General features: G+C 38.3%; 5 protein-coding genes and 3 pseudogenes across 6 annotated transcripts in view; 1 reads left to right on the top strand and 7 right to left on the bottom strand.

Annotated features, from left to right (window-relative positions):
• Positions 1–290, bottom strand: part of LOC148917821 (F-box/kelch-repeat protein At3g06240-like) — a 1,528-nt gene extending 1,238 nt beyond the window's left edge. Inside the window, 1 exon segment of the mRNA XM_089050409.1 lies at positions 1–290. This exon segment is cut by the window's left edge and continues 1,238 nt beyond it. Within this exon segment, the coding sequence (XP_088906535.1) occupies positions 1–106 (106 nt within the window). The 5' untranslated portion in view covers positions 107–290.
• Positions 291–13,381: 13,091 nt separating this feature from the next.
• Positions 13,382–14,290, bottom strand: LOC148917820 (uncharacterized). Its single transcript, XM_089050408.1, has one exon. It carries the CDS (start codon positions 14,288–14,290, stop codon positions 13,382–13,384), a length of 909 nt encoding a protein of 302 aa, XP_088906534.1.
• A 2,949-nt stretch (positions 14,291–17,239) lies between these two features.
• LOC148917819 (floral homeotic protein AGAMOUS-like) lies at positions 17,240–25,568 on the bottom strand (annotated as a pseudogene). Its single transcript, XR_016126070.1, has 4 exons — positions 24,851–25,568; positions 18,089–18,170; positions 17,422–17,483; positions 17,240–17,331 (listed from the first exon to the last, which is right to left on the bottom strand). The product of XR_016126070.1 is annotated as a floral homeotic protein AGAMOUS-like (transcript).
• Positions 25,569–33,892: 8,324 nt separating this feature from the next.
• On the top strand, positions 33,893–41,457 carry LOC148917818 (floral homeotic protein AGAMOUS-like). Its single transcript, XM_089050407.1, has 3 exons — positions 33,893–34,475; positions 39,622–39,683; positions 39,772–41,457. Exons 1-3 carry the CDS (start codon positions 34,284–34,286, stop codon positions 39,854–39,856), a joined length of 339 nt encoding a protein of 112 aa, XP_088906533.1. The 5' UTR covers positions 33,893–34,283; the 3' UTR covers positions 39,857–41,457.
• Positions 41,458–46,514: 5,057 nt separating this feature from the next.
• LOC103328375 (NAC domain-containing protein 71-like) lies at positions 46,515–47,364 on the bottom strand (annotated as a pseudogene).
• A 2,179-nt stretch (positions 47,365–49,543) lies between these two features.
• Positions 49,544–51,165, bottom strand: LOC103328345 (mitogen-activated protein kinase kinase kinase 20-like). The gene has a single exon (XM_008230739.2). The coding sequence runs from the start codon at positions 50,868–50,870 to the stop codon at positions 49,716–49,718; it is 1,155 nt and encodes a 384-aa protein (XP_008228961.2). The 5' UTR covers positions 50,871–51,165; the 3' UTR covers positions 49,544–49,715.
• Positions 51,166–56,758: 5,593 nt separating this feature from the next.
• LOC103328344 (NADH dehydrogenase ubiquinone 1 beta subcomplex subunit) lies at positions 56,759–57,389 on the bottom strand. Its single transcript, XM_008230738.3, has one exon. The coding sequence runs from the start codon at positions 57,314–57,316 to the stop codon at positions 56,939–56,941; it is 378 nt and encodes a 125-aa protein (XP_008228960.1). The 5' UTR covers positions 57,317–57,389; the 3' UTR covers positions 56,759–56,938.
• Positions 57,390–58,200: 811 nt separating this feature from the next.
• LOC148917817 (uncharacterized protein At2g29880-like) lies at positions 58,201–60,700 on the bottom strand (annotated as a pseudogene).
• Between the last annotated feature and the right edge of the window lie 3,041 nt (positions 60,701–63,741).

Below are 63,741 nucleotides of genomic sequence, written 5' to 3'. Positions count from 1 at the left end.
TGTTGCCTATTTCTATCGCATTATCTGCGGGCTTTCTTTTCCTGTTCATTGCAATTCTCTGGGTCTGAGAAATGGACAAAAAAAGAATGGATGAAAAGGAAACCATCGGTATTTATAGAACCCTGAAATCATATTGTTTCAGAATCCCACTTACTATTTAAATCGGAATGACAGAAGCCTATGACTTTAATTTCTTCTTAAGCATAATTACTGCTAAAGAATCAATGATATGCAGAGCGATATAATATATGACCCAACGAAAAATGAGAATTTCAGTGTACCAAATGATCAAAACGAAGAACTAAATTACAACTGCGAAGATTGATACAGAGATAAAGTTTAACATCATAAAACAGCGAAAGAGGACTTGAAGTGAGTGAGAGAATTACCTGCAGAATCAGAGCCCTACTTCAACTTTCAGAGTGACAGGGGCATACACAGAGGGACAAATGGGGTCGACGACCTTATGGCAGCCGGGAAAAGTAGTGGTGAAGCTCGGTGGGACCCCATGGTGCGCTGGTCACACACTAACCGCCTGTTAATTTTTGGGAAATTGGCGGATTTGCCCCCAGCGCAACTAATTTATTCAATAATATTCCTATTTCGAAATCTAATCATAAATACCCCTTATGAAAACTCCCTATTGACAGTCGATTGCCCATCTATCACTTTTTTTTCTTTCTTCTCAATCGTTGCTCTTCCTCTTCCCATTCTCCCTAGTCTCTTTCTCTTCCTCTTCTTCAAACCTCACAAAAAATCCACCTCCACGAATCTCACCAAACTCCGTATCCTCTTAGTTATATCTTCCATCTCCTATCTTTTCTTTTCTTCTCTCTCTCTCGCTCCCACCCATGATGACGACAACTGTCACCTCCTGAGAAACCCTAACCCATCCCTCTCTCTTCCAAACCATTCATCAATGGCCCTGTTGTTGTACACAATCCAATAACCGGTGAGTTTATACACCTTCCTAAAGTTTTTAAGATTATCTCTAGTGAAGAGTATTTTCATAAATATGCATCAATTTTTATATGGTTAATCATGTATGCTTGGATGCTGTCTAGAACATATATGAATTTATATAGGATACGTGAGCTTTTGAATGTTAATGATATTTATGCAGTAGTGAAGCAATTGATGGTGCTTTGGTACTGTGGTTAAGGTTGGATGGTCATTGTTGATATTTTCCATTTCAAGTGGTGATTAGGGAAAGGGTAATTCTTTGAGAGGCATTACTTACTCTGCACTGTTGTTCGTATCAAAGAAATATGGCATATCATTGTTTCTTTAGCAGTAAATATGTATTTAAAAAAATTATAAAAAAAATCATATGCTTCTTTCAGATGTATTTTGTTGATTTCTGTGTTTGATTTGGTGGTTCTAAATAATGCCTGCACCTGAAACTGAGATATTTGGTCTGTTTTATGATTTCTGTGTTAACTTCTTTTTATTAGTGTATAAGCTGTGAGCTAAGTAAAGTTAAAGTAAATAAGCCTTGTTTTAAATTGTGTATTCACTTAGTCTTAGATTATGACAAGTGTAAGGCTGAGATTGTATTGTTGGTTGTGTGCATCCAGCTAAGGCTATGACGGTTATGTACTCATGCCTTCGGTCGTGTTTTTGGATATCTGAATATACACTCACTCTCGGACTTTGAGAGTGAGCAGAGCTTTTTCTGCAGTTTTGAATCTTTCTCTATTCTCTCAGTTTCTTCCTCTAATCTAATCTTCAATATAAACCCAGCTAAACACTCAAACTCTAACATCGCCTCAGAGCCGGTTCGATCCGAAATGGGCGTGACTGCGACGTTGCTGCAATCGAGCTGCACTCAAGCTCGTTCTGGTTCAGGTGAAATCGCTGAACCCCATCGATTCCGATTCCGATTTCGATTTGAGATTCGTATCATCTAAGCTAAGAGATGGCTGGATCTGGAAGTTCTGAGGTGAGAACTCCGATCTTCTCCGGTGAGAACTACGAGTTCTGGAGAATCAAGATGGTGACAATCTTTAAATCTCATGGGTTATGGAAATTAGTTGAAAATGGGGTTACGATCTCTGATTCAAAGAAGAAGACGGCTGAATGAAGCGCAGAAGAGGAAGACGATGAGAAAACTGTGGCAGAATATATGCGAGATGCGAAAGCTCTGGGTATTATCCGACGCAGTCTCGGATCAAATATTCCTCGAATTGCCAATGCTGATACAGCGAAGATGGCATGGGATCTGCTATATGGTGAATATCATGGTGGTGATCAGGTACGATCAGTTAAACTCCAAAATCTTCGACGTGAATTCGAGTATACTAGAATGCGTGATGATGAAACGTTATCTGGGTATCTTACACGGTTGAATGAACTGATTAACCAAATGAAGACGTTTGGTGAGGTATTATCTAATGAAAGGCTTGTGCAAAAGGTTTTAATAAGTCTTAGCAAACCTTATGATCCCATCTGTCTTGTGATTGAGAATACGAAGTGTATAGACAAGGTTGATTTGCAGGAGGTTTTGGCAATTCTTAAGAGCCAGGAACAACGCTTTGATATGCACACTGTTGATGCTACTGATAAGGCTTCTGGCTCTTTTTCTATGAATCCAAAAGGTCAGCAACAGCGGGTAATTTCAGTCAAGTGAATCTAAGAAAAACTGGAATGAAAAAGGCAAGAAGTGGGATTCAAAGCCTCAGTCCCAACAAAGGTCATTTGCTAATCCTGCACAGAATTCAACTTCTGCAGGATCCATGAAACAAGATGCAGTCAAGCCACAGTGCAAGGTGTGCTCTAAGTTTCACTTTGGAGAATGTCGATACAAGGGGCAATCCAAATGTCATAACTGTGATAGGTTTGGGCATTGGGCTAGAGAATGCACAGCAGTGCAAGGTTGTTCAGAAGGCAAACTGTGCTAATCAAGCAGTATGACAGCAATCTGCTCTATGCTAACAGTGCAATTACTGAGGTCAAGGTGAATGGGAACTGGTACATTGATAGTGGTTGTAGCAACCACATGACTGGAAATGCTGAGCTTCTTATTGATGTAAGGACAAATGTCACTGGAAAAGTACAAATGCCCACTGGAAATCTGGTAGATGTTGCTGGAATAGGTTCACTTATGATTGATACAAATTTTGGCAGAAAGAAAATCTGTTGAGTGTGGGACAGATGGATGAACATGGATATTATTTGCTATTTGGTGGAAGAGAGTGTTGTATCTTTGATGGTCCTTCACTTGATTGTCTGATTATCAAGGTTAAAATGAAAAATAATAGGTGCTACCCTCTGTCTTTAATGCAAACTGATCAAATTGCATTGAAGGCTAGTGTGACTGAATGTACCTGGATTTGGCACAAGAGACTAGGACACCTAAATCTTAGAAGCCTCAAGCAGCTTAGAGAAAACGAAATGGTGCATGGTCTTCCACACCTTGAAGATGTTAATGGTGTGTGTGCAGGTTGTCAAATGGGAAAACAACACAGAGATTGGTTTCCAAAAGGACAAGCTTGGAGAGCTAAGAATCCTCTAGAATTGGTACACACAGATTTGTGTGGTCCCATGCAAAATGAATCAATTGCTGGGAATAAATACTTCATGTTGCTTATTGATGATCACACAAGAATGTCATGGGTTTATTTCCTAAGACATAAATCTGAGGCACTAATCTGTTTCAGAAAGTTCAAAGCAATGGTGGAGTTACAATGTGAATTCAAAGTGAAATGCCTAAGGAGTGACAGAGGGGGAGAATTTCTCTCAACTGAATTCAGCAAGTTATTGGAATCTGAAGGCATACAAAGACAGTTATCCATTGCTTATACTCCACAGCAAAATGGAGTAGTGGAGAGAAAGAATAGAACAGTTGTAGAGATGGCTAAGGCAATGCTTCATGATAAAAGCATGCCATACTTTCTGTGGGCAGAAGCTGTACATACAGCTGTTTATATTCTAAACAGATCACCTACAAAAGTTCTTCATAACATAACTCCTTTTGAAGCCTATAGTGGGAGAAAACCAGGAATTGGTCACTTAAAGGTGTTTGGATCACTCTGTTATGTGCATGTACCAACTAAAAGAAGACAAAAGCTTGATGCAAAGTCTGTCAAAGGTGTGTTTGTGGGGTATGCAACCTGTGAGAAAGGGTACAGAGTATTTGATCCAAGCACTAAGAAGCTGATTTTGTCAAGGGATGTGATTTTTGATGAAACCAAGTCCTGGAACTGGAAGGAAACTTCAGAAAATTCTGTTGCTGTGACTTATATTCCAAATCAACCTGTAAATGGAATTGAAGTGACTTCACATGAGTTGATTGAAGTTGAGAGAAGTCCTTCTAGTCCTTGCATTTTCTCTCATGCTGAAGAACAAGAGAATGTCATTCATGAGCATGCAGATATCTCTCAGCCCTATGATCATACTCCATTGAAGTGGAGAAACATAAATGACATTCTAGCACAATGCAATCTCTGCATTGTGGAACCTGAAAAATATGAAGAGGCTGCACAGGATAAAGCTTGGATAAAAGCAATGGAAGAAGAGCTGTCCATGATTGAGAAAAATGAAACTTGGGAGCTTGTAGACAGACCAAGTGATAAGCAGGTTATTGGTGTGAAATGGGTGTTCAAAACCAAGTTGAATTTAGACGGCTCTGTACAAAAGAACAAGGCAAGGCTGGTTGCTAAAGGGTATGTGCAGAAACCAGGTGTTGACTATAATGAAACATTTGCTCCAGTTGCTAGACTGGATACAATCAGAACTCTGATTGCTCTTGCTGCACAAAGAAGCTGGAAGCTATTTCAATTAGATGTTAAGTCTGCTTTCTTAAATGGAACATTGCAGGAAGAAGTGTATGTTGATCAACCTGAAGGGTTTGTGATTAATGGCAAGGAAGATAAGGTCTACAAATTGTACAAGGCTCTTTATGGCTTGAAACAGGCACCTAGGGCCTGGTATGGAGAGATTGACAGCTATTTTGCTAAGTGTGGGTTTGAGAAAAGCTTAAGTGAAGCAACCCTCTACACTAAGACAAGAGGAGAAAATGATATACTAATAGTCTCCATCTATGTGGATGACATAGTGTATACTGGAAACAACCAAGACATGCTGGATGAGTTCAAAGAAGATATGAAGGAGAAGTATGAGATGTCAGACTTGGGTCTTCTTCATCATTTTCTGGGAATGGGGGTGATTCAAACAGAATCTAGCATTTTCATTCATCAAAAGAAGTATGCTTTTTCCCTGTTGGATAAGTTTGGATTGAAAGAATGAAAATCTGTTTCTATTCCTCTTGTGGCTACTGAAAAGTTAAGTAAAGAAGATGGAAGTGGTGCTGCGGATGAAGAGAAATACAGAAAGCTTATAGGCAGTTTATTGTATCTCACTGCTACAAGGCCAGATGTGATGTATGCAGCTAGCTTATTAGCTAGATATATGCATGGTCCTTCTAACAAGCACTATGGGATAGCTAAAAGAGTGCTCAGATATATCAAAGGAACATTGGACTACGGTTTGCATTATATGAAAGGCAAGAAGGCTATTTTAGTTGGTTTTTGTGATAGTGACTGGGGAGGATCACTAGATGACAGCAAGAGTACCTCAGGCTATGCTTTTTCCTTTGGCAGTAGTGTGTTCTCATGGGCCTCTGTGAAACAAAATTGTGTTGCACTTTCCACTGCAGAGGCTGAGTATATAAGTGCTGCTGAAGCAACAACTCAAGCTATATGGCTCAGGTTTGTTCTTGAAGATTTTGGAGAGTTACAAGCTGAAGCAACTCCTTTGCAGTGTGACAATACATCTGCAATCTCAATAACTAAAAATCCTGTGTTTCACCAAAGGACTAAGCACATTGATAGAAGATATCACTTCATAAAGGATGCCTTGCAGCAGGGAATTGTTGATTTGGTATACTGTCCAACCAAAGAACAAGTTGCAGACATTTTTACCAAGGCCTTACCAAAAGAGAGATTCAACTATCTCAGAGATAAGCTTGGAGTTGTATCAGCTCAAAGCTTAAAGGGGAGTATTAGTGTATAAGCTGTGAGCTAAGTAAAGTTAAAGTAAATAAGCCTTGTTTTAAATTGTGTATTCACTTAGTCTTAGATTATGACAAGTGTAAGGCTGAGATTGTATTGTTGGTTGTGTGCATCCAGCTAAGGTTAACGGTTATGTACTCATGCCTTCAGTGCGTGTTTTTGGATATACTGAATATACACTCACTCTCAGACTTTGAGAGTGACCAGAGCTTTTTTTCTGCAGTTTTGAATCTTTCTCTATTCTCTCAGTTTCTTCCTCTAATCTAATCTTCAATATAAACCCAGCTAAACACTCAAACTCTAACACTTTTGATTTTCATGTTAAGATGCAATTTTGTTCAATTGGATTTCTATCTCATACGTAATATGTACTCCTTTCACTTGTTTCATCCATACAACATTCCTACACTCTTTTTTCCCTTCTCATCCTGTCTAAAACATCATTCCTTATCTTCTCCCCAACTCTCACTCATCATCAAAGTTAGCTTGTATGTTCGAAAGTAGATAAATAATATTTGTTTTACCTTTTCCCATGTTTTTAGTCTTTACATATGTCATTGAGGCCCTTCCTCCCACCCCAGCAACATCGATGTGCCCCTCTTCCTCAACTCCTTTTCTCTACCCCTCTCTGCATAATGCATGCATAACTTCTTGTTTCTTTGCTGGTTTGTTCAACTCTATCGAATCTCAATAAAAGAACTTATCATTGTGGCACTTAGAACAATTCTCTGAAGAAGTAAATAGGAAACACATATTTAGAAGAAAGGACAAACACGAAGAACCGAACATACCAATATAGTGAGAGCCTCCTTAACACCTGCTATTGTTACAGTGACAGCACTTGTTACTGAGACAAGAATGAATTCTGTTAATACCTGCAGCAAGCATCTTAGTCAGTTTAAATCAAGATTGTTGCATATAAATGGATATATATATATACAGTCCCCTTCTATTGAGGGATCCCTCAAATAATTTTATTTGAGGGACGCCCTTTAGGGTACCTTACAATTTTTTTTTCCAGTGATCCAAACCATCTATTTTTTAGGTCTTCATTCATAGATCATCCTTACAAAAAATTAGACAAATCGGAAATCGTTTCGACATCCAATTGTGTCTTACAAAATCAATGAACACGGTGCTTCAAGAAAGTACTAAAATTTCAATAACTCAATTGAGTGGTCAAATGATATCGGATTCAAGTGATTTTTTGTAGAAATGATCTTTGAATGAGTATCTACAAAATAGACGGTTTGGATTAGTGAAATACAATCCATAGTGGCCCTACAAGGGGTATCCCTCAAATAAGCTTATTTGAGAGATCCCTCAATGGAAGCTCTCTGTATATATATATATGTGTGTGTGTGTGTGTATGTATGCACGTCCATAACTATTATCTCATAAGATCCTTAAATGAGGACCTGTTTTATAACCATTCGATCATATATGAATAGTTGAGATAAATTGAACGCATTACCCCCTTTGCACTCCGCCATCCATATCCAATGTAACCGCTAAGAGGAAAGGAAATTTTTATTTAAGGACCTTATTAGAGAATAAATATACACACACGCACACGCACACACATTGGGGTCACATAGATCATCAAAGTAACAGATTATATTAAACCTAGAACAATTGAACAGAATTATTGTAAGAGTAAGTTACGCAAACTTACAGCATCTAGTTAATATTTGAAAATATAAGATTGTCAGAAACTGTCTTGTTCATATATACATCTATATACCACAACTTCTACGGCATCAAATTTCATATTTTAGTCATCATGAAATTGACATAAAGAAATTAGCCAGGTAGAAACTGGACCGGATGCATAGCTATATAACTTCACCAGTAACATTCTTCAGACAACCCAAATGATGGAAACAAGTTGATTACCACTTAATCTTTTAGCGTCTGGAAAACGAAAGGACAAGAGAATGCACTTGCCAAAAACGACAAATTACTTGAATGAGAAGCTGTAACTCTAGCAGGGACTGACCACATTGACATGTTTTACATAACATCTAACGATGTTATCATAGTGGCAACTGATATACAAAGTGCAAGAACTCTTTCGAAGACATATATGTGAAATGTACTAATCAAACATTCCAAAAGTGAGATTGCAATTACAGCATATAGCACTTACCATAAGCTTCTTTCTTTATTTCGATTTTGGGAAACCATTCACGAACGTAATGCATAACAAAGTAACCAATACATACGTAAGACTATGTACCTATAAAAACCAAAAATTGAAAGAAAAAAAAAAAAAAGTACACAGAAAGCACACCTGCAAAAGAATTTGAGTCATGCACCTGCGGAAGCCGGACATAACAGCAGCAAGCATGACAAAAATGAATCCCCAAAAGTCAAATTCAGTCTCCTTTGCAACTGCAGAAAATCCAATCTGGGAAGATATGGAAGCATTAACATCGGAAATATCATAAACGCTTAAAAGTTCCACAGCAGAAATTGTGATTCAGATTCCACCTGCAGTGATATAAATTGGAATTTCATTTCCCAAGCTCTAGCCTTTTGCCTACCGTTAATTCTTTTTCCTAGGCAAGTACATATGCCCAAAAGTTCACTGCATGTGAACATAAGAGCGGTCTTAAGATATGGAACTTGTCAAGGCCCTTTGCTATTTCCATCAATAATGGCAGACATTTTAATGAAGAAGGGAAAAACCAGATTTTAGGATAGACGTACTTCAAATAGAGTTACTAGAAGACTGGATTACAGATATAGCAAAGATTGGATAGCATTCAGGTAAAGATAGATATGCACCATGATTAGGGAAACAGGTCACAGAACTCTACTGGCAAGAAATTCACCTGAAAGCGAAAGCAAATAGAAGTAGAAAGGCGGATTTACACGGCAAAAGTAAAACGAAGTCAGTAAGTAGTCAGTAACCAACCATTGTGGCAACTGTGACAGATATAAAAAACAAGGGATGCGTTGTTGCTTACTTGCGCAGAAGTAGAAACCCCTATAAAGTTTCGTGGCTCATCATTTAAGTATGAAAATGTTATTCTGGAATTTGATCTTTACGGTCAAATAGAGCCGTGGGATATATGGAACCAATTTGGCGGAAACAAATTAGAAGATGATGAAGACCTTTATTTCTTCACCAAATTGAAGAGCTCGAGTGCCAAGAATACCCGCATGGCTCACACCATAGGATCTGGGTCATGCAGATGTTACTTCCTCCGCTGGTGTGGAGGTGATCAATTGTGTTTAAATGGTTTATAACATCTGGTTCCTAAACCTACAAAGTTTAATGATGATGTCAATAATATTGGTTTGGAATGTCAGAGAGGCTGGTAGAAAGGGGTTTACAAAATCTATCAATGAGGTGGTTATTAACAATAAAGTTGATATTCTAGCTATCCTTAAACCTAGAATCAGTTGAAGAAAGGTTACGAAGTAAAGAGGCAAAGGTCACCTGGCTACCACCTATCATACGGCTTTCTAACTTCACTTCTTTTTCTAGTCTTTCCGCTCTGTCGATCGATGGTAGTATGAGAGATCTGTAACTCCCTGAAATTATTTACATAATGGTTCCTCCTTCCTACCCATAGTTAGCATGTATCTCCCCGGGTCATACTTGAGTATCACATCGTAGACCCCCACCCCAACTCTATCTTCCTTATCAGTGAACCGGAAATAGTGCATAGGTACTCTTCAATGCAAACCCTAAATCGGAAAAGGATAAGAAGAACGATTTAGGTATGTGGAAAAGGTTACATTATGAAAACCCTAAATCGGATCAAAACGGTTGCTGGATCAAGCACAAGTACAGCCTTCGCCCTTCATTGGTGAAGCCCAAACCAAACTCAACTCATCAGTTTGTGGTCTGCTGGATTCGAAAGAACCACATGAGGAAGAGAAAGTTTACGTCGACAGCTGCGAAAGAAACTCATGGCATTCCATCTCTACAATCTCAAAATAAGAAGCAAAGGCAACAAGACACTAGCTGTTAGAATTCTTAGTTTCTATATGTATTTTCAGATTAGGAAGAGATGTATTTTCTGGAGATTTCAGCTAGAGAGAATGAAGAGAAATGAGGAAGGCACTGTTCTATTGAATTCTTACAATCTGCAGCTTACATAGTGTGTCTGACAGAGAGAGAAATGTGATTCTCTTCTAACAGAATTACAACTGTCACCCTATTAGGTGCTTACACGTGTCATACCAAATCTAAGCTAGAGAATCCACCTAGACTATGATCTAATGGTTCTCATTATATCATTTAAAATAGACAGAACAGAAAATAGAAAATGACTTCTGCCTAAGAAATCAGGCAGAACATGACTTCTGCTCTAAGAAATCAGGCAGAACAGATTATATTTCAACACTCCCTTCTAATCCTTTAGCTGATTTCACTCCAAGCAAGCTTCTCAACCTCACAAACCGATCCTTAGGCAGAGCCTTAGTCAAAATGTCTGCTATCTGATCTTCTGTCTTGCAGTACACCAGTTCGATTTCTTTTGCTTGAATGGCTTCCCTTATAAAATGAAATTTCCTGCTGATGTGTCTTGTCTTTTGGTGATGAACTGGATTCCTTGCCATTGCAATTGCAGAGGTGTTGTCACATAGAATTGGAGTCCCTTCTACCTGTTCTTTAAGCACAAATCTGAGCCACTTAGCTTGTGAAGTTGCTTCTGCAGCGCTCACATACTCAGCTTCGGCTGTAGATAAAGCAACTGTGTTTTGCTTGATGGAAGCCCAAGAGAACATGCCTGAGCCTAGTGTGAAGGCACATCCTGAGGTGCTCCTCATATCATCCTCACTCCCAGCCCAGTCACTGTCACAATACCCAATTAGAGTAGCTGTTTTCCCCTTTGCAAACTCAATTCCAAAATCTAATGTGCCTTGTATGTATCTCAGCACCCTTTTAGCAGTTCCCATGTGTTTCTTTGAGGGATTGTGCATAAACCTAGTAAGCAAGCTAGATGCAAACATGACATCTGGTCTTGTGGCAGTCAGATAAAGCAGACTCCCTACAATCTGTCTGAATTCATTTTCATCTGCTGCTTCACTTCCATCTTCTCTACACAATTTCTCATTCACCACTAATGGAATTGCCACTGACTTGCAGTCTCTCATTCCAAACTTCTCAAGAATTTTCATGGCATATTTCTTTTGATGAATGAAAATATGCTTATCAGTTTGTTCCACTCCCATGCCAAGAAAATGGTGCAACATACCCAAGTCTGTCATCTCATAGTGTTGCATCATATCTTGTTTAAACTCTTCAAGCATTTTAGGACAGCTTCCAGTATATATAATGTCATCTACATAGAGTGAGACAATGATAATACCTGAGGTGTCACTTGTTTTGATATAGAGAGTAGCTTCACTTAAGCTCTTCTTAAAACCTGCAGTGTTGAAATAGGCATCTATTTCATCATACCAGGCCCTTGGGGCTTGTTTCAGTCCATATAGAGCCTTGTTCAACCTGTACACCTTGGTTTCCTTGCTCTCTTGAACATATCCTTGAGGTTGTTCAACATAAACTTCCTCCTTTAGAATGCCATTGAGAAAGGCAGACTTCACATCCAGTTGAAATAGGTTCCATTCCTTTTGTGCTGCAAGGGCTATCAAGGTTCTGATGGTGTCAAGTCTTGCCACAGGGGCAAATGTCTCATTATAGTCGATTCCAGGCTTCTGTGAATAGCCTTTAGCCACAAGCCTAGCTTTATTCTTCTGCACAGTACCATCTAGGTTCAGTTTGACCTTGTAGACCCACTTAACACCAATTACTGGTTTGTCAAATGGCCTGTCAACTAATTTCCATGTATTGTTCTTCTTAATCATCTCGAATTCAGCCTCCATTGCACTTCTCCATGATTCATCCAAATCTGCTTCTTCAAAGCTGTCAGGTTCTACAATGCACATGTTGCATTGTGTCATGATGTCATTAATACTCCTCCACTTGTGAGGTGTGTGATCAACCCTTTGAGTCTCATCAAGCATTTCTTCCCCTTGAGGTGCAATTTCTTCTTCCATCTGCATTTGAGTATCCAAAAACTGAGATTGTTCATCTAATACCTTCTGTTCAGTTTCTGCAGTACCTTGATTTCCATCTGGCATAGGCATTCTCACATCTGCATTGCTAGGATTCTCCCATGTCCATGAGGCTTCTTCATCAAAATAGACATCCCTAGACAAGATAATCTTTCTAGCCTTAGGATCATACAGTCTATAGCCTTTTTCACACAATCCATAGCCCACAAAAATGCATTTGTGACTGTTTTCTTCCAACTTGTGTCTCAAAACAGAAGGAATAAGCACATGACATAGGCATCCAAACACTTTCAAGTGTGCAATACCTGGCTTTCTTCCTGTGAAGGCCTCAAATGGTGTCATTTTCTTAAGAGACTTAGAAGGACACCTGTTGAGAAGATAGACTGCTGTATGAACAGCTTCTGCCCAAAACTCATATGGAAGTCTCTTTTCATGTAGCATAGACTTTGCCATCTCAATTACAGTCCTGTTCTTCCTCTCAACAACTCCATTTTGTTGAGGGGAATATGCTACAGTCAGCTGCCTTTGTATTCCAGCCTCACTGCAGTATGCAAGAAATTCATTTGACATGAATTCTCCACCTCTGTCACTTCTAAGTGATTTCACCTTGTGTCCACTCTGCAATTCTGTCATTGCTTTGAACTTCTTGAAACATTCAAAAGCATTGGATTTATTTCTGAGAAGATAAACCCAAGCCATTCTTGTATAGTCATCAATGAATAACATGAAATATCTGTTTTCTGACATTGATGCAATCTGCATAGGACCACAGATGTCAGTGTGGACTAATTCAAGTGGAAATCGAGCTCTCCAAGTAGATTCTGCAGAAATGAGTCTCTGTCGCTTTCCCACCACCTTCACAAACTGCAAAATCCTTCTCCACTAGGCAGTCCATGAACCATGTCTTGATTTGCCAGCATCCTGATGCTTTGATCATTAAGATGGCCCAGCCTTTTATGCCAAGTCTGCAAACTGTGAGTCACACTTGCTCTCGGCACCAACGAGTAGCAGGTACCATTGTGATAGAGAAACACCTATTGATAGTCATTGGAACTTTAGCTATAGGATTTTGCAGTGACCAATCATCAAAAATTGTCACCATTCCCTTTCCAAATACTAAACAATACCCATGTTCCATCATCTGACCAACACTGAGCAAGTTCTCTTCTAAACCAGGCACCAACATCACTTCTTGAATGTGTTTTCTGCCTGTCTTGGTTTCTATCACAAGTGTGCCTTTTCCTACAACTTGAACTGTCTCTCCAGTCCCCATTTTCACCTTGGAAGTTACATCCCTTCGAATATCTATCAATAGCCTTTCATCTCCAGTCATGTGGTTACTGCAACCACTGTCCACATACCAAGAATTGTTCAATTTCACATCTCACGGCATTGCATGCATAAAACAATGTTCCAGTTACTTCAGCCTGATTGGCACAATTCACCTTCTGCACAGGTTGATTTTCATGGCAATTTCTAACCATGTGACCAAACTTTCCACATCCTCTGCATTTTGGTTTTCCTTCAAACCAGCACTTGCCATAGTGCAGTTTTTCACAGTGCTTGCAAGGTGTTTTAGTTCCATCATTTGATGCATTTGGTTTGGGATTAGAATTGGACTTGTTATTCCAATTCTTCCCATTTCCCTTCCAGTTCCTCTGAGACTTGTTACCTCCAGAAGAACTTCCATTCTTAGAGCTTTTACTCTCTATGTTCAGGCTAGTAAAAGCCTTTTCTGTGGAATTTTCAGTGTGCCTATCCAACCTGAGCTCAAAGTTCTTGAGAGACGCAACCACTTCTTGAATTTCAAGAGTGTCAAGATCCTTTGAATGCTCAATCACAGAACATATAGAGTCATAAGATCTAGGCAAGCTAATAAGTAATTTCTGCACAACTCTTTCTCTTGGTAACTCTTCACCATAACTTTTCATTTGATTAATTAGATCAAATAGTTTAGCAACATAACTAGAGAATGACTCACTATCCTTCATACGAGTGTATTCAAACTCTCTACGTAAGCCTTGTAGCTTCACACTTCGTACCTGTTTATCGCCTCTAAACTCCTGCTTCAGAATATCCCATGCACCTTTTGAGGTTTCTTCATTCACTATTCTGGGAAAAATTTGGTCTAAGACTGCACCTTGGATCAGTCCAAGTGCACGAGCATCTTTCATCAAAATCTCAGCCGTTATAGACTTCTCTTCTTCAGCAGCTTTATCTTCATGAGATTTCAGAATGGTCTTCATTCGAATGCTCCAAAACTCATAGTTTTCTCCATTGAAAATCTGGTGTACGAAGCTCAGAAGAGCTTGATCCTGCCATGTTAGACATCAGACGCAAGCTAGAAAAGCTTCGTGAAATTTTGAGTGAGCTCAACGTCACCACCAAACACCAGCTCGATCTTCACAGATTCACGCCCAACAAACAATCGAACCTGGCTCTGAGGCCATGTTAGAATTCTTAGTTTGTATATGTATTTTCAGATTAGGAAGAGATGTATTTTCTGGAGATTTCAGCTAGAGAGAATGAAGAGAAATGAGGAAGGCACTGTTCTATTGAATTCTTACAATCTGCACTTACATAGTGTGTCTGAGAGAGAAATATGATTCTCTTCTAACAGAATTACAACTGTCACCCTATTAGGTGCTTACACGTGTCATACCAAATCTAAGCTAGAGAATCCACCTAGACTATGATCTAATGGTTCTCATTACATCATTTAAAATAGACAGAACAGAAAATAGAAAATGACTTCTGCCTAAGAAATCAGGCAGAACATGACTTCTGCTCTAAGAAATCAGGCAGAACAGGATTATATTTCAACACTAGCTTTGATGAATATTTAATTGGAAACTCCACTCCCATGTCTCTGGCTATTGGAGGAGGGCCCACTCAAACTCAATCTGAGTAAGACTGCCCTTTTGCATACCCAATAACCATGGTTGATGATGCCATCCAATTTCATGGTGATGTTCTAATGGGAGGTTTCTCACCTTTGGTGGACAGCGCTCAATCATTCAAGGAACAAGCAGAGTTCGGATCATATAACCAAGAGAGGACGGAATGTATTGAATCTGATGAGACTCATGCTACTCAACAAGGCCTCACTGACGACAATATTGGAGCTGCGGCAAGAAACAGGCTGTCAATTTGGTAGCGAAAACAGCCAGCCCGATAATGTCGACTTCTCGATTGATTTTGGTTGGCTCCACCACTTGATCCAGGTTGATGATGATGATGTTACTACAGCCACACCATCGGGATCACAAAGCATCCACCAGAATGATGAAGAGAGGCCTGCATATGATCCATCCTCCCAATCACTCACCACTCAGTCTGCACTTGAATTTGGGATGTCATCAGAAAATAATACTGGTGCTCAACTTAGAGTTGGTACTGAAAGTGCTCAAGTCAATGCGGCAGAGTTCCAGTGTTCACAATGAAGATATGCTCGATTTCCTGAACACTGCTACTTTTGATCAACTGGTGGACTTGTTCCAGTTTCATGATAATGATGATGATGAAGTGCAAGCTTTCACCAGAGTCATCAGTTATGGGAATAACGGGGTAGTGAGATGTGAACATGTAGATTTAGCAGTTAATTTCCATGTTTGTGAGATCAATGTAACTCTGTTTTTTGCTACATGGACAAATTTATAACCATACTATAATTCATTATAATTTTATAATTTTATTATATATAAAATTATATTAAATCATACAGTTTGTTACTTTGATACTACTTTATTACAAATATTAACAATATATTTATTCACACTTCAAATATGAATACTACTGCCGGAATTTTTTTATTTATGAAAAAATCAAAGCCCCTTATCGGATTTGAACCGATGACTTACGCCTTACCATGGCGTTACTCTACCACCTGAGTTAAAAGGGCTTGTTTGATTCAATTCCTGAATAAAGCCACTATGAGTTTAGTATATATACTTATTATAATGGATGTACATAAATATCTTATAATAAGTATAGGGTTTCATTCAGGAATGATTAATTTAAATTTAGCCAGTAAATTAAATTTAAATATAGGGTTGGGGTATACTAGTGAATATAAACGGTTTATTGGATTTGATAAATACAATGAATTGTTATATATATATACACCTAATTAGACATTTAGTCCAACCAATTAATATGCATGAGACTAATGCTTATATCCAAATATTGTGTTTGCAATTAATAGTGGAGCTACCTTCTTGCAATTAATAGTGTTTCCACAAAAGGTATGCTTGAAATTGAACAAAGCATGATGCTTGTTAATTTCATTAGCTTATTATCCTCTTTAGGAGGATCAAGTCTTTTATCCACAGCAGAAATTCTGACTCAGATTCTTCCTGCAGTGATATAAATTAGAATTTCATTTCCCAAGCTCTAGCCTTTTGTCTACCCTTAATTCTTTTTCCTAGGTGGGTACATATGCTATTGACATACATCAAGGGCAAAAAATGCTTACTGAGTTAAGTTGAGTTTATGATTAACCTCAAAATTAGGCAAAGTCTAACGGTCAAATTAAACTAACTCTTTCAGTTAACTGAACCTAAATCACTGTTAGTCAATTTCCTGTAAGGTAAATTTCATTAACAGCACAAAACTTATATGAATGATTTTGAGCAGTGTGTGCAACTTGTTGTTAGTCAACTTAGAAGCTAAAAGAACCATATTGAACATTACCTAATGACAACAAAATGGTTAAGAGAGATTTTTGTTAAAAATAGAAAGAATAATTTAAGAAAGCCTAACCAGAAATTTTAAGCTTCAATCAGTTTTCATGACAACTTTTGACCAAATTAAACTTAGCAAACAAGTGATAACTTTTAACACTAGAACACTCCTAACATGTTACATACATGCATTCAGTTGATAAAGACAAATTGATGCCGGCCTACAGTTTTCCAAATGCATATGATCATGAACCACATTTACAATAGATCAAACAAACCAGTACATGCATGTAAGTAAATTGTTTACTTGATAAGTTGGTAAACATTCATTGAGCAGTGATACTCAACAAACTACTTTTCAAATATGATGAGAAATAGTAATGCATGTAAGAGAATGCAATGTTATAAATGAGGAAGAGTCAAACAGTGGTACCCTTTTCTGCATGTACTCAATTTCGGCAGACAAGAGCTAGCTTCTTGGATCTCAAAAATCCATCATAAATATACAAGAGATACCTTGTTGGATCTGTTTCTGCTGATTCCCTTCTCTAGTTCACTCTCCAGGTTCTTCAGGTCCTTCATATTCATAAAACTCCATCATATGCCTGTCAAAGAAAAGACTGCCAATTTGAAAATCTAGGAGATGGGAAAGCTTTTGGTAACTAGGGTTGAACTTGATATCCCTTTAAGATTACCTACTTGAGTTCTGCAAATTCCCTATCTCAGCGCACAGTTTCGCAGCTTCTTGTTGGTAGTACTGAGATTTACACCCATAAATCAATGGTTAAAACATCTCATTAAAAATATATTCAAAATCAGTAAACACTGCTTTACTAGTTATGATGCATGCATTAAAAATTCATTCTTAATTAGTGCTTTACCAATTATATATGTAATATATACAATTAGTATAAATTAGGGCTCCAGTTATAAAATGTAAACCTTGACGGAGTTTCAACAAAGCAATTCCATCAACTAAAACATTAACTTCTTACCAAGCCATTCAACTAGAAGCTCTAGCTTTACCGGTATTTTTGGTTGTAATATGAATGAACAGAACAACGTTACTCAATTTATATGGCTCGCCCAAATTCCAGGATTGAAATTGGAAATGATTATGATGAGACTAAAGAGATCCAAAAATATAAAAGGAAAACAAGACTTGCCTTAGTCATGGGTTGGTTTTGTTCAAGATGTACGTACATAACTGAATTTCTAATAAGTAGTTCAATATTCACACCCTTAGAGGAGAAAGTACATGATAATGAAATCTAGAGACCAGAAAGAAGTAATCTCAATTTTAAAATCATTCCAAACTTATGAACTTTTCTGTCAAGTATCTATCATCAGGGTAAATAATACCTGAGTACTAGCTTCGGAAACAGATCCGGTATTTGTAGACTCTGCGCATGCCTTCTTGTACCTCTCAATTGTTGCTTTATCACTGTATGGTATGCAAACATAGCATTAATATACCAAAACTAGAAAGTAATAATACATAACACTATTAGTTACCACAAAAGAATGGCATCTATTGCTACATATATATACATATACACCTAATTAGACATTTAGTCCAACCAATTAATATGCATGAGACTAGTGCTCAAAGAACACCAAGTTAAATATGTACCAAATCCTCTAAGCATTGCTTAAACATATCAAATACTTAAATAATCTCCAGAAATAGTCTGAAAAGTTTTCAGATAATGCATTCAAACTCAAACGCGAAGTGTATTAAGATGAACTTTAATAGACAAAAAATTCGTTTTGGAGTTAAAATTTTCGAAAATATGACCTTGTAATTTCTTTGAATCAATATGATAGTTTGAACATAATAATAAAAAAGGCTTACCTAGAAAAGGATTGTTTCTATATCTGTGGCTTATTTCATCAAACTTTCAACAACAAGGCTTACCTCACTAGTTTCTTCCTAAAGAGAAACTACGGAATTAAAGAGCAAAATATTAAGGAAGGGAATCATTTTCAGTAAACTTTTAATGAAAGCATATAGGGGACATCTAGTTAGTGACTTTAATTACCAAGGAATAATATATAAACCATCATGATAACACTAGTTCTTCTCTAACCATAAGATATTACCATTTTCTGTTGCCTTAAGTAGTAAGGAATCCACAAGAGCAAAACAAAAGAAAACAACAACCCCAAGACCAAAACAAACAAAGGAAAAGAGGACAATAGCAAACAAAAATGCCACCCAGGAAAAAAGAAAAGAGCAACACATCACTTCACAACCGCTAACAAATCTCACCTAATAGAAGAGACAGCCCAAAACTTCACTCTATCCCACATATCAGCCATATTGGCTTTACCCCTTAAATAATAGGAGTAATTGGCTTTGCTCATCCAGAGTAATGGATTATGGATAGATGCATGCTTATATCCAAATATTGGGTTTGAAATTAATTGTGGAGGGGGTTTCCAAACACAGATAAATTTAATTTTTTTCCTGTGTTGGGAAAAAAGGAGAGACACATACAGACAGACACAGAGAGAGAAATATTCATATATAAAATTCTCTCAAAAAAATATAATCAGAATATAAAATTGAATATATTATTATGAAAACACAACCTAAGATTTCACTTTATCCTATGCCTCTGATACCTTAAAATCCTGGACCTTGCGATTGGTTGCCTGTGCCACGATGGCGCAGCTCCCCAATATTACAGGCCATAACTCTTGCCACTCAAGTTTACCTTATTACCTTATTACCCAAGGGACATTGGCCTCAAGTTTACCTTATTACCCACCTCGAGTAATTCACAAACAATTAAAAATTCTGGTTTATTTATACTCTAAACAAGTGAGAGTAAATATATTAATATAAAATTTGGTCTTTTCTGTCTGAAACTGAGAACATCAAAAGCCGTCTATTTTATTGTTTCTGCTCACTTATATCTCTCCCACACTAAAAACTTGCACAAATGTATGAAATATCTATGCAAGATCTTGAGCAAATGCAAAGCCAATTCTCCAATGCTCAGCGGTGACATATTCATGATGACCGCTTGAGCTATGATCTCATATATACTCTCTTTCACTTCAAGAGCAATAATTTGGAAAAATAATTCATAAAAGAATTTACCTTTGTGATAAAACCCAGGTAGGAAACCAGAAAGGTTAAAATTTAAGGGTTACCCGTAAAAGATTTTGGACAAATTGATTACCCAATGTAGTTCCTAATGAACCCTAATTTGGTTACGTGGAATATTCCAGGAAAAGAAAGTGATATTTGGGAAATTTTAGAGGGGTTAGGGGAAAACTCTTCTGGGTATGAGTGGTTGTGACCTGATTTGGGTGTACAAGGGAGATTGTAAGGTATTTCAAGCAAAACCCATCTGGGTGTATTGGAACCCTAATATGTGCTTTTTTTCAGAGGTGGTCTTGTCATTTTTATTTTATATATTGAATTCTACTTTTACTTTCCTGATGTCTATAACTGACGAAGTGTCAAGGAGATTGGAGGTTGGGTTAATGAGAGCATGACAGCTTGTGTGTTGTAGGCCTTCTTAGCCTCATAGATGACATAGAGTCATGCAGAGAAAGAAAGAGGAGAGAGAGAGAGAGGGGAAACAGAAAATTAACAACTATGGAGGGAGGTAAGGAGATGATTTCAGAGGCCTGCATACATTCCCAAAACCACTACTTATGGCTCTTTACATCCATGATATGCTTCTTTTCCTATCTATTAGACCAGATCTATGTTTGCACCAAACCAAGAGCTAAGAAAATGATCATAAACAGAAAAAAGCAAAAAAAACAAAAAAAACAAAAAAAAAAAGAATACTCATTAAAAGCACACACAAGGAAAAAACACAAGAGATAAGAAAGAAAGACAGGTGAATCTTATAATTAAGTTAGAGAGATAGAGAGAGAAAGAACTCAATCTCAACTCAACTGAGTACCATTACAATGATTACGTTTAAATCCACCCAAAGATATGTTGGAAAAAATAGGGTATAAATTGCTATAAAATAAACAAAATAAATACTGCACATAAAACAGATTTTTACAAAATGAGAATTGAATTAGAAGAACCTTAATTGAGTCGAGACAAGTATTGGACACTCTGACCTTAGGACGAATTACGCCCCACACTGGTGCTTATGGTTCACTAGCGTTCGCCTCCCAGGATACAACGACTCTCCTCCTTGTGAAAGAAGCACTGCAATTCACAATGAACTTTAAACCAAATTATGCAGGAACCTCTCTTTATGAAAGCTCTAATGCTCTCTATATATGAAAGTCTGTATGTAGAGAATTGATTGAATGAATAAAACTGCATGAGGATTGCTCTATTTATAGATGATGAAATACCCCTTCCTCAAAAGAAACTAACAGAAGGCTATAACTTTCTATGAATTCAACTTTGAATTGTATATAAGACAGAAGGAAAAGCAAACCAACTAAAAAGGGAAAATGTAACACCCCGACCCCAAATTTAACCCATATTTTAATTTATTTAAGTTGAGAAATTACCCGTGGGATAGGGGTATTTTAGTCATTTTCTTATCCAGAAGGAATTTGAGAATTCCGGTTGTACCATTGCGTAGAGCACGGTGAAATGAGTCCGTAGACATGTAATGGGCTCGAATTGGAGTTCTAACGAGAGAGATATAATCAAATGAAGCTCAGTGGCATAGTCGTAAATATTTGGAAAATGAATTTTTGGTTAAAAGACGGAATTGCCCCCGTCTCTCTCTCTCTCTCTCTCTCTCTCTCTCTCTCTCTCTCTCTCTCTCTCTCTCTCTCTCTCTCTCTCTCTCTCTCTCTACGCGACAATGCCACGCTTTGGTCGGCCGTGCTCTCGTCAAGCCACCAAACTTGAGGCCGGTACCAAAATGACCGGGCCGCCGTCCTCTTCCTACCCCAGCCAGGTCTCGCCACCAGCCGCCGGGATTTCGCGGAAAATCAAGAAAACAGCTCGGTTTCGCCGAAACTTCACCGGCTCGATCTCCTCCTCCGCCACCGTTTCTGGTGATTGAGGTATGGATTCCTACCTATTTTTCATGATTTAGCTGATGGTTGGGTAGGATTGCATCAATTTTGAGTGTAGATCATCCGATTTTCAATTTAGGTTTCGACCGGTTTTGCGATCGCGATTCTGGCCACTTCCGGTTAGTTTTTAGGGTATGCCCAAGAATAAAAGTGACTCCAAATTAGGTGTATTACCTAGGGTAGGAGTCTTGGCTCTCGATTTGGAAGTTTTTCGGCGATGCGATATCGCTTTGAACACCCACGCGCTGCCGGCGCGTGTGGCGCGGCACCGTAGCCGAGGGCATTTTGTCCCACGTGATCCTCTCGATGTCACGAGCGCGTAGGTGTGCTCGGATCTCATTTTGGATACCGTTAGAGTTCCGAACGGATATCGCATATTGCGTATTTTCTGGGTTCGCTAGGTTTGGACCGTTGGATGGTCCGGAAGTTATAATATGTTGATCTAGGTATTACCAAGATCGTATAGGATTCGACGGACCGTAAAATGGACTCCCGGATACTCCGGAAATGCCAACCCTAGGGTTAGGGTTTTAGTAACCGTCCGATCGTGCGATCGTGAGCGATCCGACCGTCCAATCTGGACCAAACTTGCAGGACGTGTGTCCTAGACCTTGTAGAACCTATAGGAACTGTCAGATCGGAATTTGGAGGTTGTGGGCCCCGCGGACCTGTTTGACCAAGTTTGGATAGTTTGACCCTGGGTTGACTGCTAGACTTTTGTTGTAGTTCTACCATCCCAGGAGGGTTATAATGACCTTAGTGACAGGTCTTGAGCATTGTTGAGTTAAATGGTTTATATGCGAATTTAGAATACTATTATATGATTTAAATTGCGAAATTATCAGATGCTATACCAGGGTTGAGGTTTATATAGGAGTAGAAATTATATATTATATATTTAATTATGTGGATGTATAAAGGTAATAAAGCGATCGAATGTTAGCTTACAGTGCTATACGCACTACCCCACATACTCCCCCATATTGTGATCATGTTGAGGCCTTTAAACCCGTGTGGCTGGTGAGAATGTAGGCAGGCCAAAGTGAACAGTATGATGGCTGGTGAGAATGTAGCCAGCCCAGTGAGGTCGCACGCGCCTTTGGATTAGTCGACGTGTTGAGGACCCCATACGTGGCGGGTGCGTCCCGACGATAAGGGAGATATGATTGTGTGAGGGCTGGTGAGAATGTAGCCAGGCTCGGTGTGAGGTCGCACGATCTTTGGATTAGCGGCGTGTTGGCAGACCCCATACGTGGTCGGTGCGTCCCGGACGTATGAGGGGAGATATGATTGTGTGAGGGCTGGTGAGAATGTAGCCAGCACGGTGTGAGGTCGCACGCGTATTTGGATTAGTCGACGTGTTGACAGACCCCAAAGCGTGGCGAGTGCATTCCGACATATGAGGAGATATGATTGTGTGAGGGCTGGTGAGAATGTAGTCAGGCCCAGGTGTGAGGTCGCACGCGTCTTTGGATTAGCCGGCGTGTTGACAGACCCCATAAGTGGCCGGGTGCGTCCGGCGTATGAGGGGAGATATGATTGTGTGAGGGCTGGTGAGAATGTAGCCGAGGCCCAATGTGAGGTCGCACGCGTCTTTGGATTAGCCGGCGTGTTGGCGGACCTCACGTGGCCGGGTGCGCCCGACGTATGAGGAGATATGATTGTGTGAGGGCTGGTGAGAATGTAGTCGCCTAGTGTGAGGTCGCACGCGCGTCTTTGGATTAGCCGGCGTTGTTGCACCCCACGTGGCCCGGGTGCGTCCCGGACGTATGAGGGGAGATATGATTGTGTGAGGACTGGTGAGAATGTAGCGGGCCCGGTGTGAGGTCGCACGCGCCTTTGGATTAGCCGGCGTGTTGCGGACCCCATACGTGGCGGGTGCGTCCCGGACGAATGAGGAGATGTGATTGTGTGAGGGTGGTGAGAATGTAGCTGTGCCCCAGGAGTCTCACGCGTCTTTGGATTAGCCGGCGTGTTGACAGACCCCATACGAGGCCGGGTGCGTCCCATCGTATGAGGGGATTATGTGATATGTTGATGAGTTCTCACATGTCGTAGGTTTATCCGGCATGCGGATAGGTCCCATACGTAACTTTGGATGTTTCGGCGTATGGGGAGATATTGTGATTGTATTTGGTGAGTGGTGATGAATAGATCATAGAATGTATGAATTTGTATGGCTGTTATGGTTTATTTGATATTAGGAGCCAGGATAGATATGAAAGAGCTACGTGTGGCTTGATCCCTTAGTAGGGTACGTAGGCAGCCTGAAGTTACTAGGTGCAGCCACAGATTAGACTCCACTTAGGTGGTCTTATTAAGATTGGTTTGGACCTCGTTGTTGGTCCCAAAACTTGGTTGAATTGAGGCTCGTCCTGTGGACTAAGTGAATGTAAGTGTACATAAATAGATTTCGAATTTATTATATGCATGTTGAATGCATTAAGTTATTTTAAAATTATTATTGGGCAGTTCTGCTAGAATCATTTGAAGGCCGGAGGCCATTTATGTAATTGCATGAGATTATATTGTGCTTGCTGCCGGTTGGGTTATAAAATGTGTTGTATGCAGGTGGAAATTTTGGGAAAATGTTCAATTTATAGGAGACTCACGAAATTTCGCAGAAAGTCTCGTGCCCTTAATCCTCTCTGGTAAAGCGAGGACATAGATTTAAGGAGTGAACCCGGCGTAAGTGTGATACCGGGATCTCCGCAGGGTTCGTCTCGGGTTCCGGAAAATTCGGGACAAAACACTTAAAAATTGATTGCTGTTTGTTTGCAGCGTTAATATCAATGTTAATTAAAGAAAATCAACTCAATACAATAATCAACTAACTAAAACTCAAGTCATCAATGCTGCAAGGTACTTGTGATACAGACAAAAAATCGTACTTTAAAAACTCAGGTCAATAATGCAATAAGGCTGACATACCGTACGCAACAAATTTATACTGTTTTGCACCTCTTCATCTAAATGCATAAACAGAAACTAATACATATAGCAATTAACACAGATTCTACTGCAGAAGCAAAAATCTTGAACACAGAAACACCAACAAATTTTGCAAAGAAATTTTTTTAAAGAGGAACTTAAAAGCAATACCTGTTGTTGGCATACTCATAAAGAGAAGACTATGAGGGCAACCTCTGCATCACAGAGTAGAGAGAGTTCATAGGCCTTCTTGAGCAACCCATTGCGCCTTTTGCAGAAGGTGACTTGACGGTTTGTTGTGTTTTCGATCCGCTTGACCTCGATCTTTCCCCAACCCAATTTTCTTTGGGGAGAGTCCAGAGACATTGATTTGTTTTCATAGGCCATAGTTGCATGCTGAATCAAGCACAAAGAGATCAATCAAGGAGCTAATTAATTACTTAAGACCCAGTACTTGAGTTACTCTCTATCTGCTTGATCATGAACAAAAAAGTTGAAGCAAGAAACATATGAAATGAAAACTTGGTGCAATACTACTAGTCTACTACTACAACAACAACTAGCTAGCTAGTTAAGCTCATGGATGATGATAATTAAGGACAGAAACAGAGGTTTCTACCCTTTGGGTTTTCTTAGCTCTTTTTCTTTCTCACAAATCTAGACAAGGAGATATGCAGAAAATGGAAGCGAGGTGAGCTGCGAGGTGGGTATTTATAAGGAGATTCCAAAAAAAAATATGTATGCATTGGAGGTGGAGATGAAGCAAAAGAGATGCTAAATGGGAAATGGGAATCACTCATTTGTTGATTCAGACTCTATCAACCATTCATTTTATTAATTATTTAATTATCAAATGTATTTTCTTACCTGTGAAAGACGAGAGAGAGGGAGAGAGAGAGAGAGATGTGGTGAATGAGGAAACTTTTTTCCCATTTATTTTGTTTTTTATTTTTATTTTCTCTAACTTTTTATATTACTTTTACTTATGAAGTATTGGTTTTTATTTATTTAATGACATGAAGAATTGTTATTTTTAATGTAAAGCATATAGGTCGACTCTCACTACTGTTGGGTATAACTTTATCTTTCTTTCTTTTTTGGGTAAATACTACTAGATGTCCCCACATTTGAAGGCTGGGATTAATCCCTGCTCGAGGATCACTTGTCCCTGACTACAAAGTGCTTCCAACGAATTTCAAAGCCCTATCAACAGATATAACTTTATCTTTTATTTGTTATTATTTCTAATAACTCTTTGAAGAGGTATTTAGTTATAACTCTGTGATATAAATAAACTCTACATTATTTAATTTGTATAAACAAACTCAAAAAAGACAACTTGTCATGTTGAATTTAATTTTGATTATTAAATTACTTTGATACCTTGTTGAGTGTTTTGGGTTTTTTTTATGAGATTATAGGGTTTGACTTGTTTTAAGAAATCGATGGCAATTTTGTACTTTGTAGAATGTTCGAAACCTCTTTGTTATGTTGTAAATGATTTTTTAGTGTATTTCCAAAGTCCATTTCATATAGAGTTTTTTTTAATAATTTGAGCCCCTATACTAGGCATAATAAACTCCCTTATTTTAATTAGTTTCTGAATATGAAATGCTTAATATATGGCATGCTTAATCTATGCTTAATATAGAACTTTATCAAAACGTTCCAATACACACTTTTATCTCATTTCTTCATGTGGATTTTTGTTCTCATAGAGTCTAAAAGTCATTATGAGATTGAGTTGGTCGTCTATTGGATCAAAGGAGATCATGAGTCCAAATTCCATTGAAAAGCCAGAGACTTGTACGTTGATTTGAATCAAGAATTGGGAAATTAAGAATGATTGTACTGTGTTTTCTTGTAGTTTTGGGGTTATTAATTCAATCAATTAGTAATTCCAGAGCGGTTAAGCAAATTATTAAATTGAACCTTGATATATGCCATCATTCTCGACACTACAAGAGGACCTTGCCGTGTAAAATGATATGCCTCATTTTGACAGATCATACATCGAGACGTATAGGGTTGGAATGATGTAAGTTTTGGCAAGCTCTGCCATATTTTCGTAGAAAACCACGACTTGATTTTCAAATTGGAAGAGGAAGATGATTCAATGACACAAAGATTTTCCAATAGAAAATACGAGTGAAAATGACTAATACACGTATAACACTAAGAGGACGAGATAATGTTTGAGAAATTATTATATGTGATCGTAACATGACGTGATGACATTCTAATGTGATGTTACTAATTTGCCAAAAGATTATGTGTAATGTTAATACTTGTTTTAAAATCAATAAGGTAAACTTTTGGTATGTTTTCTTTTGTCTCTTGTACATATTTTACTGTATGGTGATGCCATATATATATCATCAACCTTTATTGAAACATCAATATCATCCCCAACCAAATGCCATGATTCGATTATATGTATATATCATATAATTTTTCTTCTTCCTCTGTAGATATCATGTGCATGAACTTTCTCAAAACCATAGAGACTGGTAAAAATGACACTAGTATATATATATCCCTTTGTTGACATTGTCCTACGAAAAGGGATACTATAGACAGCTTATATATGAACATATTCTTCTATTGCGAAAACAAATTTCAACAGAAAGGAAAACAAAAGTGAATTTGGTGTTATTAAATTCCCAAATTTAGTTTGATAGAACACTAGGAATTTCCTAACGGCTCAAACACATTCTTATTACTTTTCATTATATACTAGCTATATGTTTCACGAAATATATATTCTCTGGAAAGGGACCACAAAAAAGCAACAATACATTTTGTTGAGAGGTGCCATTGAAGGTGCGTGTCTTCAATGCAAGACCTAAGACCATAAAATAAACCTCCATTGCAGTAGTCACCTTCTTTATTCATTGCTTTGCAGGCTTTTGTTTTTGGCTTTCGTGATTTCTTAGTTGTGAACTAATTACTACTAATTCTAATTAAGCTTCTAGAAATACATACATATAACTTACAAGAGCGTTCAACCGCTAACCAGTTCTTGATAAATAAATGAAAAACCGCTTATCAGTTAGACTAAGAGAGAACTATAATTCATATGCTCATCTTAAAGTTGAAAGTCCTAATTAAAATAATAAATATAAACAAAAATTATTTGGTCCCATGAATTTCTACATAATTACGGTTGGTTTGTACAACTTTAAGTGACTCATTTAGTATAGAATGAGTCACTCTTTCAAAAGCTTACAAAAATTGGTTATAAAAACGGATCTCTAGATACCAAGTGTATTTGGATGGTGAGAACCCTCTCCTGCTATATGGCAGCTAGCAATGTTCAATGTATGTGATACTATTGACCTTAGGAACAATTAGCCGTGGGAGAAAAGGCGACCTTTCTATGCTTTGTTTTCTAGTCTTGCAAGGGTTGTAGTTGTAGAATGCTTTTAATTTGATACATATCCACCAAATTTCTGATAAATCACTACTACAAAAAGTGAAAAAGACGACCAGAAAAAAAAACGACAGTTTAAGGGAAAACCGTCGTTGTGTTTGAAAAGACGACAGTTTTATAAAACCGTCATGTAAGAATAACTTAAACACATAAAAAATGGAGATTCCAATGGTTGTTTTTAAAAAACGACACACCTAATTAAAAAAGCGACGTCTTATTGAAAAAAGTTGTCCTCAGAGTAAACTCTGAGCTCAAAAACAACGGCAGAAGGTATGAATAGACCGACATAGAAAGTAAAGACGACAGTGTAAAAAAAAAGCCGCCGTTTTTACTCCGTAATTAACACGACCAAGTTTTCGTATATGGTGACGTATAATTTCCAACAAATCCACGTCGGTATATTACAAAATACCGTTGTATTAAATAAATGTATAACGACGGCAAAGATAAATTTATCGACTTATTTATTGTATAGTACTACGACGATATCTTTAACTCTAACCACGTTGGGTTGTTCAATTAACGACGTATAATAAAATTTACCGTCGTATTTATTCACTTTATACGTCTACCATTATATCTAAACCGTCGTCTTAATTATATTATTTTTTACTATTTATTTCTTGGATTTTGGTATCCTACGACGGTAGACCAACTTAATGACAAGAATTATGAATAACCACGACAGTTTATATAGAAAACCGCCAACAGAATCATATTTTTCTGAGATCCCAAGAGATACGTCGTGAAGTTAAATTACCGTCGTATTTATTCACTTTATACGTCTTACCTTATATTTAAATCGTCGTCTTAGTAGGAATTTTTTAAACTATTTATTTCTTGGATTTTGTTATCCTATGTCGGTAATCAACTTAATGACAATAATTGAGAATAATCACGACGGTTTATATAGAAAACCGTCGACAGAATCAGATTTTTTTGAGATCCCAAGGGTTACGAAATCTTACCATATGAAACTCTGTTCCTCATCATAATCGGACCACAGAAAGACAATATTTTAGAGGTTGATGATGTATGTGTATTTGTGTCTTTGAGATACACAAAGGCACATATACATCAACATCCAAAAATTTGCCTCTAAAATTTGACGACGGCACCCTCAGATTTGCATTCGGAGAGACAATTTTTTGGAAGTTCATGATGTGTGTGCGTTTGTGTATCTATACACAAACGCACACACACATCAACATCTAAACAATTGCCTCCTAAGAGGTGAGACAGAGCCAAGGGAAAGAAGAAGTTGGAACCCTAATTGAAAACTAAAACTGAAAGAACTCATGAAAAAAAAACTCTATTTATAAAAAATAAAAATAAAAAAATTCAAATCCACATCAGTTATATTACACCTAATGCCGTTTAAAAAAACAAATATACGTCGGTCCTTACCAACCCTTTAGACATATAAAATAATTACCACGTCGGTTCTGTTATTTTCACGACGTAGGAAAGACATATTAGGACGGTTTTTAAGAAACACCACAACGCAAAACAAATAAAATGTGTCGTCTTAATCTCAGAACGATAAACCAATGACAAAATCTATTAAATAACTGACGTAGAAAGTAAAGACGTCGGTAATGATTAACTTACCGACTTATTACTTAAAATATACTACGACGACATCTGTAACGATACCAACGCATAAGGTAAACTAACCACGTCGGAAAAGTCTATGTCGTGTAATATAATTTACTAGGGCGGATATTATATATCTAACGCCGTGTAAAAGAGTTTACTAGGGCGGTTATAATTAATAGCGTCGTGTTATGAAACGTTTCGTTAATATTTGTAGGGGCTTTTTTTCTTCCGGCAGCTACTACGGGCCTGACTGCCGTAAAGGGCAAAATAGAAGAAATTGCCCCTTGAGCCTGAGTTCAAAAATTAAGCCCCAAAATACCTCGAAAAGGCAGTAGAGCCTTAGGAAGTATTTTGGTTATCTTCACCAACCAAAATAATGGCAGCTTACAGGTAATTTCTTCATGCTTACAGATAAACTTTTGAGTTCGGCATGAGGGGCTTGTGGCATGGGAGCAAAATTAGCATGAGTTGAGCACCAAAAAGGAAATATGGCTTCCTAGGGAGAAAAGAGACTGTTTAAGGTGAGGAAGAAGAGGTTTTCAAGCATATGTGGCTAGGAAGAGAAAAGGGAAGAACTATGTTCTTCTGGCAGCTTATCAGAAGAAGAAAATGGAGGAAGATGAACAGTGCACGAAATTGCTGGTTTTTGCAAGTATGAGAGGAAGCTTGCTCTCTAGTTGTGGATGATTTTTGTTGGGTAGAAGAGGCCCTAATTTATAGCCGCTGGAAGCTGATATTTTCCAAGAAAACCTAATGGCTTCTACCCATTTTGGCTAAGCTTTTCCTTCCTTTCTCCCTTCATCTCTTCAATCATCCCTTTTTGGTGAAATCCACTCTACCCATTTGCATAAAATCAGGGATTTTTTGGGAGCTCAAAGCCCCCTTTCTTGCGGCTGTTTCAGACTTCTATTTTCAGCCATCTTTCTTCCTTCTTTTCTCTCCTTTTCCAAGGCTAGGTCTGATGAGGGAAGGAATGGGTATGCATGCTAGTTCAAATGGTGATCTGCGCTCCAATATCCCTTGGTCATTTGGAAGTTTTTGCTTGAAACTTGTTTCTCCCATGTGCTGGAGCTTTCCAGCAGCTTTCACACATGAATATTTTGGCTTTCAACGTGGGTTTTGTTTTCAGCTAGGTGCTGAAGATTTGCAGATATATTTTTTTGGGTTGCTTGGGCCTTCTATGACAATAAATTGGTTTATCAAGTACATGGGCTAACTTCATCAAGTATTGGGCTAGTTTGGTTGAAGTGATGGGCTATTTTGGTTGGAGTAATGGGCTATTTTGGTTGGGCTACTTTCTCTTTTGTGCTCACCCACATGTTTGGGCCTAAGAAATGGGTTTGGGTTCCGAGGCTCCCAAGTAACCTGGAACCTCCACTTCTTGGTCCATCAATGGGCCTCATGACAATTTATTACCATCCATACCCCGGGTATTTGAGTGGCTTGGGGCCCACTTAAGCTTGTGGCGTGATTAGGTGGGGAATGATAATTCCTTGCTTAGCGTGGTGTGTCGTTTGGCGTGGCATGTGTGCAAGCGCATATGATGAACTTTCGCATGCCCAAATCGGGTTTCTTCTTGGTAAAGCATCGCATTGGGCCGAAAATTTATTTGGGCCGAACTGTGAATATTTTGGGCCTCAACAATATTTTAAACTTTTTGCCTTTCCTAACCTACACTTATACTGTTTCCAAACCCGAGAAAAAATTTCACGTTGTCCTCATTTTTACTTCCCAAAGCGCCGTGTCTGAATCTCATCGACTTCATCTCCTCTTCGTCTTCGTCCTTGAATTTTTATTTTTTTTCCCCGTTTTGCAACTCCAAGCAAAAACTTTCATTGCAAGCAAAAGGTAAGCATTTCTCATCTTTGTTCCTGTTTTGCATATGCATATAATCCGTTTTGCATTTCTCATCTTTGCTCCTGTTCATGCGAAAATCATTTTACTTTTTAGATAAAATCTATTGACCACGATGATAAAATCTACTATGTTTTTGTGTGTTTGAAGTAGTAAACCAAACGGTCTTGGAACAGTTTATGAATTTCATATTAATAAGACAACGGTATTTTATAACTAACGTCGTTGTAATTGAAAACCACGACGTTTGTTGAAAAATATATTTACTTTTTTCCCTCTTGAAAATCAATTTAAGTTTTTAAGTTTTTCCAAATATAAAGACAAGAAGCAAAAGGCCTGGAAACACTGCTATAGACGACGATATTTTATATTTTACGTCGTTTGTAATTTAAAACCACAATGTATTCTTGCCCCGTCGTGAATATTACAAATTTACGTCGTTTACTTTCAAACCACGTCGGTAGTTAACTACCGTTGTTATTGCGTCGGTTGTTTTAATATTCCGTCGTATGAAATTTTATACTACGTCGTTTTTTTAAATAAGCGTCGTTTTTTGGTGACTTTTATTTTATTTTTTTCTCTACTTGCAGGTCTGATTTCTCTGTAACCATGGTTTCTCAAGCGCCAAGTAAGGATTCTAGCTTGAACAAAAATGAATGTAAGGAGCTTAAAGTTTCAAAACCTCAAACCAAGCCCTCGAAGAAGATGAAATTTGTTTCATCTAGTCGTGGTATAAACACAATGCCCCATGTTGTGAAGAGAAAGTTGCAGAAGATCAAGCCAGTTATTGAGTACAACAAAAGGGGGAAACCATATGGCCCTACACATACTGAGATGCAGTCCTACATTGGTGTGCTGGCACGGTCCAAGAAATGGACTGAAATCCCCAAGGATATAAAAGAGCAGATTTGGGAAGCCGTTGACATGGCTTATGTGGTAGGGCAAGGGGGTGAAAAAATGGTGTTATCATATGCTTGCAAGAAATGGAAGGATTTCAAGTCTACATTAATGAGGCATCATATCCTTCCATTCATCAATGAGAAGAAGAAGTTAAGACAACCCCCTGAATTATATAAATTCATAGAGAAAGCATATTGGGATGCCCTCTTCAAGGTTATCCAAACAATTTGAGTCTGTCCATGCTGAACAAGCACAGAGGAGAGAGAAATGTGAATATAATCATCGATTATCTCGAAAAAGATATGTTGGTTTGGAGGATGATTTGGAAGAAAGCATGCTAGGGGTAGAAACTGATCGATCTACCTTGTGGAAGAAAGCTAGAGAAGACAAACACGGTAACATCCCCGATCCAAAGGTTGCGGAGAAAGAAAAATTAATTGTAAGCCTAAATTCACTTCACTCTGTTTTAAATTTGTATTAAACTGCATTGGAATTTTAATTAGACTTGCATATGGAACTAACTTTATGTTTTTATTGACTTTAATGTGTCTTTGTGTTAATTAGGATGAATTGCAAAAATAAGTCAGTGAAGGCACTCTTACTATCTCTGGAAGTAATGATGTGTTGACTATGGCTTTGGGTCCCGAGCATCCAAGGAGAATTAAGAGGTGTTGGGGCTGGGATTTCCACTAGGCAATGCTTCAATTTACCTAGACAACAGAGGGTGAAGTTTGCCAATCAATTAAAGGAAAGTGTAAGAGATGTCCTTAAAGAAGAGACCTTGAAGATGGAGGCTAGAACCAAGCAATTGGTAGAAGCTGAGATGGAGAATTTGCTAAATCAGCTGTGCCAACTAATTCCAAATTTTGATCCAAGGGTGCTGAAATTGACAACTTTCCAAGGTCCTGAACAAAGTCCCAAAAATTCAATGTCGGATAAAGGAAGCTGCTCTGGGGCGCTGGATGTCAGAGCCCTCAATTTTGAGGATGATAATGCCAAAGATGGAGAAAAGCAAGAAGAAATAGTAACTTCTATGAACTCTGCATAGAATTAATTAGACGTTGTTATCTTAATTACAGACGTTAGAAATAACCCACAACGACATCTTTTATTAGAAATAACAACAAATTAAACTAAATTATAGCCAACAGTAAGGTTCGACCTATATGCTTTACATTAAAAATAACAATTCTTCATGTCATTAAATAAATAAAAACCAATACTTAAAAAGTCAGAGAAAATAAAAATAAAAAACAAAATAAATGGAAAACGTTTTCCTCATTCACCACATCTTCTCTCTCTCTCTCTCTCTCTCTCTCTCTCTCGTCTTTCACAGGTAAGAAAATACATTTGATAATTAAATAATTAATAAAATGAATGGTTGGTAGAGTCTGAATCAACAAATGAGTGATTCCCATTTCCCATTTAGCATCTCTTTTGCTTCATCTCCAACGCATACACATTTGTTTTGGAATCTCCTTTTAAATACCCACCTCGCAGCTCACATCGCCTCCATTTTCTGCATATCTCCTTGTCCAGATTTGTAAAGAGCTAAGAAAACCCAAAGGGTAGAAACCTCTGTTTCGGTCCTTAATTATCATCATCCATGAGCTTAACTACCTAGCTACCTAGCTAGAGCTAAGAGCTAGCTAGTTGTTGTTGTAGTAGTAGTATTGCACCAAATTTTCATTTCATATGTTTCTTGCTTCAACATTTTTGTTCATGATCAAGCAGATAGAGAGTAACTCAAGTACTGGGTCTTTAAGTAATTAATTAGCTCCTTGATTGATCTCTTTGTGCTTGATTCAGCATGCAACTATGGCCTATGAAAACAAATCCATGTCTCTGGACTCTCCCCAAAGAAAATTGGGTTGGGGAAAGATCGAGGTCAAGCGGATCGAAAACACAACAAACCGTCAAGTCACCTTCTGCAAAAGGCGCAATGGGTTGCTCAAGAAGGCCTATGAACTCTCTCTACTCTGTGATGCAGAGGTTGCCCTCATAGTCTTCTCTTTATGAGTATGCCAACAACAGGTATTGCTTTTAAGTTCCTCTTTAAAAAAATTTCTTTGCAAAATTTGTTGGTGTTTCTGTGTTCAAGATTTTTGCTTCTGCAGTAGAATCTGTGTTAATTGCTATATATTTTAGTCTCTGTTTATGCATTTAGATGAAGAGGTGCAAAACAGTTTAAATTTGTTGCGTACGGAATGTCAGCCTTATTGCATTATTGACCTGAGTTTTTAAAGTACGATTTTTTGTCTGTATCACAAGTGCCCTGTAGCATTGATGACTTGAGTTTTAATTAGTTGATTATTGTATTGAGTTGATTTCCTTTAATTAACATTGATATTAACGCCGCAAACAAACAGTAATCAATTTTTAAGTGTTTTCCCTTTTTAGTTGGTTTGCTTTTCCTTCTGTCTTATATACAATTCAAAGTTGAATTCATAGAAAGTTATAGCCTTCTGTTAGTTTCTTTTGTTTTATACAATTCAAAGTTGAACAAATCTAAGTTACAGTTCAGAAATTTGCAAAAGTTTTGTTTTGTAAATTGTGTGGGACTTTGTTACTCTGTATGAGAAATGAGAAAGTATGTAGGACCATGTTAACAATCATAGATCATGCTAGCAGCCATGTTGGTCATGGTTAGAAACCAGTCAAAATATTTCGAGTGAGGCACTTGGTATGAAAACTTTGAGGCTTTCAAAGGGGGAAATTAATAGTTCTATTACAAAGAGCCTAAGAAGTGAAGATATTTTAAGAATAAATATCCCCATTGTACTACATATAGAATGAGATGCATATGAACAAAGGGTACCAAAGCCTTACCCTATGTATTAATTGATGTGCACTTTATAAAGAAAAATTAGTTTTATAATAATTTGCTTTGATCAATTAATGAGGGTATGGTAACTAGAACATGTTAATTATGTTATAAACATGGTTCTATTACTAATGCAACATTCAATTGATTTAAAGGAAATTATAAACTAATACTATAGAACTATTATCTTTAAGGATAACGTAAAACTTTTCTACTTTTTAGGCATATGACAAAATGATTAACAGATTGCTTAATACCTTACACAATTATGTGAAAATTGTGGGGGTGACAGACATGAAGGAAAATTTGGAATTCTATTTCCTAACAGAGAAAATGGAAGTTTTCTCTTTATGAGTATGCCAACAACAGGTATTGCTTTTAAGTTCCTCTTAAAGTTTTTTTATTTGCAAAATTTGTTGGTGTTTCTGCGTTCAAGATTTTTGCTTCTGCAGTAGATCTTTGGGTGGATTTAAGCAGGAAAACATAATCATTGTAATGGTACTCAGTTGAGTTGAGATTGAGTTCTTTCTCTCTCTATCTCTTTAACTTAATTATAAGATTCACTTGTCTTTCTTTCTTATCTTACTAAATCAAAATGACAAGACCTCCTCTGAAAAAAAGCACATATTAGGGTTCCAATACACCCACATGTGTTTTGCTTGAAATATCTTACAATCTCCGTTGTACACCCATATCAGGACACAACCACTCATACCCAGAAGAGTTTTCCCCAAACCCCTCTAAAATTTCCCAAATATCACTTTCTTTTCCTGGAATATTCACCAAATTAGGGTTCATTAAGAACTACATTGGGTAAACAATTTGTCCAAAATCTTTCAGTGGGTAGCCCTTAAATTTTAACCTTTCCGGTTTTCTACCTGGGTTTTATCATTTAGGTAAATTCTTTCATGAATTATTTTTCCAAATTATTGCTCTTGAAGTGAAAGAGAGTATATATGAGATCATAGCTCCAGCGGGTCATCATGAATATGTCACTGCTGGGCATTGGAGAATGGGCTTTGCATTTGCTCCAGATCTTGCATAGATATATCATGTATTTGTGCAAGTTTTTAGCGTGGGAGAGATAAAAGTAAGCAGAAACAATAAAATAGATGGCTTTTGATGTTCTCACAATTTCAGACAGAAAAGACCAAATTTTATATTAATATATTTACTCTCACTTGTTTAGAGTATAAATAAACTAGAATTTTTAATTGTTTGTGAATTACTCGAGGTGGGTAGTAAGGTAAACTTGAGGCCAATGTCCCTTGTGTAAGAGCAACTCCACCCATATTGCCCTTAGTCATGGCAAGGGGGGAGCTAGGGCAGCCACTATTCACGTGAATAGTGGTTGCCCTTGCAAAATCAGAATTTTGTGTTTCCACCCATTGCCCTAGCTAAGGGCATTACTATTCATTTTTTTGTTTTATTCACAATTTTATTTACCTTAATAATTAATGTGGATAATATTTTCGGATAAGATTTACGGGTTCCTACGTGTCAAGACTATTCATAATCAGATAAAATTTCGGGATAAGATTTTTTGGTTCAAATTTCGGATGAATTTCAAAATTCAAATTTCAGATAAATTTTTGGGTTCAAATTTCGAATGAATTTCAAAATTCAAATTTCGGATGAATTTCAAAAATCAAATTTCAGATACATTTGGGTTCAAATTTCGGATGAATTTCAAAATTCAAATTTCAGATAAAATTGGGTTCAAATTTCGGATGAATTTCAAATTTCAGATAAGATTTTCATCCAATGAAATCAAGCCACGTGGCATCTTTATCTTGCCAAATTTTTCTATAAAACCAAAGGCTCACCTCATACCTCTCACACCACATCTTTCAATATTTTCATTTCTTAGAGTTTAGCATTCATACTCCATTCATTCATACCCCACTTCTATACAAATTCATCGCTTTTGCCAAGGCATCTCTCCATTTTGCCATCTCTTTGTTGAGAAGTTTCCACCTACTCGACAATACCATTTCCGTACGAGTGGAGTCCGGAATTTTTTCGCAAAATTGGGCATGAATTTTTTTCCACATATGGAAAAATTTCATCTCATTGCCTGACAAGGGACAATGACAAACTCGGAGCCAAACCTCACACAAAGAAACATCTTCCATGGTGCTCCACGCCCCTCCGGTTTCAATAGAAGAAGCCATAAAAATAATAACTAAAATTACAAGGTGAAAGAGATGAAAATGTTGAGTGAAGAGTGAAGAAAATGTTGAGTGAAGAGTGAAAAATATGTTGAGTAATTGTAGAAGTAGAATAAAATGTATGAGAATTGGTGTTGAAAGTTAGGATTTTTTTTTTTTTTTTTTTTTAAAATTTCGATTTTTTTTCATAATTTTATTGTCCAAAAATCGCCAGCCGTTGGATTAAAATTTGGAATCAAATCGGAGCGCTGGGAGTGCCACGTGGCTTCCACCGTTGTGGTGGCGTCGTCGGCGCGCGAGTTCAAATTTTTAACGTTGCGCGTGCATTGCACGTGCCAGCGTTAAAAATTTGAAAACCGCGTGACGACGTCGACGCGTCGTCATGGCGTCACCTCCACCTCGTTTTGGACACGGGCGAAAGTTGCCTTGGGCGGCCCGGTTGGTGGGTCCCACACCCCGGCACGGGCCGCATGGTCGAAGCGGATTTTTGTTTTTTCCCCCTCCTCGGGTGGGCTGCATGGTTGGAATAGCTCTAAGAGCAACTCCACCCATTTGCCCTTTGCCATGGCAAGGGGGAGGCGGCGAGGGCTAGGGCAGCCACTATTCACGAGAATAGTGGTTACCTTTGCAAAAAACAATGTGTGTTTCCACCCGTTGTCATGGCAAAGGGCAATTACTATTTATATTTTTGTTTTTTTCACAACTTTTTTTACCTCAATAATTAATTTTGATATTATTTTCGAGTTTCTACGTGTCAATACTATTCATATATCATAATTGGATAAAATTTTCAATTTCAAATTTTAGATAAATTTTTTTAAAAATTGGCTGGTATTTATAGAAAAAAAATTCATTAATTTTTGGGTATTTTTTTAAAAAATTTCCTAATTTTTTTCAGTATTTTATTGAAAAAAAATTGGCTGCCGTTGGATTAGAGGAAAATATCCGATCGGAAAACCCAGACGACGCCATGTGGCAACAGAAAAAAAATTCAAATGAGTGAGTTGACGTCAGCAATGACATCAGCCCAAAACTCGGGCTCGCGCTCGGGCTAAACTCCCCTTCGGGCCTTCCTGTGCTCGTGGCCCCCACCTCCTGCCCGGGCAAGCCTTCTCCGCTGGAATTGGGTTTTAGCTTTTGCCTCCCCCAGGCCGAAGCTTGGGCTCTTCGCTGGAGTCGCTCTAATGAGTGGCAAGAGTTATATGGCCTGTAATATTGAGGAGCTGCGCCAACCAATCACAAGGTCGAGGATTTTAAGGTATCAGAGGCATAGGATAAAGTGAAATCTTAGGTTGTGTTTTCATAATAATATATTAAATTTTATATTCTGATTTTATTTTTTTGAGAGAATTTTATATATGAATATTTCTCTCTCTCTCTCTCTCTGTGTCTGTCTCTTCTTTTTCCCAACATAGGAAAAAATTAAATTTGGCTGCGGTTAGAAACCCCCTCGACAATTAATTTCAAACCCAATATTTGGATATAAGCATGCATCTATCCATAATCCATTACTTTGGATGAGCAAAGCTAGGAAGTTTCTCTTTAGGAAGAAACTAGTGAGGTAAGCCTTGTTGTTGAAAGTTTGATGAAATAAGCCACAGAAATAGAAACAATCCTTTGCTAGGTAAGCCTTTTTATTATGTTCAAACTATCATAATGATTCAGAGAAATTACAAGGTCATATTTTAGAAAGTTTTCACTCCAAAACGAATTCTTTGTCTATTAAAGTTCATCTTATGCACTTCGCTTTTGAGTTTGAATGCATTATCTGAAAACTTTTCAGACTATTTCTGGAGATTGTTTAAGTATTTGATATGTTTAAGCAATGCTATAGATGTAGCCCACTTAGAGGATTTGGTACATATTTAACTTGGTGTTCTTCCTTGAGCACTAGTCTCATGCATATTAATTGGTTGGACTAAATGTCTAATTAGGTGTATATGCATATCCATGCTTGGTAAGAAGTTAATATATTAGTTGATGGAATTGCTTTATGTATAGCAGCTGATTAAAGACATATATAGCTCATGCAAACAAATTAATTTATTGAAACTCCGTCAAGGTTTATGCATGCATCATAACTAGTAAAGCAGTGTTTACTGATTTTGAATATATTTTGAATGAGATGTTTTAACCACTGATTTATGGATGTAAATCTCAGTACTACCAACAAGAAGCTGCGAAACTGCGCTCTCAGATAGGGAATTTGCAGAACTCAAGTAGGTAATCTTAAAGGGATCAAGTTCAACCCTAGTTACCAAAAGCTTTCCCATATCCTAGATTTTCAAATTGGCAGCCTTTTCTTTGACAGGCATATGATGGGCGAGTCATTGAGTTTGCCGAAAGGAATCAGCAGAGTCAGATCCAAGAAGGTATCTCTTGTTTGCCGAAATTGAGTACATGCAGAAAAAGGTACCACTCTTTGAGTCTTCCTCATTTATAACATGCATTACTATTTCTCATCATGTTTGAAAAGTAGTTTGTTGAGTATCTAAGTTGACCTTACTAAGCTTCTAAGCTTTCCCACAACAAGTTGCGCATACTGCTCAAAATCATTCGTATAAGTTTTGTGCTGTTAATAAAATTTACCTAACAGGAAATTGACTAACAGTGATTTAAGTTCAGTTAACTGAAGAGTTAGTTTAATTTGTCAGTTAACAGTGACAAGTTGCACGTGTCTTTGATGTTAGACTTTGCCTAATTTTGAGATTAATCATAATCTCAACTTAACTCAGTAAGCATTTTTGCCCTTGATGTATATCAATAGCATATCTACCTACCTAGGAAAAGGAATTAAGGGTAGGCAAAAGGCTAGAGCTTGGGAATTGAAATTCCAATTTATATCACTGCAGGCAGAATCTTAGTCTAATATTATGATACACTATTAATTGTGAACACAATATTTGGATATAAGTATGCATCTATCAATAATCTGACTTTGGATGAGCAACGCTAGGAAGTTTCTAACTGTCTAATTAGGTGTGTATATATATATATATATATATATATATTTCCATGTAGCAAAAAACAGAGTTACATTGATCTCACAAATGTGGAAATTAACTGCTAAATCTACATGTTCACATCTCACTGCCCCATTATTCCCATAACTGATGACTCTGTGGTGAAAGCTTGCACTTCATCATCATCATTATCATGAAACTAGAACAAGTCCACCAGTTGATCAAAAGTAGCAGTGTTCAAGAAATCGAGCATATCTTCATTGTGAACCTGGAACTCTGACGCATTGACTTGAGCACTTTCAGTACCAACTCCAAGTTGAGCACCAGTTTGAATAGAGCCGTGGGATATATGGAACCAATTTGGCGGAAACAAATTAGAAGATGGTGAAGACCTTTATTTCTTCACCAAATTGAAGAGCTCGAGTGCGAAGAATACCCGCATGGCTCACACCATAGGATCTGCGTCATGGAAAGCTAAGAACTCAGGAAAAAAGGTCCCTGATTACATTATGAAAACCCTAAATCGGATCAAAACGGTTACTAGATCATGCACAAGTACAGCCTTCGCCCTTCATTGGTGAATCCCAAACCAACTCATCAGTTTGTGGTCTGCCGAATTCGAAAGAACCACATGAGGAAGAGAAAGTTTAAGTCGACAGCTGCCCTTATTGCCCTACCGAAGGATCAGCCCTATATCCCGACAAAGATCTACAAAGACTGCAGGCACCGTATCTCGGAGCTTCGGCCAGAGCCTATCCCTATCCCTCTCAACCTCGACGACCCATGGGTGGCACAGCTAGTCCCTCTACCGAAACCCACCCACTTATCCTCCAGAGAAGGTGCGGGGGACTCGGATGACTGGGAACCTTATCGTCCTCAGGACTGGGAGCCATACCATACTGAAGTATTCGAGGATTGGGAAGCTTACCTAACTCATACCCATCAAAACCACAAGCCTTCAACACTCGTTGTTCTCCCTCATGCCGACACGACCATGAGGCTCCCCTTTAAGAAAGTCCGATGTCTTGAGAGTGAGCAGCAGTAGCAATCAGTCCTACGGGACGGCCACGCCTCGCCCCTTCACCAACGTATCCTCAACTATCGCCAAGAGAAGGACATTCGGCGATCGCCCGCATTGCCTTCTACACAGGCAAGGAGGATCCCCTCACCCATATCTATTCTTTTCAGTCTGCCCTCGGATGCAAGGGCCTCAGTGACGAAGATATGTGTCTCCTTTTCCCTTCTACCCTTAGTGGCGCTACTTTGAACTGGTTCTATCGGCTGAATCCTCGCACTATTAACTCATTCGACAGATTGAAGCAAACCTTCTTCGACCATTTCATGATCCAGATTGATCGCTTATACTCCGCAGAAGATTTGTATATGCTTCGGCAGAGTGAGGACGAACCCCTCTGGAAGCATGCCACCCGCTTCAGCCACAAGTATTCCCGATGCCTAGAGATAGATGATCGGGCTGCTTACGGAGCTTTCAAAAGTGGTCTTCGCAAATCCAACTTTCGCTATCTCATCCATAGCAATCCATGGAATACTTACACCAAACTCATCATAAAGAAGGCAGCAGTCCATGCGAAGGCCGAATACTTTAACTCTAAACGTGGCCTAGCCAACCCGTCATGGAGTACTTTTGGCAATTCCCTATGCTCCCGCACCCACCCCAACGAACCTTGCCCACTCTACTTCAGGTCTTGATAATCGAGTACCCAAGCACCCCAAGAGAAGGATGGCTACCAGACACCTTCAGAATGGGAAGCGCGGTCGACATGGTACCCATCATCGGTCCGGCAACAACCCTTCAACGACAAATGGTTGTGCCCCACTCCCCTTCGAGCCCAAGCCCAGGTTCGAAGTATTTACCACCCTCAACACTATTTACAAAAACATCATGGTCCATGAGGCATCCATTATACCCAAACCTCCCCCCAAGAGATCGACCAACAAGCCTGTGCCGAACATAGGCGTCTTCTGCCGTTTTCACCAGTTTACTAGCCATGATACAAAATCCTGCATCATCGCAACATCATTGAGGGCCTTATCCGTGAGGGGAAACTAGACAAGTATGTGCACAACCTCCCGCCTCTCTTGAACCCTCACCAACGACAGATCAACATGATTTTCACTATCAGTGGTGGTCTCACATTGGCCGGGACCTCCAATAACTTCATCAAGCACTATGTCCGCTATTCTTAAGCATACCAGGTCTTTAGCACTGAGCATGGGCGCCTGCCGAACACTCCCAAGTCAGGCTAGGCCCCAATTACCTTCAGCGAGAAGAAGCGTGGTGTCATCCTCCCTCATGACGACCCACTGATCATTCAGGCTAACATCTCTAACTTCGACGTCAGGCCCATCTTGGTTACACCGGCTTTCAACGAACTCCAAGTCCCTACTCACTTGCTCGACTGAAGCATCACACCTCTTGTGGGCTTTTCTGGTGATGTCGTTCAGCCCATTGGAAACATCCATCTCCCCATCTCTATCGGTTCAGCACCCCAGCGAGCAACGGTCACTACTCTCTTCCTCATCGTTGATTGTCCCATGGCCTAGAATGTCATTCTTGGACTCCCTGCCTTAGCACAAATTAGGGTTTTCATCTCCATGCACATGTTGTTGTTGAAATTCCCTATCGTCCAATGCATGGGCACGGTGTGCGGTGACCAAATTACGGCCTAAAGTTGCTACACTTCTGCAGTCAAATCAACAAGCTAGTCAATTTGAGGTAGATGGAAGCTATCCTTCGGACAAGCCCGATTAAGGTCGGTGTAGTCTACATACATGCGCCAATATTTCTTTGGTTTGCGGACCATCACCACATTAGTCAGCCAGGTGGGGTAGTCTACCTCCTTGATGAAACCAATGCTGCGCAGCTTGTCTACCTCTGTTTTCATGGTCTCGTATCTTTCGGGTCGTAGGCAAGACGCTTCGCCGAATGGGTGACGATATGGTTAATGCTTAACTGCAGGGAAATGATATCGCGATATGTCATGCATGTTGTTGTAGGACCAGCAAAGACCTCGGAGTTAGTGAAGGTTGGGCGAAAGGGCAGTGCCGATCTGGACATACCGATCTGGGAGGTCGTCATGAAGGCAAACAAGTTTAGGGTCCTCCATAGGTTTAGCCTGCTGGGTGACAGATTCCTCCCTAAGGTCCTCATGTCTTCCACTGAGGAAGGGGTTGGGCTTTAGTCACCGAGAGGGCCTCATGCCGCTGGCTTGGATTGGTAGATTTGACTGCCGAAGCATAGCAACTTCGGGCCCCAAGTTGGTCGCCACGCACCATATCCGTGCCATGGATGGTTGAGAATTTCAGCAACAGCATGTGCGTAGAGATGAAAACCCTCATTTATTCCAAGGCAGTGTGTGCTGAATCGATATAGATGGAGAGGTTGATGCTTCCAATGGGCTAAACGACATCACCAGAAAAGCTCACAAGAGGTGTAATGCTTCGTTAAGCAAGTGAGTAGGGACTTGAATTTCGTTGAAAGCATCGGTGAACATGACACTGACCTAACTGCCGGTGTCAACCAGGATGCGCCCGACGTCGAAGTTGGAGATGTTAGCCCGAATGATTAGTGGGTCATCATGGGGGAGGATGACACCACAATCCTTCTCCTCGCTGAAGGTGATCGAGGTCCAGCCTAACTTGGGCGTCGTCGGCAGCGCTCGTGCTCAGTGTTGAAGACCTTGTGTGTGAAAGAAGAGGGGACATAATGCTTGATGGAATTATTGGAGGTCCTGACCAATGTAAGACCACCACTGATGGTGGAAATCATGTTGATCTGCTGTTGGTGAGGGTTCGGGAGAGGCGGGAGGTTGTGCACATACTTGTCTAGTTTCCCCTTACGGATGAGGCTCTCAATGATGTTGCGTAGCACAATGCGGATTCTCAGTATCATGGCATGGTGAAAATGGCAAATGGCGCCTGTGTTCGGCATGGGCTTATTGGTCGATTTCTCGGGGGGAGGTTTGGGTATAATGGGTGCCTCATAGACCATGATGTTTTCGTAAGTGTTGTTGACGGTGGTGAATACTTCAACCTGGGCTTGGGCTCGGGAGTATCTCCGGCATCGATGGTGGGTACTGTGTCGACCACGCTTCCCATTGCCGAAAGTGTGCCGTAGTCATCCTTCCTCTTGGGGTCGGGTACACCGATTATCGGTCGGAAGTTGAGTGGGAGGGTTGGTTGGGATGGGTGCGGAGCAGATTGGGATCTCCAAAATACTCTGATGGGTTGGTGGGCCACGCTTGGAGTTAAAGTATTCGACCTTCGCATGGACTGCCTGCTTCATGAGTTCGGTGTAAGTGTTCCATGGGTTGCTATGGACGAGATAACGGAAGTTGGATTCGCGAAGACCATTTTTGAAAGCTCCCTAAGCAGCCCAATCATCCCCTCTAGGCATCGGAAATACTTGTGGTTGAAGCGGGCGGCATACTCCCGAAGGGGTTTGTCCTCACCTTGTCGAAGCATATACAAATCGTCCGTGGAGTATAAGCGATCACCTGGATCATGAAATGGTCGAGGAAGTTTTGCTTCAAGTCGAAATAGTTTATAGTACGAGGGTTTAACCGATAGAACCAGTTTAGAGCAACGCCACCGAGGGTAGAAGGGAAAAGGAGACACATACCGTCACTCGGGCCCTTGCATATGAGGGCGACTAAAAAGAGTGGATATGGATGAAGGGATCCTCCTTGCCCGTGTAGAAGGCAATGTGGAGGATCTGAATGTCCTTATCTTGACGATAGTTGAGGATACGTTCTGAAGGGGCTAGGCGTGGATTCATCCAGATGGGCTGATGGCTGCGGCGTTGCTCACTCTCAAGACGCCAGATCTTTTCAAAGAGGAGTCTCATAGCCGGGTTGGCATGAGGGAGAACACCGAGTGTTGAAGGCTTGTGGCTTGGGTAGGTAGGAGTTGGGTAAGCTTCCCAATCCTAGAATGCTTCAGTATGGTATGGCTCCCAGTCCTCAAGACGATAAGGTTCCCAATCATCCGAGTCGCCCATACCTTCTCTAGTGGATAAGTGGGTAGGCTTCGGTAGGCGGCCTAGGTGTGCCACCGTGGGTTGTCAAGGTTGACAGGGATACGGATAGGCTCTGGCTAAGCTCCGAGATGCGATGCCTGCAATCTTTGTAGATCTTGGTCGAGATATAGGGCCTATCCTTCAGTGGGGAAATGTGGAGAAGCCGCGATTTGGTCGTCTCTAGATGAAGGTGGCCTTTGCCCTTGTCGAGCCTGGACTGGATCGGGCGCTACGACGGGAGATCACTGGCTGGTTCGGCTGGGTGTGTTCAACATCCTGAGTAAGGTCCTGCTGGGCACCCTAGTGGCAAGTCTTTAGCGAGTTACGCTTCAAGGCACGACAATCATGCTCTAGCTCGACATTCTTGGTACAAAGGTGTTCGTAGTTCTCCGTCATCTTGGCCATACTGGAGTGGAGGCGCTCCACCTCCTCCTGGAGATTCCTCCACCGAAGGTTTCTTTGGGAGGAATCCCCACGGAGGGTGTGGTCGGGTATCGAGACCGGCCTCGCTTCGGATAGCAGAGTGTGGGGAGTATAAGGCGACAAGGCTTGATGGGGAGGGAGCCAGCGGGACTCATAAAGGGAAGTGGGATTCAGAAGTCAATTCTCATATATGGCATCAAACTGTTGATGATCCTTTTAGGGATGGTTAACTTAGGTAGAGAAGCATTGGATCTTCAGCAGGGAAGAAAGTGAGGACCTTTAGAGTTTGAAGAACCCGCAGAAGACAAGAAGGAAGAAGCAGTCATCAAGCTTTGGACACCGATGTGGTGCCTGCTGAAGGCTCTCCGATGCTTAAGTTAGCTATATGTGGTAATTTTAGCAGAGTAACAGTAAAGGTGAGAAAATAGTTACCCTTTTTACTTGGGCATTGTTCCCTATTTATAGGGAGGTGAAAATGGGAGTCTTGCACAAATTTTCGATGTGAGATTTTGTGCAAGTTGCTGTGATGGTGACATGTGTCCCTTGGAGATTAGGTTCGGCAATCGGAAGCTTCGGCAGGTGGCTGCCGCTCGAAGAGTGTCTTCCTTCGCATGTCAGAAGGTGATGACGTCAGTCACTTTCTAGGATTTTTCTGTGTGTCCCTTTGGGGTATTTCAGCAAGAAAGAAGACGTGTCTGCCTTAGTGCCAGTCATTTTGATGCTATATATGCTTGGTTGATTATGGTGTAAACAAACATCACCATGAAATTGGATGGCATCATCAACCATGGTTATTGGGTATTCGAAAGGGCAGTCTTGCTGAGATTGAGTTTGAGTGGGCCCTCCTCCAATAGCCTGAGACATGGGAGTGGAGTTTCCAATTAAATATTCCTCAAAGCTAGTCTTGTTGCCTCTGCTTCTTATTTTGAGATTGTACATATGGAATGCCATGAGTTTCTTTTGCAGCTATCGACTTAAACTTTCTCTTCCTCATGTGGTTCTTTCAAATCCGACAAACCACAAACTGATGAGTTGAGTTTAGTTTGGGCTTCACCAATGAAGGGCGAAGGTTGTACTCGCGCATGATCCAGGAACCGTTTTGATCCGATTTAGGGTTTTCATAATGTAACCTTTTCCACATACCTAAATCGTTCTTCTTATCCTTTGGAATAAGGACCTTTTTTCCTGAGTTCTCAGCTTTCCATGACCCAGATCCTATGGTGCGAGCCATGCGAGTATTCTTGGCACTCGAGCTCTTCAATTTGGTGAAAAAATAAAGGTCTTCACCATCTTCTAATTTGTTTCTGCCAAATTGGTTCCATATATCCCACGACTCTATTTGACTGTAAAGATCAAATTCTGGAATTACATTTTCATACTTCAACGATGAGCCACGAACCTTGTTAAGAAGATAATATCCCAACAATTCTTCATCACTTGGATGAAACTTGAAACCCATAGGAATATTATTTGGCGCCATAGAAACTAATTGATCAAACAAAGAGAAGAGAAAGAAAAAAAGTTTTGGGCTACTGAGATGAGAACAAGTGCGAAGTCTCGATCAAACAAAGAGAAGAGGGGAGTATCGATCAAACAAAGAGAAGAGAAAGAGATAAAAAAAAGTTTAGGGCTACTGAGATGAAAACCCTAAATCAAGTGCGAAGTCTCGATCAAACGAAGTGAAGTGTGGAATTTTGACTAGGGGATGCGCATATATATATAGCATAGGAAGGGAATGATGCTGAGTTGGCTTTCTTCACGTGGCCCATACGGTATCACTAAGCCCAGGTCCTGGTTTGTTACCGTTGCAAGAAACAAAATCAAATCTTGTTATTTGATTGCGTGATGCTTTGGAACTACTAATACTAAACTGTCGTAATCTTTCGAGGCTTTATCCATTTTTAAATTTAATTCTTTATTCCAGCTGTAATCACAGTGGCTTGAGAGTCTTTTATTAGAGTCCTTTGGGTGGGGTTTCTACTTCTGCGCAAGTAAGCAACAACACATCCCTTGTTTTTGTATCTGTCACATTTGCCACAATGGTTGGTTACTTCTCCACATTTTCATTCTTTATCATCAACTACTTACTGACTTCTACTAAGTTGGCAACTTTGCTTTGGACAAGTCGGTTGCACAGTAACTAACTTTTTCAAAGTCATTTTCAGCCACAAGTTGTCTTCTAATTCTTGATTTCTCTAGTTATTAACTTGTCAACTTCTCTCAATTTTTCTAGATTATTCTATATTATTCAAGACACAAGTGTGTATTTCTAGTGACTTTAACTTGTCAACTCCTCCTTAATGCACATTTGTGTTACTCTGAGCATGCTTTGTAGCAGCTCGTATTTTGGTCTTGGAAGTGCCTTAGTGAAGATGTCTGCGATTTGCTCCTCTATCTTGTAGTACTTGAGCTCAATTTCTTTATTTGTTGAGACTTCTCATAAGAAGTGATGCTTGATGGCGATGGGAGGAAGGGCCTCAATGACATATGTAAAGACTAAAAACTAGGGCAAGCAATCTAAATCACCATACATGGGAAAAAGGTAAAAAAAAATATTATTTGTTTACTTTCCAACATACAAGCTAACTTTGATGATGAGTGATTTGTGGAGAAGATAAGGAAGGGAAAAATAGTGTAGGAATGTTGTATGGATGAAAACAGTGAAAGGAGTATGTGGTGGGGTGCATGTTACATATGAGATAGAAACCCAATTGAACAAAATTGCATCTTAACATGAAAATCAAAAGAAGTTAACACAGAAATCATAAAACAGACCAAATATCTCAGTTTTTAGAACCACCATATCAAACACAAAACAGGGCCATTGATGAATGGTTTGGAACGGATAACAGGGCCATCAACTTATGTCCGTGTGCAAGTGTGTGTCTAATAGCGATATTCCTGCATCTGACTGATAACAGTCCAAACAAATTATGCAGAGGACCAATCGCATTACCATTCAACAAATTCACTCCTTCCCAATTTTCTCAGTATCTCAAGAGCAGTGACTCTATGGATAAAAGAACTAGTCTACAAATAAGACACAGATCACGGACAAATAAATTATGCCTACGAACTACTTCTACATAAACATAACACAAAAATGCTCCATAACCAAGGGGATGAGCCTAAATTGCAGGTAATGTGACGCGTGACACTTTGCCGCCCTTGAATGAAACTAAAACCTACATTCTAATAAGAGCAGAAATGCAACCTAATTGTTAAGAGCAGGGGTTTTGACCAAAAAAAAAAGTTACATGTTTGTGGTCGCATTTTTTGAGATGTTTTTTTGTTTCCAGTTTCAATTTTCTCATTGTTTGGACGAATAATTACTGCTAAAGAAACAATGATATGCTATATTTCTTTCTTACGAACAGCGATATAATATATGACCCAACGAAAAATGAGAATTTCATTGTACCAAATGATCAAAACAAAGAACTAAAACAACAATTGCGAAGAAGATACAGAGATTAAAGCCTAAAAGCATAAAACAGTGAAAGAGGGCTTGGAAGTGAGAGAATTACCTGCAGAAATGTAGCCCTACTTCAACTTTCAGAGTGTGTGTGTGTGTGTGTGTGTGTGTGTGAGAGAGAGAGAGAGAGAGAGAGAGAGAGAGAGAGAGAGGGAGACCAAACTTGCCAGTTCATGAAAGGAAATAGAGATCAAATTGGCATGTTTGTATTATTTGCTCTATATTAGGTTCAAAAAATCAATAGAATAATGTATTACAATTTACACCAGTTCATGAAAAAGGCTTTCATAAAATACAATTGAGTTTCATATGTAAACATTAAAGCTAAGCTAAGCTGCACCCATTATAGCAAAAGTTCATGGTTTTGGGCTTGGAACCACGTGCCTTGACATGAGCTTCAGAGGAAGAATCTCCTGCTCAGAAAAACCAACATTTTCTTGAGCCATCTCCTCTGCATCTTCAGACTTCCAACTTCCAAGGGGTATGAAGCTAGGACAATCCGGAACAGAGGAAGCCACTGCAGAAGACACTTGCTTAATTGGTTTAACCTCTCCAACCCCATTATCCAGTTTAGTCATAAATGGGTGGTTCAAGAGCATAGCAGCAGTAAACCTCTCTGAAGTGTTCCACATAAAGCAACATTGCAAGAAATCTTTAGCCTCTTTTGATAACCAACCAGGAATGGCAGGAATTCTTGAAACAAGCAGGGCAGTTAACAGGTCCCGAACGTCAAATACGGCGCCAGGTGTGAAATTCCATGGATGCCTCCCAGTTAGCATTTGCAGCACAACACAACCTAACGCCCAAATATCAGAAGGCTGCTGTTGAATTCCATAAACCACAGCTTCTGGAGACAAATACATTGGTGTGCCTCCAAAGGAAGGCTTCTCCCACTTCTGATTTGCCTTCTTTGTGAGCCCCAAGTCTCCGATTTTCGGCACAAAACGAGCACCACCAGAGGAACCAGCGGCATCAGACACAAGCAGAATATTCTCAGGCTTGAGATCACAATGCACAAAACCCCTTTCGTGGATGTACTTAATCCCTTTCAAAATCGACTCTGCATACTTTCTGACTTGGAATTCACGCAACCCAAAACCCCTTGATTTCTCAATCAAATCCGCCATTGTTCCTCCATCCGCGTACTCCAAGAACACATTGAATAAATGACGGCCATCAGCGCCAATCGTCTCATCCTCTCCATAGCAGTTAATAACAAAAGGGCAGTGACGAAAAATGTAAAGAAGAATATCTTCCCCCATCAGATCATGCGCCTGAGATGCCAATGTCGATTTCACGGCCACAATCCTCGGCACACCCTTCAAACACAACCTGGGTTTTTTCACGAAACCCAAATAAACCGACGCGAATCCGCCTTGGCCGAGCATCGGCCCTCGATCCCACTCGCAGCCACTTAGTGAAACTGTCAAGTAATGATCTGCATCATCTGAAGAATCGTCTACAACTATTATCTCATCATGGGTTGCTCTTTTTCTCTTGAGACCCGCCATTGCTTTTGTACACTTTGTTCAAAAGTGAAGAACAAAGCTTTTTCCGAAGATACAAAGATTCTGGGTTGTAGAAGAAGAGCAGAACTTGTGGGCTAACAAAAACAAAAGAGACGACGTAGAACAAGAGCAGAACTTGTGGGTTGTAGAAGAAGCAGGGGAAGCAGATCGCAGATCGATTGATGAACGAACAAGTCGATGATGATGATGATATGAAGAAGAGAGTTGGAATTGAAAGAAACCCTTCAGGCTTTACGAAAGATCTGCGTATTCTTGACGATATTGGGGTTTTTCGAAATCCAAGTTTCCCTTTCCTAGTTGCGTTGGGAAATAGGGTATATATAACTTTTCAACGGTCATTTTTTTCTTTTCGCCGAGGCCATTTATTGCGGTCTAATTAATAATCCAATAAAATATATTATTTTTCTCTTTTTTGAAGTCAAATTTGAAATAGATTGGTAAATCTGAAGGTACTCTCATCAGTATTACAGCTGTGAACTTATTTGTAATTTAAATCTTTTTACATTTTGTCGCTGTTGTATTTATGATGAACTTAAAACCTAAACATTATCCATTTTATCTAAAAATTGTTTCTAATTCGTTAAAAAGAGGAGTAATGCTATTTAGACACACAAGATTGACCACCTTATGTGGCAGCTAATGTGGTCATGCCATGTCAATTAATGAATATTGTCACGTAAATTTTATTTTTATTTATTTCCTTTTTTAATTTTCACTAAATGACATGATAGTACATGTCTTTTCAATTTGAACACTTAAAAATATTAAGTAACCTCTCTGTACTCTAAGAAAAGGGCCTACTAAAATTGAAAGATTCTAACCCCAAAGGCAAAATGATCATCACGTATTTAAAATTAAATAATTAAATACAAAAATTTGCGACAGGTCGTTACATGTTGGTAATTTCCCACACCTTAAAAAAATTAAAAATTCAGTCATATAATAATTATCAAAGAATTTTGCACATGTACCACTTGGACTATTAGGAAACTCTCTTTTATTCCTAACTAACCTCTCTGTATATGCTTCTGCGCTTTCGAGAGTTTTTTTTTTAATTAAAATTTATTTTAGAATTAAAAAAGATAATGGGTTGTGTTCCATAAAAATATGATCCATTATCTGATTTTTGTTTTAATTTTAATTTTTTTAATATGAAAAATTATGAATTTACCATATTATCCTCATTTAATTCATAATTTCAATTCTTAATGTTTGCATTAACTAAGGACATTTTCTAGTATTTTGAATATTTCATCATTCTCTGTCTTTTGCTTTATATATATAGATATATATTAAACCCTAGAATTTGGAGTGTAAGTCAGATTGGAAAATCCGATTTAATATATATACTAGCCTCTCCACATGCGCTTCCGCACTTAGAGCCTTTTTAAATTAAAAAATTAAAAAAATTTAGAATATATATATATTTTTTTTTTAAAAAGGTAGTTGTGTTCGATAAAAATATGACATATTATCTAATTTTGTTTTAATTAGGGGTGGGGGTGCGGTATTGAGCCGCATCGCTACCGATACCGGAAATTTGAATCGGTATGGTACGGTACGGTATTATGGTTTGTCAAAATTGCACTGCATCGTGCCAAATCGGTATCGGTACGGTATCGGTACCATTTCGGTACCAAAACGATACAACTAAAAAATGAACTAATTCAATATTCAACACCAAAATAAGTGATGCCTAAGTTACAAATTCAAAGATTCAACATATTCAATATTCATCAACATATTAAATATTCAATATCCATTAACATATTCAATATCCAAATCCTAATCAACATATTCAATATCCAAATCAACCAAATCAATATTTATCCATGAACATATTCATCAAATTCAAATGGTTAAAACTCATGCATTATGGCTTACAAATCAAAAGAGTTAAACTTATGCCTTATGGCTTACAAAAATACAAACACAATTCAAACATAAATGACAAAAGCGTTTGAGAAATTGAAAGGCAAGCGAGAGACAGAGAGCAAGAGAATGAAAAAAAAAAAATTATATTTCAGTAGAGTACTATTTACGGTGCGGTATTGACCGTATCAAAATCTTGATATCGCTACCATATCATACTCGATTGGTACGGTACGGTACGGTATCGAATATCTATTGGTACCAAATGAAACGGTATGAAATCGGTGCGGTCTTTGTTAGGTGTACGGTTTTAGTATTTCGGTTTAAGATGCCCACCCCTAATTTTAATATGAAAAAAAAAAATTATGAATTAACCATATTATCCTCATTTAAGTAATAATTTCAATTCTTAATGTTTGAATTAACCAATGGTATTTTATAGTATTTTGCATGTTTCATCATTCTTTACCTTTTACTTTATATATATATATATATATATATATATTAAATCCTAGAATTAGAAGTGTAAGTCAGGTTGGAAAATCCGATTTCAACCGATTTCGGTCCGAATATTTCCAAAAAAAATCCGACTCCGATATATAAGATATCCGAAAATGCCAAATCTAATAAATAAGACCCACACCATTCTCGAACAAGAAAGCTTGAGGATTTCCACCTTATTCTTAATGCATTTGGTCTGTTCAAATGAGACCCACACCATTGTCGAACTAGAAAGCTTGAGGCTTTGCAAGCGCAGGTGAAAAGTCAAAACCAATTTCCAGTTTGAACCATTTTCAACGCACACAACCCTGAACCATGAACCCGCCAAATGAAGACGACACGTCGTACGATATTTGATTAAGCACTGGTCCATTAAAAATGAGACACATGGAAGGTAGCCAAGCTGTTCGATTCTTCATCCACTCAAATTTTTCTTAGCTTTCCCATTTCTATGACATGATAGTAATAACTGATGGGCATGAGGACAGGCACCATATATTATATTTGATTTGCAGATAATAATTTCCCGTTGAACTGAAAACTGATGTGGTATGGAACAATTGTGTCGGGCTTATAATTGTACCCTCTTTTGAAAAAAGAAAAATACAAGACTGAAAATGATAGATTCACCTCCACCGAAAATTCTACGGTGGACTTGGTGCATGGATTCGCCATGTTTTATTGGCCGTTAGATTTAGCTAAAATTTAATGGGTAAATCTACACCATTGAATTGATAATCTTAAAACCTATTTAAAACCTATTCAACAGGTTTAAAGAAAATTCTCAATCCCGTCAAAATTTACGAAAATTCTGCAGTGAACCTGGTGCATGGATGCGCCAAGTCCTATTGACTATTTAGGATTTAGGGTTTAGGGATGCCCAAATTATAGCACCAATACAATACATTTTTCTTTCTATTTTATTTGTAATTTAAATCTTTTTAGAATTTTTTTTTTTTTTTTTTGGTCGCTACTCCCTTTAAGTCTTTTTTTCTCTTTTTCAGCTTTGCCTAATGGACTGAAAATCAGTGCCATTGACCATCTTTATTAACTTAAAACCTTATCTTTATCCATTTTATCTAAAATTGTTAATCCAGCTTTACTTTCTAACCCGTAAATAAATAAATAAATTGAGTTAATTTCAATTTATTATCCTGAATTTTTAACTATATTGCATGGTAATAACGGTCTTTTCAATTTGACTTGGGCTTCATTGATTTCTCATCAAAAACCATTTGAATGAAGAAAGCTATCCCCTTCATGAGACTGGAATTGACCATGGCCTGCCATGACAATTGCGATGGCTTTTTCCCTGTTCTGTTTTAGGTTTCAGAATCTAAGAGAAACCCTGATGGAAGCAAAGAAACGATTAAAATGCACAATTTAAATTTGATCTACAAACACACAAATGAGTGCATGAGGGAATTTAAGGGTGGTTTTGGAGTGCCAAAATCACCCCTATATCAGAACAAATTTCTAACCTTCATCTTGCATTTCCCTTGCGAAAGGGATTTGTCGGGAATTTTTCATGTCCATTCTTATTCAGGGAAAATAAAAATCAATTAATCAAGGGAGTGAAATTGAATTATTTCGAATTCCAATGTTTGAAAATGATGTTGAAACTAGTTGAGATCGTGCACTGGTGTAAAGTTGTGAGCAAGTGTCTTCTTCTAATGGATTATGATTCTCCTGCATCAGACTCATAACAAAGCAAACAATTCTGCAGAGGACAATTCACATTCCTATTCAAGTACCCGTTCACTCAACTATATCTCAATTTTTCTCATCAATCTCTACTCACTTTTGACCAATGCCCTGGAAGCACTAAACAAGTAAATTGATCTTAATCCATTTAAGAAGACGGAGAACCAGTGCACAAATAAAAATTGATCTCAGAACAATAAATTATACATGGGAGCTACTTACATATAAGAAAAAGAAAAAAAGAACATCAGTAACAAGTAAATGTTTAAAATCATATGCTTGCACGCTCAATTTACAGGAAAAGAGAGACAGTAATAGCTAATTACATGGAATGACCTACTGGATTAGGAAAAGAGAGAGAGTAATTACGCCGATTCTGGTTCCTCGTCATAAACTAATGAATATGAAGCCTGATACACTATCAGAAACATCAACTTATGTCTGTGTGCAAGTGTGTGTCTAATAGAGAGATTCCTGCATCTGACTGCAAACAAATTATGCAGACGACCAATCTCATTACCATTCAGCCAATTCACTCTTTCTCAATTTTCTCATTCTCTCAACACCATTTTCGCCAATGGCCTAGAATTACTCACCTGTAGCAGTGACTCTATGATAAAAGAACTAGTATCCAAATAAGAAACAAATCATGGAACAATAAAGTATGCTTACAAACCACTTGTACCAAAAACATAGCACAAGAATGTTCAAAATAATGTGGTTGCAGCAGTTCCATTTGCTACATAATCAAGGGGATGCGCCTAAATTGTAGGTGATGTCATGTATAAAACCTTCCAAAGAACACATCAAATTCGTATGAACTCAGAGGAATTTCTAAAGGGAAAAAAACATCAGTAATAACCAATAGTATGAATCACATGAAACAATCTCCTTATTAAGGAAGTTTGAAGCGGTGAATTACTTTCTCTCCATTCCTGGTTTGATCTAATGTTTGGACTGCACATCAATGTAACCTTGCCCTGTCCTTGAATGAAATTAAAACTTCCGTTCTAATAAGGACAGAAGTACAACTTAATTGTTAAGAGCAGGCAATTTGAGGAAAAATGTTGCATAGTTCTGGCATTTCTCCATAAGTACAATTTAAAACACATTACAGGAATTTCCATCACAACAATTGAAATAAACTCAAAGTTATATAGTCTTATAACAGCCACTTAAGCAATAACAGAAAACTTCAAACAGTTAAAATGTTGGAAGGACAAGTTCTACACCAATTAACTCAATGTCCAGGGCCAATTAAAATTTTCTCTGCAAATTACCTATTTGCATTACATTCAGGTTAGGGGGCGCAGGGTGTCCATAAAGTATTCAAGATTACAGTCCCCATTTTAGAAAATGACAACTGTTTCGTTCAAAATTGAACATGACAGGAAGCAGCCATCAATTCCACTGTTACATCCTCAGAAACGCAAGCAAAGATACAGGATGACCCTTGAAAGGCAACCTCACAATCAAATCATAAACTGTGCTTCTCTTTACCACACAAACCATGTGAAAATCTGAATTTAAGATGTCATCGGTTTGACCGAATTCCCTACTCTCAGAAACATACTATGCCAGATCAAACAAACTTTCAATCAGGCCAATTGCATTTCTCAGCTCACCTTGTTCGGTGTTACTCAGAGTGTTATACTACCTTTATCCCCTTAATTTGAGCTCTACAACCCAAAAAAACAAAAAAAGGTTCACAAATGGTCATGACCCACAATTGGTACATATCACATATGAAATAGAAACCCAACTGAACAAAACATAAAAAATTGCATCTCAAATGAAAATCAAAAGAAGTTTATATAAATGAACCAAGACTTGAAATTTGTTTTGAAGATCATGAAACAGGCCAAATATCTCAGTTTCAGTTACAGGCATTATTTAGAACCAGCATATCAAACACAGAAATCAACAAAACACAACTGAAACACACAATTACAATCAGAAACCGCTGGATGTACCTACGGTTCTCCACCGAGCTCCACTCGAAGATTGTCGTATGGGTACACTTTTGGAGCAAATGGGATCTTAGACGCCTTGTCGTTCCACACGGCCAACAAACCCAAAGAAGCAAAGAAGCTCAAACCCCCACAGAGCCAAGCCAAAGCTTCGTACTTACCAACGGTGTCGGCGATGCGATCAATACAGGGTTCGGGAAACGGCGTGCCGTTGTCCCAGACGAGCTCGTCGTTTACGTGAAGGGGACTGTTGGGGACGATGTGTTTGCCGACAGGAAGGCCCATGCCGGCGCGGAGACGAAGAGAGGAAGCAACGGAACGGGAGACGACGCCGTTTCCGCCCATGATCTTGGAAGCCACACTGCTCAATCTCCCTGCCATTTCTGGAAATGCTTCTTCGTTTTCTCTTTCGGAAACCTAAACCAACAAAATCAATCGCGCTTGGATTCTGGAATTGAAGGAAAGGAGATGACAGCCACCAAACGATGTCGTTCCGAATGCATCCTTGCAGTTGAATGGGCTGAACATTCTGTGTTCTTTCATCTTCGGCCCAAATTCTTTAAAAAATGCACAGGCACGTCTTTCGTCCCACATGACCCACTTCCAAGTAAACAGGTCAACGGATCTATTAGCTTAATCCAGCTATAAATTCACGGGCCCGTTTGGATCTATGGATTTCAGCAGATAAGACTGTAACGAGAGGTCATTATATGTGGGGTTCCTTTACAGCCATCAGATCAATTGAAGAGTTATTATTAGATGACTAGATCAAATCTTTCAACACACTTCCTCACCATATCCTCCTTATTTGAGAAGCTTCCGGACTTCCATTCCTCTCCTACAATCGCAAGATCATCGACGCTCGCGCCTATTTCAACAGCTACAAATCCCACATCGGAGATTGATGAACGAGACGAATGGGTGAATTTGAACTTGAATAGCCCAAAATGAAATCATGTTGCTTGGGTCCATTTTAAGTAAGTGGATTTTTATTTGGGCTAAATCTATCTAGAATTTGACAAGTTAAAATTTGAGAATTTGAAATCCATATTAAATAAGAATTTTCCAAATCCATTCAAGCCTTCCGTATCTCTAACCTAGGGTTTCATAGTAAGTAAGCTCTCTCTCTCTCTCTCTCTCATGATGACACCCTCTTCCATGGTGGTTGCAACAGTTGTTCTTCTTCCATGTCTATAGCATTTCACTCCGTAATTTTGTCTTCCTTGTCATCTCTAATGGCTAATTCAAGAGCTATTATTGGACGATCATTTTGTCTTCCTCACCATAGCCCCTTCATTGGAGAAGTTTCCAAACTTCCATTCCTCTCCTACAATCGCAAGATCATCAACACTCACACCTATTTCAATAGCTACAAATCTGATATCAGAGATTGATGAACGAGACAAGGGTGTGAATTTGAATTTGAATAGCCCAAAAGTAAATCATGTTGTTTGGGTCCATTTTAAGTAAGTGGATTTTTATTTGGGCTAAATCCATCTAGAATTTAACGTGTTAAAATATGGGAATTTAAAATTCATATAAAATAAGAGGGGTGTATTTAATTAGGATTCTAGAGCATTTTAAAATAATTTTTTCAAGTGCCAATTTCATGGAAGTCTACGGAAGTTTTAGATTTCGCATAGACTTGAGAAGAGTTCTATATAATTTTATTTAAGATTTGTATGGTTTTTATTACGGACTTTCGTAATTTCTTTAACATATTTCTTTAGACGAATGCTAACTTTGGCATCCTTACCCAGACAATCAAAAAGCGAAGAAGAGATGTTTTCTTTCTGTGGGGCAGTAAGTGATGCTCTGTTTCTTTAGGACATTTTTCTGATTGCTCTCTCATTTAGCACTTTGTATAAAAAGTATGGTGCAATAGTTATATGATTTCGAAAGAAACTTTAGATCTTTCTTCTTATGTTTTTTTTTTCTTCTTGTGGTTACTAAAGACTTCAAATACATAAACTCTCTTCCCTAGTGATTTCTGACCAAATAGTTAGGTCAAACATAGTAATGATGAATGATATTCTTTTAACAAAAAGCAAAATTCATAAATAAAAAAAATTATTTTTAACAAAAAGAAAAATTCATAAGAAATTCACAAGAAATATAGTGACAAATGTATAACAAATTTGAAAGCAAAGTTTAAGGAAAATATTCAACATTCATTTATTATCCTTGATTCTCATTGTTGTTATTGTGCTCAGCATCTCTCCACATATTCGAAGCTATACCAACTCTCTATTCATTAGCATTTTGTCATTGTTCTTGTGTTTGGAAACCTAGTTCAGGATCTCCTTCATTAACTAGTAACGATGAAGATGAAGAACATTCGTTCTCCAATTCAACAGGAAATTCATTACATCTACACTTTCTTCAAAGAAAGTTGGGTAGTCCTACACAAGCTAACACTGGCTCTGTTTGTGTCGTATATTGGAATGGAGGTTTGCATTTGAAAATTGTGAATCGTGATTTAACTATACCAAATATCCTCCCAATGACATTCCTTAAGGATGCATGACGAAAATTGAACAACTCAACTTCATTTGCAGGTTCACGACCTTGACCACCAAACTCTTGGAGATGATATCGAAACAAAAAACAATCCCAAAAACCAATCATTCCAAACAAACTAGTCATTCCCAAAAACTCTCAACCAAAAAAACAACACACACACATACACATTCCAAATTGTAGGGATATCCAATTTGAGCGCTCCTCAGGGGACATTTTCAAAAATGCATCCTTTTTTGTGTTAGTATTCAACAAATAAAGCTCTTTATAACGAGCACGTTCATCCAAATTTGGGGTCTCCTTAATGGCATCCCACATATAACTCTATTGCTCTCTCTATTTTTTTCTTTTTGCCAATAGGTTATGGACTCCCTGGAAGTCAGTGGCAATTGAATTAATGCTAAGGCTAATTCTTCCCATAGCTTGCTGGGTGGTCTTATTTGAGATAGCATTCCCTTCCAAATCTGTTCTAGTTCGTTTCCTCTGACTTGAGCCTTCTGAGGGACCTTCCCAATTAGCGGCATGAAAAGGTAAGGATGAAGAATAATGTCTGAGTGGTGGATCTTGGTGTGGTGGTTCATTATGATTTGGTATAAAGGCCTAACTTTCATCATAAAAAACAAAGTCCTCTATTTCAACATGTCTATCTTCCACCCTAAAAGTTCTTGCATCAGTATCATCACCCAATTCTAATGAGTTTCTTCTAATAGCAGTTGCATTCCCAATTACAATTTGCAGATCCTCATAGTCATCACAAGTTTTTGTTTGAATACTTATGTCTTTTGGATGGGACTATAACAAAAACAATAAAATAATAATTATTTAACATTTTTATGTATTCAAGTTACCAAACAGAGTTATTTAAAGACAATTTAATAACCTAACTTTAAAGTAGTCTTTCCAAACTTCTTCAAGAGCAGTGAATTTCTTTGTGGTTGGATCCCACCCAAACCCAGAGCTGTGATGGATAAGCTGTGAATATTTTTGGTATTCTCTTTTAAAGTGTTTCAATCGACTCTGGTATTGAGAATAGGTTTTATGACACCTAAGTTTTTCATTAATCTTAGGGAGTATTTTGGTTTCTACAGTTGCCTTGCTTAGCGTGCCATTAGCATCACGTCATCCACACGATGCAACATCAACCATGAGTTGCAACAACATTCTACTTTCTTCCGCACTCCAAGCGTTATAATCTTGCTTACTCTTCTCTTTTCCATTTACTTGTAGTGCATTTTCAGACTCCATTTAATTGGTGCAACTATGAATTTTATTATATTAATCACAAGTAAAGCATAAAAAATATACGAACATAAAACACTATAGATGTTGAAAGATAATTATCAAAACAATGCCAAGTTTCCTTTTCTTACCCAAAGAAAAAAGTTTGCTTTCAGTTTTGGAAAGATAATTATATTTGTTCAATTAACGTTTTACCCGTTAACTATTCACTATCGGATACATTAATTAGTTGAAGGGAAAGGAAAATCTACAACTAATGTACCTAAAAAATGTACATTAGCAACCATAGATCCCAATAGTATTCCACTGCAAAGTTTTTGCTAAGTACCCTTTAACTATTCACTATCGGATATCTTTATATTTGTCTCAGTTTTTCTCCCACACAATTGAATACGCACATGAATATCACCAATAGCATTCGACTGCATACGTTCACAAACAAATTCAGAAGTTGCATGGACAACTTATGAACATGAATGTCACATTTTAACATAACTTCCCTTGTTCGATTATAAAAAGGTTGTCAATTACTATATTTCAGTTTCTTGTCCAATGATTCAGCGAACAATTCTTACAAAGTTGTATATACACTACTAAAAATATGGCTACTACCCATTGATTATCTAGATACAATTTCATAAAAGTGTCTTGTGATTTTTTTTTTTGGAAACTAATTCCAAAACCATGCCTATTAAAAGTATTTGGGATAGACTAAATCCTTTAATATTTGGGCCTTTTTATCAGTCCCAACTTGTCATTATCAGTCACAACTTGTCAAATGAAGCTGCAGCCCATTTGACTCCACTCACAAATAACACAAACAAGCTTGGCTGGCTCCCTTTACAAACTAGCTTCGCTCCCCTTCACTAAGCTTTGACATTTGGCCTTAAATTAGATACTGATTGTGAATGCTAGTCTCTTCCATTTAATTCAATATTGAATGGTTTGAATGACATCTGCAAAATAGTAGCAAAAGTAATATTAATGTTGGCATTCATCGATGATTAGTATCTACTTGTACAACTAGTAGTTAGAGTAAATTTTCAATTTGTTTTTTAATTGAGGGTTGATAGTCGTTGGGCTATTACTGGTGTGATATACCCATAGTCAACCAAGAAATAGAAAGAAAAAGGGCTATTGCTAGTATGAATAACGTCCACTATAATCATTTTTGTTCACATCTCATCATTGTATAACAAACTAATTTCAACCACGCAACAATAACATTACTAATTTCAACCACACAACAATAACATTAAAATCCTTTTCTAGATGGTAGATATAAAACTAATAAAGACACACAACTCAATATAAAATCATAATGAAGCTTAGTTAGATCATCCAATTATAGTTTTGTTAACTACTAACCCATTATTAACAGTATTGAATTCTACAAATAGCCATTCTTCCTTCACAATGTTTTTGTATATTAGAAGCCAACATACACCAAGAAACTCCCACTACCATGGCCCGTCTAAGATCAAACCTCATAAGAAAGCAACTTTTCAAGGATGACATGGGAGATGCGATGAAAACTGATGTGGTTACTCCCCAAGTTGGTCCTTTCAACTTACCATTTTCTCCTCAAGTTATTCAATAATCTAATGTTGATGAGGAAGTTGAGGTGAATAATCATTTTGTTAGTAGTTTGCTTCGCCCTGATGTTTATGTCCTAAATTCTGTTGATTCTTATTTTGACTATGATTTCAACATGCATAATGATAAGAAGAAGCTGAAATTTGAACAATGTATTGATCAACAGTTTGAGGAGTATTACAATACTCTAGGTGAAGGTTATGTTTGTAGCCTTATTGCCCTAATATCCTAAACATATTCTAAGGGTTCTAACATTCCTAAATATCTCACTTCATCACCAAACCCCCTTGTCAACATATATTGTCCTATGTTTGATAACAAATGTAAAGAGTTGGATCTCAAGACCTTCCACCTATGGGTCCTAACATACTTCCCTCATCATCAAACAAGCATGGGCTTGTTGACGAAAACTATGAAGGTTATAAAACTCCCATCCGTAGCCCCAAGTCCCCGAAAATCATCTCTGATTACCCTCCCAATTATTCATATCGATATGGTTTCATTGAGATGTGCAATGTTGTGGCTTGGGAAGAAGAAGTACTAGAAGGAAGCTTAACAGTACTCAAAAGTATCGGTGAGGAAGCAATTGTGCAGCATGCACATACGTTGGTAGTCAACATTTCTGCAATTGGCTAAATGGGGACATGAGCAAAATTGTTGTTGAAGGGGATGATGCAGCTGAATTGTCTGAGTCCTTGTGAGCTACTTCATGATTCCTTGGAAGAAGCTACATCTGAAATGGATACTATGGGAAAAATTGATAAGACATAAATGGTAAGATATGCCCCATCAACAACTGAATAACAAGACAATGTTAACTAATATGTTTTTTTGGTGACCTTTATTGTAATCATGTTGTATTTTGGTGTGCCCACTTGGCCTTTTATGGATACTTCTAGGCCTATGGTAGTACTCGCTAATCTGTATACTATGTATAATAGTCCCTATGTAAGACTTCATGCATACGTGCATGCTAACTATGTCTTCTTCAATGGTAAAATTTATGTTTTATCCTCCTAGGATTGTAATATCAAATATTTAACTTGTGCATGCTCTTGGTTCTTGTGTTTGCTAGGCTTTATACAGACTATACTAACTTTATTCATGCTAACATATGGGGCATACTTGCGTAAGCCCTCCCAGATCAAACCCAATTATAAACATAATTACTTACGTCACCGTACTTTAAAAATGAATACAAGTTTTTGCTCAGTCTGGCATTCATATGAACATACATGAACCAAATCAATTCCAACCAAACTTACCCTTAAACCCTAACATAGCAAATCTGACATTTATATGAGTGACTTCTTGAGAGAGCTTACTGACAATTTCAACATGCAGACCTGGAAAGAGATGGAGAGACACAACCGCCTAAAAAAGAGACAACATTACAACAAGATAATCTAGAAAATTTGTGGAACAAGTCAGTCTTCAATGGTGACCTCAAC

The sequence above is a fragment of the Prunus mume genome, linkage group LG4 (assembly GCF_029339155.1).
Source record: "Prunus mume cultivar Tortuosa linkage group LG4, ASM2933915v1, whole genome shotgun sequence".
NCBI classification, from domain to species: domain Eukaryota; kingdom Viridiplantae; phylum Streptophyta; class Magnoliopsida; order Rosales; family Rosaceae; genus Prunus; species Prunus mume.
Note: the sequence above shows the minus strand (reverse complement) of the source record. Positions and strands in the feature narration are given on the sequence as shown.

What these genes read in the sequence shown, in the direction of transcription:
- LOC103328344 (XM_008230738.3), bottom strand. Translation starts at nt 57,316, where the DNA reads ATGGCAGGGAGATTGAGCAGTGTGGCTTCCAAGATCATGGGCGGAAAC.
- LOC103328345 (XM_008230739.2), bottom strand. Translation starts at nt 50,870, where the DNA reads ATGGCGGGTCTCAAGAGAAAAAGAGCAACCCATGATGAGATAATAGTT.
- LOC148917818 (XM_089050407.1), top strand. Translation starts at nt 34,284, where the DNA reads ATGGCCTATGAAAACAAATCCATGTCTCTGGACTCTCCCCAAAGAAAA. An exon ending in AGGTTGCCCTCATAGTCTTC is followed by an intron (nt 34,476 to 39,621) that starts TCTTTATGAGTA and finishes TGTAAATCTCAG; the next exon opens with TACTACCAACAAGAAGCTGC. An exon ending in AATTTGCAGAACTCAAGTAG is followed by an intron (nt 39,684 to 39,771) that starts GTAATCTTAAAG and finishes TTTCTTTGACAG; the next exon opens with GCATATGATGGGCGAGTCAT.
- LOC148917820 (XM_089050408.1), bottom strand. Translation starts at nt 14,290, where the DNA reads ATGAAGACCATTCTGAAATCTCATGAAGATAAAGCTGCTGAAGAAGAG.